Source organism: Carassius carassius, chromosome 27 (assembly GCF_963082965.1).
Source record: "Carassius carassius chromosome 27, fCarCar2.1, whole genome shotgun sequence".
Lineage (NCBI taxonomy): Eukaryota > Metazoa > Chordata > Actinopteri > Cypriniformes > Cyprinidae > Carassius > Carassius carassius.
Genome location: NC_081781.1, coordinates 8,171,682 through 8,243,770, shown reverse-complemented (window position 1 = coordinate 8,243,770; position 72,089 = coordinate 8,171,682). Strand labels below are relative to the sequence as shown.

The 72,089-nt window shown below is 37.1% G+C and overlaps 2 protein-coding genes across 6 annotated transcripts; one reads left to right on the top strand and one right to left on the bottom strand.

Annotated features, from left to right (window-relative positions):
• Positions 1-9,942: 9,942 nt before the first annotated feature.
• On the bottom strand, positions 9,943-11,217 carry LOC132107393 (spermatogenesis-associated serine-rich protein 1-like; the record flags this gene model as incomplete). Its single annotated transcript, XM_059513611.1, has 4 exons — positions 9,943-10,109; positions 10,304-10,471; positions 10,642-10,766; positions 11,132-11,217. Coding segments are annotated over 4 exons (546 nt in total), but the record flags the coding sequence as incomplete, so codon positions are not given.
• A 2,326-nt stretch (positions 11,218-13,543) lies between these two features.
• On the top strand, positions 13,544-41,949 carry LOC132106606 (protein cornichon homolog 3-like). Of its 5 annotated transcripts, XM_059512440.1 has the most exons (7): positions 13,544-14,106; positions 20,447-20,515; positions 24,911-24,958; positions 36,342-36,454; positions 37,747-37,893; positions 40,907-40,973; positions 41,087-41,949. In XM_059512440.1, exons 1-6 carry the CDS (start codon positions 14,029-14,031, stop codon positions 40,926-40,928), a joined length of 477 nt encoding a protein of 158 aa, XP_059368423.1. In that variant the 5' UTR covers positions 13,544-14,028; the 3' UTR covers positions 40,929-40,973; positions 41,087-41,949. The 5 variants fall into 5 exon arrangements, with proteins under 5 accessions (XP_059368423.1, XP_059368422.1, XP_059368421.1 ...); XM_059512439.1 differs by lacking the exon at positions 40,907-40,973 and having other exon boundaries at positions 37,750-37,893; XM_059512438.1 differs by lacking the exon at positions 40,907-40,973.
• The last annotated feature ends 30,140 nt before the right edge of the window (positions 41,950-72,089 follow it).

The following is a 72,089-nucleotide window of genomic DNA, read 5'->3' as shown; positions in this document are numbered from 1 at the left end:
AAGACAACTAAACAGTCGTGGAATATAAAATAATGGAATGCTGAAATGGGAATAAAATAAGCATTAGCAACTTATCCACCTAATGCAGTAGTCAGATCAGCTTTATCCTAGTCCCTGTTGTTTGACCACAATAGCTGATACTTTACCCTTTCAGGCCTGTCCCTAGATCTACGGTTGGCCACATCATTCTGCATGGAAATCCCACTGTGCATCCTCTCTCAAAAGCTATTACCAGAGGAGAGCAGAGCAGGTGCGCGAGCCAATAAGCGAGGAGACCCCACAGCAAGGCGGAGGCTCGGTAATTCACTTTTTCCATCTTCATGAACTTATGTGATTATGATAAATATGGTACTTTTCTGCAAGGGGGACATTTGCAGTGAAGCATTTACAAAACAAAAACGGGGTAGGGCAATGGAAGCCAGACCCGGAGCCAGGCACCCGGTGCCTTTCTCTTGATTTTCTTATTTGCTTTTATCACTGCTGTCAGACGTCCATGGGCTATTCTTTATACCTGGATAGAAAATAGGCCTGTTTTTAGATTAGCCTCAATTTCATTGCATTAGTGGAGTGTTTTGATTAAGACACCTAATCTGAGGGTACTGCCATCCGATAAAGAGGTGAAAGGGAGACAAGTGGACTGGCTAAAACAATGCTAGTAACTAGAGATAGAAGAAGCCTTTCTTGACATTCTCTTTATTGTTCTCTTTCCAAGAGCTGTGTGCCAAATGTCTCTTTTTAGAGCTGGAAGATGAGGAGGATTTGAATAATGAAAGCGCAGTCATGACTACAAAAGAGAGGCAAGATCATTAAAGGGACAGTTCACCCAAAAATGAAAATGTTATTATTAATTACTCACCCTCATGTCATTCCAAAACCGTTAGACCTTCGTTTGTTTTGGGAACACAAATTAAGATATTTTTGATGAAACCTGAGAGCTTTCTGACCCTCCATAGACCCCAAGGGTCCTGCCACATTCAGTGTCCGGAAAGATAACAACAACATTGACAAAATAGTTAATGTGACATCCAGTGGTTAAACTGTAATTTTATGAAGCTACAATAATAACTTTTGTGTGCAGCAAAAAAAAAAATAATAATAATTTGTTCAACAATTCTATTTCTCAGAATTTCTTCAGTGGACAAGAATTGATGAATGATTTTTTTTTTTTTTTTTCTCACAACAAAAGTATTCTCATAGCTTCATTAAATTACTGTTGAACCACTGATGTCACATAGACTATTTTGTAGATGTTTTTCATACCTTTCTGGACCTTGAATGTGGTAGGACCCTTACTGTCTATGGAGGGTCAGAAAGCTCTCAGATTTGATCGAAAATATCTTAATTTGTGTTCCCAAGACAAAAACAAAGATCTTACAGGTTTGGAACGACATGATGACACTTGAGTAATTAATGCCCGAAAAAAATTTTTTGGGGTGAACTATCCCTTTAAGCTTAATCACCAGTATTTGTTGTATAATACTGATTGCAGTCCCTTGTTTTCGTAAAAAGGTTATATCGAGGTACTTATGGTACATTTTGATAGTATTTAATTAAAGGCATAAAATGCAGTTTTTTATTTATTTAATTCTGTTAAAACTTAGAATTATTTGCGCTCTAAAGTTGTAAGACGTCTGTAAGACGTAATTGAAAGAAGTACTGTGTCTGCTCACTAAGGCTGCATTTAACTTATCAAAAATTGTAGATTTAAAATTGTATCTACAGATACTGTAGATACAGTAATATTGTGAAATATTAGTAAAATTTAAAACATCTGTTTCCTGTTTCTTAATATATTTTCAAATGAATTTTTTTTCCTGTTATGGTAAAGTTGAATTTTCAGCAGCCATTGTTCCAGTCTGTAGTGTCACACAATCCTTCAGAAATCATTCAAAAATGCTGATTTGGTAATCAAAAACCATTTCTTTTTTTTTTCTTTCTTTTTTTTTCAATGTTTAAAATGGTTTAGCTCCTTAATATTTTTTGTGGAAACAGTTATTTAAGTATTCTTTGATAAATGTAAAGTTCAAAAGAACAGCATTTATTTGAACTAGAAATCTTTTGTAATGTGGTAAATGTATTTATTTAATTTGACATCATCCTAGCTGAATAAAAGCATTAATTTCTTAAAAGAATAAAAAAAATAAAAAATAAAAAAACATACTGACCTCAAAAACATGAAATAAGTATAATTTTACATATTGTTTTCACATTAAAAATCATGTTTACACATATTGTTTACATCTTGTGGAGCAGTTTTAAAATAGAATATTTCAACATTTAAGGATCGGCGCTATTAACATGCAATTGTAAAGTGCCTCATTGTAATCCAGATTCTGTATTTATTTGTAATAAAAATAAAAAGTGACAAACAATGTATTTTTCTGTACATGCATGCCCACGGACGACTGAAAATTGGCTTGTTTTTTTAATTTTTGTGTAATTTGCTAATTATTTTTTCTAAAGCAACACAAAACGAAGGTATACAGGAATCCCCAGGAATCAAGCCCACAACCTTGGTGTTGCTACTGTACCACCATGCTGTACTGTTTCCACTTCAAGAGCACTATGGGACATACATCATTGGTATGTAAAGCAACCAGATCTAATCTGATCTCAGCCGTCGCAGTTGCTCCTAGGCGTAAAGCATAGAGTATTAAGCTTAAAAGTGCTGCGGAAAAGGGTTTCACAGTCTGGAAGAGATAAATTGCTGTTTGGGAAGGAAAGTAGGTCCTCTGGGCATTTTCATTACGTCTGCTCTCAGCTCAAGCCAGCCCAGACACGGGTAGGTACCTCTTCCATGGCCTCACACATCCAGTTGGGCTTATGGACACAGTTAATGTGCCGCCTTCGGGGAGTTCTGGAAGTGCAGTGAGTAAAAGATGAAGGTGGAAGCAGGCAACCAGCCACTATATGCTGATGACAGTGTGGCTCCCGAGGTAGCACCAGCGATGCAGAGTGCTGATTCAAAATGTGCTAATAGGTTGACGGAGGCCTGGAGAGAAGTCGAATCTTGTTACACCCACACTCACACTATGCTCATTATCACCCATAACACTGGAGGAGCAGCAACTAAATGAGGGCGGTTACACATGCACCTAATAAGAAGATTTGTAAACGTCCATTTTATAAACATGGGTAAGAAGTCATGCATTCTGCGAATGTCGTTTGTTCTTTATGCATGCAAATGTAACATTGAATCCAGTGTAAAAGCTTTGGAGAAAAGCTTCTGCCAAATAGTTCACTAAGACACAAAATATGCTCAACTGCATCTTTAATATAATATTATTACACTCAAAAGCACTTTCATATCCTAGGAGGTTAACTAAAATATTTTCATATTTTACCAAACTCCTTATCAGATCATTCAAATTGCTTGTTTTATAGTTATCATTATTTTTTATTATTATTTCTTAATTTGTAATTCCTTTTTTTATTAACCTCTCAAGGATGCCAAAGTCACAATGAAATGGAAGTAGCAACAGATCTTGAAGGGCTGGGACTTGTTCTATTTATCATTTGTTGTGGGCATTGCCCTCAAATAGTAGGCAAAATATATAAATAAACAAATACAAATTAAAAAAAGAATGTGAAAAGAGTAGTATGTCTGAATTCACAGTATTCATAAAACAGTAGATAAACAATAAATTATAATATTTTGATTAAAAATTACAAGGTCAATTTTTTAAACAAAACATGCATACATTAATTGTGCACAATAAGATTTTTTTTTTTTTTTGCTTTTAAATTTGCTTTGAAAAAAATTCTATTTTTGCTGAAAAATAAAATAAAAAAAAATCTGAAACATGTTTCCAGGTGAAATAATAAAGTGAAATAATTTGGTAAATAATAGCATATTTGGCAAAATGCAAAAGCACATGATCTGTCCACATTACAAGACCAGAATAACAAAAAATAAATAAAAGATTAGTCAAGAAAGATATATATTATTTGCTGTGTATCCTCATTGCTTATCTATGCATTTGCATTAACCTTCATTAAATGTGGTCAGAGTCCGTCCTAGACTACCTTCAAATGTATTTTCATTGATCCAAACATTATCACAATGTACACTGGGTCAATGCACACATGGATTTTAATGTGACTGAGGGCAACCGTGATTCGGTTCAAAAGCACTAATATACTCAATTCAGCTACTTCTCAAGTAATTACTGCATTTTATCGCTTCTGTATTGATTATCAGTGCACTTCCATCAAGGTGAACTTGCAGCTTGTATAAGGACACAAGTTAATAGTCCACAGTAGCTGTATATTCAGAAGGCTGACTGCTGGCTCCACTAACCACTAAAGCTAAATTAAAAAGCACAGGCCATACGTGAATGTGGGGGAACAGAAGAAAATAACAAAAGACACGAACAGTGGAGTAATGGAGGAGAGGAGGCATAGGCTCTGTGAGCATTGTGGGCTGAAGATAAAGTGCTGATCCAGCAGACAGTGTCCTACAGATTGGTTCATGCGATGATCAAATTAGAGCAGTGCCCAGACACATGGTGCGGCTTCAGCTGGGTTTGACATGGCGAGGCCTGTGGCGCATTTGATTTAAACACTCACTCAATGAAATTGGAATAAAGATAGTGATCTTCTGAAGGGCCTCTTTTTACATATATGGGTTGGCATGGAACATAAAAGGAGATTTAGCAGAATGTCTGACACTGAGAAAAGAAAAAAGAAAAGAAATTCACACAGTCCTCCCAATCTCACATACAGGGGAAAAAAAATCTGAATTGTTAGAAGAAGAAAGAATCACGTCTTTACTGACATTAATACACCTCATTACTGACACCATTTTAATTCAATGGCAAAAAAGATGCAAGAAAAGTCAAGGAAATTGCAAGATGCAAAGTCCACATTGTGAGACAAAATTAATTTTATTTGTTTATTTTTTATATTGTGGTGGAAACAAGATTTCATATTTCAGATATTTTGCATGTTGACTAACATTTTGTGTTCCATGAGAAACTATGCCACAGGGGTTTAGAGAATGATATGCAAGTAACTGCTGAAAGAAATTTCTTAATATAATATCTTGATTTTGCTTAAATGCATCTAGTTTTAGAGATGCTTCAATATTTTTACTGGAAAATATTAAAATATGATGATTAAAAAATTATTTTGCATTGCATTTTACATACATAATTTTTCATTCAAAATTTGCCAGTAAGATAAGGTTCTGATACTCAAATGCAAAGAGAAAATGAACAGTGTCATCTAGTGGTTGCTTCAAAAAAAAAAAAAAACTTTTACTTGTGATGTCTCAGAATTTTACCATGATCTCCACCATCTCCACTGATCAATCAATGTACAATCAGAGATTAAAACCAGCTGTCAGGTTGACATACTGTATGCCTGAACAATTACTAAAGTGCATTAGAGATTCCACTGACCTCACTCATGTCAGAATAAATTAAGTTTATGACTTCTGGTGACCCATGCTAATGACAATTTCCCAAGTAAATTAAATTTAAAATTTGGAAAAGCTTTCAATTAATATTTCATGAACACAGTAGGAACCACCATTACCCCTTAGTTGTACTTTTCCTTGACTGCATTTAACCAGAGCCTATCAGTACAGTAGCCTTTTTTAGACAGTGCTGTTAGTTAATCAGGAGGCACTCCACTTATTACTGTCAGTGTACAGCAGTGCCACTGTCAGAAACAAATCCTTACAGAATGCTGTGTAGGGTGTTTCTCTGATGGTGAAGGATCAATGAGTGATCATGGGTAAATCAATATGCTCTGGGGCCCCACAACGGTCCAACAAAAAAATTAACTCTACGCCTGTGGTTTGGAACAGAAATCACCTCATTTCAACAACCAGCCAATGAGAAAATCTCTAAATTAGTTTTTAAAGATGCATAAAAAGATGAAAATATAAAGAAATACATGTACTGGTGGCAATTACACCAACTGCAAATGAACGTCTCCACTGAATGCCTCTCATCGCATTAAAAAAAAGAAAAGAAACTTCAGCTTAAGATACATTTAATTGCTCCCCTCGTATTCTGAATGCTTTTATTCCACTAGAGGATGTCAAATTAGTATGCTATAAGTGATGCAAGATCTCTGATGCGCTCTGTGCAGTTTTTTGCCAGGGATTTGTCTTCCCCTTTTGACATAAATGCGCTCAAAAGGTGATCTGTAGGGCTTAGAAATTCTCAAAGGAGCTTGTCACCGGCTTTAAAGATTGTCACAATGTTGAAAGTGTTACTAGGAGGAAAGCCATTCTTGAAATGTCACGAGACTCTAGCCTAAAAAAAGAAAATCTATATTTTTTTTTCAAATATTATTTTTTTTCGATAATATTTTTCAAATATTATCAAAAATAGGATTTGAACGTGAATGGACAAAATATGAGTACAATGGGCTTCACCAATGGCATTCTTAATTTTCCCTCAATTCACTTTTCTTAAGATGAGACAAAACGGTAAACAAAATATCTAGAGAAATGAGCATGTTATTTACTTCAAGTGGCTCAAAATGGCCTAAAAAAATAGACTCAAACAATGACTATTGTTTTCTTTAACCACTGCGTTCTACCGACTTATCATCAAAGACGTTGCACAATGACTTGTTGATGCACACTTAATTGGGTAGCCCTGAAGGCCCAGTTCTGATTATACTCAGAAATGCTCAAATTTCTACGGAACAACAAAACTGGACAGAGGATTTCAGCATTACACACTTAGCTGCAGTATTTTCTTACCTTAATAGAACTGTTTTACACTTTCTGACTACAGGAACTAGAACTCTGGAAACGGCGCCCTCTGGTGATTGGGGTGTGATTACAGAGGGGAATGCATCGAAACAAAACTGCAGCCTTTAAAACGGGGATGTGGTACAGTACATGTCATGGAGGCAGCACTATGTCGACCCGCTCTACTTTATTTGGCTCCATTAAAGCAGGACCGACTATATGGACAGTGAACAAATGAATTGTATCTGTCGTTCAAATCCGTAAAATTGAGAAGTTGGGCAGTTTCACAGGTTTCACTGCTATTCTTTCTTTTTTTCTTTCTTTCTTTCTTTTTTTAGGTTCAAAAAGCCTAACAGGATCCATTCTTAAACAAACATTATTTGGTTATTGGTCAGTTAGAGAAATAAATTATTAAGTAGGCCTACATGATTCATGAAATGCTGATTCCTTATTTATCAACTGGGATATTTAAAAAGTTTATCAATAGCCTATGATTTTAATAGAAATAGACAGAAATAGTTTATTGGAAAGCATTTAGTTTCATAAGCCATATATGTCTTTGCTGCCTGCTATGACAAAGAAATATATATTTTAATTTAAAAAATTCACTTTTAATTTTACGCCACTATATTCCAAAGCATTTATTTTTTATTTAACAATATTTCAGGGAGGAAGCTGAATCAAGAGCCGAAAGTTGGCTAAATTTAATTAGTAGTGAAAAAGACCCGATATTGATGTCCAATCTGTGAATGAATCATTCTTTCAATGAACCAGTTAACAAATTGTTTTGAAAGACTCATGTAAATTTGCCTAATCCGATCGCACAAATGTAAATATTTAGCTGGAATAAATCATGTTTAAGGAAAAGTTTGCTCTTTTACAGAGTAATATCAGCATACATATACATACAGTATGTATGTAAATTTAACAACGTGTTCTCTTTCTTCGTATGTTGCAGTCAGAACTTGTCAGGTCAAGTTCATCAGATGATGCAAAAAGCTTTTGACAGCCCAAGGACTTTTGTTAAAAATATAGATAATACGTCTGCATTTTTGTATCCCTCTCACTGGACTGTTGGATTGAGCAGTCCACTTTTTGATTTGTCACTTTTTATTTTTTATTTTAACAATTTATTAAAGATGAATCACTGTCTGGCCATCTGAGATTTAGATATGAAGAAGGATTAGGATCATGATTGTTGGTAGGCTATCTGTACATGTTTTATTGCCAGTAGCTAGTAAGACCTCTATCTGTGCACTTGGACTCAGACAGAACACAGAAGCACCTGACAAAACAAAACATCCTTACATTCATTCTCACTGCATTGACGCAGCAGGTCTGAAATGCTAGAAAACAGCCAGGCCTGTTTGCACCAGATAAGGTAATAGCTGTAAGGTGTTGTGCAAGGTTCAGAATGCCAAATTGCTTCAGGTGGTCCCAGACCCCCAAAAGGTATCTGCATAAGGCTGGAGTAAAAAGTCACACGCTATTCAACCCGTCTCACTTTCTCATTCATTATTTTCTTTGTCCTTAATGACCCTTAATGATAGGAGGAAAACTGCAAAAAGTGGCATACACTAAAAGGTTTCTAGCACATTTAGTTGGGGGGCGAAAATTACTAAATAGCTTCCTTAATGGTCCCCAAATTTGTGATCTATATAAATATGAATGACACTGTGGGCTGGTATAACCCTGTGGGTAGATTTTATGGAAATTTTATAGCATTATCAGAGTGAAACAATATCATCTATCTCTATTGCATAAATGTGATACAAATTAAGGATGATGTATACATATTATCAAAGTGTGCTGTGTAGGGTTAGAGAAAGTATTGATGCATATGGTAAAATACTGTACAGTGTTGATAAGCTCATGGGTATTTTTCATCTACCTTTTGAATGAACCATATGGACAATGAATATGCAGCAAAACTACCCTAGATAAAAAAATTAAATAAATATATATATAAAAAAAACAGATGGCCCACCACAGAAATTCTTACAAAAGCAAATAGAATAAAAGTTTCTAAGAGCAAGTTGGTTTTGATCCTCATTTTATGAAACAACAGTTTATGAAAAGTTGTTTTGCTATTAGATTATACAGTTCAGTGTAAGAACAAACTGACTACAATAGAACTTTTGCTTATTATATCATACTGGGTATGAATGATACAGTATGATGAATTTAGATTTTGATGAAACAAGAAGAATGAAAGAGCTTCTGTTCCTCTTTTATTAACTATTACAAACGTCTTGCCTACACAAATATACTTAACTGTCCCCATATTCTATCCTGCAATTAAATTATGGCACATTGAAAAGACCTTCATTTGTCTTTGTCAGGGAATTAAGGAAAATCTATCTGATGGACCTCTATCTAATAAGGCAAAGAAAAGGTCAAATCATTTTCACTGTCTGAAGCCCATGGCATTTTGTCCTGATTTAACCCTTTCCAATGTGGAGTTCTCGAAGCTGAACAATAAATATCAAGTTATTGTAAAATATACTGTACTCAATGGAAAGCCATAAAGTAGTGTTGGAGAAAAGAAAATCATTTAACAAAATAGAAAACACTAACAACACAACACATAACAACAATAAGAATGTAAGCATGGTTTGACACCTTCCAAATTAGGTGTCCAGCAGAATTGCCCTGTCGTAAATGTCTAGTTCTGGTCTCCAGCTGCTCAGCCTCTTGACTTCAAGAATGTCCTCATCTCGAGCACAGCTTTTATGTTTCTCCGCATACAGTGCACTTTGAATAAATACAGTACATACACCTTAAGAAATTCCATAGATATTTCTTATGAGCCATGAACGGTGCAGGTCACCATAATTTTATTTATTTTATTTCTATATAATTTGTAGGTGGTTTTCAGTGAATAAATGGTTTAAATTTGACAAAAGACCTGGACCTGAAGTAATATACAAGTAAATATGTAAAAAATAAAATAAAAAAAATTATCGCTGTCTGTGCTTAAGTTTTGTCTCCTCACTCATATCTTCCAGATGTTTCTTGTTAACATTAGGTTCTTGTGTATTTATAGCCTTTGTGTTTTCCTTTTCTCTGGGCATCTTTTAACCTGCTGTGTGCTGTGAAAGTTCAAACTGTTGGCTGTCTTTATGTTCACTTTCAACAGGGAGTTTTGAAATGTTGTACTTTGATATATCCCTTCACAGGAAGTGAAACAAAGAGTGTTTTTTTGTTCATTAATTTGCATCAAAACATGGCTACAGTCCCATCCTTTGGTCTATCTTACTGCATCTGCAGTAAGCATCTTGGTCCTTACCCAAAAGTGGCTGTGCGCAGTGATGATTCGTATGAAAGCCAGGGCTGTACTCAGGAACTAGAAATGGTCTGACCTTTGTTGAAGGGTAGATGCTGCATTTGTCTGTGGCTGAAAGAAAACAATATGTGTTTTATTGGAGTTTTGAATGTCTCTCAGACTATAAATGTTTCAAATTATGTACTGTATGTTAGAAAAAATGATATATTACCCATGACCTTAAACAACAGTGTGCACCAACTACACTTCCCTTAATACAATTCCACTTTTTTTAATAGTTATGAATAGCACTGATAATGTCTTACCCTGCTTTTTTCTCCCCATGGATAATTCCAGGAAATTTTCTGAAATGCATCTCATGCTTCTCATATGATTAATGTCATCCATAAAACATCTCCTTCCAGTGTGATAGGTCTTGGACTGTCCAAAGTTTAGATAAAAGCTCCATTCAGATGCAGACACCCTATTAGCCTCTAAATGGACATACCAAAAAACATAAATGATTCTGAAAAATTTTCAGATGTTACAGCCTTAGTGATAACTGTAATAAAGTCATAGGAAAGTTTTCATGTACAGCTGCCACTAGAGATCTTTTTTTTTTTAAATACTTGAGATAGAAGTTGCTGATCAAAGCCTGAGTCATGTGGGAAGGATCTCATCAGTTTTCTTTCATTGGGAAACTTTATGTCTTTGATGTGTGGAAATGACGCATCACTGTATCGAGGTTCAGGTATCCAGCGCAACTGGGATTTCCAGTCAAGGTCATATCTACAACCATTGGTATAATTTTAATTTAGTTTAGAAGAAAAAACTCCTATGCATAAAAACATAGGATACACATAGACATTAGGTTTGACTTGATTTGAAATATTGACATTGGCTAGAGACGGAGCAAATCTCACAGCTAATGTAATGTTGTAACCTCAGAGCTTTAAAATGAAGACTCAAGAGTCTCTCATCTGTCCCACTCAGAAAATTCTGTTCAATTTACGATTCAGGTTACGCAATAAAACTTTGACACTTTGCTTCTACTGCTTCAAACACTAAAGCAAAAAATGAAAAGCTGCTATTCAGCTAAATTAATAAAATTAATTTTTTATACTTTATGGAGAGAAACTGATTCATGTAGTTACTCAGTGAGAACAGGCTCAACGTCTCTAACATGAGGCTTGAAGTCCTGCTCTTTTTCAAAGCTCCAGAATGAGTCAGCAAAGTCGGTTTATGTTTCTTCATATCGTGACACAGTGTCATTTCACTAAAAGTATTCATAACACGTAAAAAATTTTAATAAAAAAGGATTATCTGCTATGCAGTACTTTTTGAACTTAAAGTAAATGTAGGCCTATAGGCTATTAATTGTGGTTTAAGTAAAGTATTTCTATGAAAAAAAAATAGCCTAGTCTACTTGCGCCCACAGCAACTCGTATACTATAAATATTTTGTAGCAGACTAAATAAAAGATCTATGTTAGAATGCCTATATGGACCAAATATATTATGGAAACCTTACCTCATGTTCATTACATAGCTAAATGATCCAGTGATCTTTGTACATTGAGATAAAGGCTGTAGACAAAACTATAGTAATAATCTGTTTCCAGGAGAACATAAGCAAAACTGACAATAACTTTTAGAGTCAAGTCAAGTCACCTTTATTTATATAGCGCTTTAAACAAAACAGATTGTTTCAAAGCAACTAAACAACATTAATTAGGAAAACAGTGTGTCAATAATGCAAAATTACATTTAAAGGCAGTTCATTATTGAATTCAGTGATGCCACCATTCAGCTCAGTTCAGTTTAAATATTATTTGTGCAATCATTTGCAATCAAGTCAATGATATCGCTGTAAATGAAGTGACCCCAACTAAGCAATCCAGAGGCAACACCGGCAAGGAACCAAAACTCCATCGGTGACAGAATGGAGAAAAAATCTTGGGAGAAACCAGGCTCAGTTGGGGGCCAGTTCTCCTCTGACCAGACGTTCAATTCCATGCTGCAGCAAAGTCAGATTGTGCAGAAGAATCATCTGTTTCCTGTGGTCTTGTCCTGGTGGTCATCTGAGACAAGGTCTTTACAGGGGATCTGTATCTGGGGCTCTAGTTGTCCCGGTCTCCGCTGTCTTTCAGGGCTGTAGAGGTAATTTCTAGGTGCTGATCCACCATCTGGTCTGGATACGTTCTGGATCCGGGTGACTGCAGTGACCCTCTGATCTGGATACAGACTGGATCTGGTGTCTATGGTCACCTTGGAATAAGTGAGAAACAGACTAATATTAGCGTAGATGCCATTCTTCTAATGATGTAGCAAGTACATCAGGTGTTATGGGAAGTGTTCACGGTTCCGGTTTACCTAATTAATGCCTAAAAATCCTTTAACGGATTTGGATATTAGAAGCTTTTTTATCTTTAATCTAGGTCTTTAATCTAGATTTAAACTGCAAGAGTGTGTCTGCCTCCCAACAATGTTAGGTAGGTTATTCCAGAGTTTAGGCGCTAAATAGGAAAAGGATCTGCCGCCCGCAGTTGATTTTGATATTCTAGGTATTATCAAATTGCCTGAGTTTTAAGAACGCAGCGGACGTAGAGGATTATAATGTAACAAGAGCTTGTTCAAATACCGAGGTGCTAAACCACTCAGGGCTTTGTAAGTAATAAGCAAGAGTTTAAAATCTATACGATGTTTGATAGGGAGCCAGTGCAGTGTTGACAGAACCGGGCTAATATGATCATACTGCCTGGTTCTAATAAGAACTCTAGCTGCTGCATTTTGGACTAACTGGAGTTGGTTTATTAAGCATGCAGAACAACTGAGACAGTTGAATCATATACAATGCACTGTAAATCGGTTGTGTAGCCTATATATATATATATATATATATATATATATATATATATATATATATGATTAAATAATGCATATCAGTAATTATTTATTCACATGGTAATTCTGTCGGTCTATTTGTTTGTTATGATAGATTACACAATAATATAAGTAAAATGATGTGAATTTGCCTGATTTTAGCCTTTTCAAAACGCAAGATGGCGCAAGAATGTAGTCTAATTTATCTATTCAGTGATTTTAATATTGTACTGTTATGTCTACGTTGAAATATGGAAAGTAGCTTGTCAGGATGATGTCTGACTTTAATATTAATTGATTTTATAAATATCTGAAGGATTTATTTATAGCTGTGAAAACCTATAAAAGGGGAATCTTTTTTTTAAATGACCTTCTTCTTTCTGTCAGGGAATAGCAAGTTGTGATTCCTAAAAACATACATAGACTATTGGCCATATGTTTCTGTGACTATTGGCCATATGTTTATAATGCAATCTGAAATACATGATATAGGTGTAAGGAAAATTAGGTTTTAGGGGTAGTAGGTGATAATGTCATAAATGTGATTAAATTAAATTGATTTTATTTTCATCTCAATAACTGTCGCTGTTTTAAAAATTAGTGGCAGGTAATGCTGTGAGACCTGCTTTGACCCAGGGTCTGATCTGAGTGAGACAGAGAAATAGAGAGCCAAAGAGAGAGAGAGAGAGCTCTTTAAATCCACCTGTTAGCCGGCATATATTCTTGCGCCTTCGGCTTGGGAAGGTGAACTGATCGCCAGGACCGTGTACCAGGGTTTTAACACAAAATTCTGCATTTTCAAAGTCGTCACCGCGAACGATCTGCATCTTTAATGGACTATTAATGCCGACGACACCATGCGGGACAATGTCAATGCATCATTTGCTTAACCGTCCACAAATGCCTTGATCTCGCAGGGACTTCGCAACAGTGCCGTAACTCGCGCAAAATCGGCACAAGACAGGACTTCTTGTTTTTCATTGGTGAATATGGCAAAGCGACTGAACTGAACGGAGCCGAGGTTTGCAACACACTGTTGCAAATATTTTGAAGAAGAACACGATGCTCTCCCTCTCGCGTGCCCCGTAACTGCTTCCATTCATTCAGTCCAGCTTGGCTCGAGCACCGTCTTCTCTCCTTGAGATTTTCCTTCCAGTTTCCTCTCAATTATGTTCACTTTCGCTGCCTTTTGCTATATGCTTTCCCTTGTCCTCTGTGCTTCTCTCATCTTCTTCGCGATCTGGCATGTAAGTGTTTGCATCTTTGACGTGCTTTGTGACAATATGCTGCAGAATGGCATGCATGTGTTAGAGCAGAGGTTGCTGCATCAGACAAAACTGTCTATCACCAGATGTAAAGCCTCCTTGATATTATGAATGTCTCTGGCATGTCTTACATCATCAAATTCTAAGTCCCTGATGATTATTTAAGTGTAAATTCATAGTGAAATTAGACTTAGGTCACAGCATTGGTGCATATCCTGACTTGGTGGTACCAGCTTGTGTCAGGGAAGTCTTTTGCACACCTTTTTTGGGGTTTCCCGTCTCTCTAATGGACCAAACACCTTTGTGGGCTGTTTCAGATCCTGTTTATCCATTTTCGGAAACACATACTTGTGTTTAACCCCCTTACAGTTCAACTGTACAAGCCACAGTTTGTGCCTGACCTGTTTTGATGTTACGCTGTCCTCTATGTTTGTGGACTTTATGCAAGGTGTAACACTTTTTTTTTCTTCCTTGAGGAAAGCTGCATTAAAGCACTGGCTCACATTCACAGCACTGCAAGACTGCTCTAGATTTGGGTCAGCACAGCCGTTTGCCCTAGGCTTGCTTTTGCATAGCAACAGACATTATAGCCTCAAGGGTTAAATAAGGGGTAATTATGAGGGCATCACATTTGACCCAGACCTTTCTGTAAGACATCACTGAACTCAATCTATTTCCATTAAACTGTCCTTCAGTTATTCTAAAAGAAGTTTCTTTATTTGTCAGTTATTTTGTGAGGAAGGCTGAAATGCTGTCCTCAGCGGTTTCAGCTTTTGAATCTTTAATAGATTTAATTCCATCGGCTCACAATGGGAAAATCCTGACATGTCGACCCTCGTTCACGTCTGAAAATTGAATACATTTTAGGCTTCAAGTGAAGCAAGTTTAGCATGATGTTACATAGTGTACAGTATGTTTTGAAGCAGAGTTTTATTGAGTGCACTGAATATAAAGTACATGCATTATGAAACAGCTTCCTCACTGTCCTTTAAAGTCATGCTGAAACAGTTTGTCACCAGACATATCAAAGACAGCAGCATGCGCTTTAAAAAGGACCTATTATTATAAAATAATGATTATTGAATGCCAAGACATTGGGAAATTCTGAATATCAGTGGAACTTTAGTTGATAGGTGTCCTTCAGCCAACCTCCTTGTTGTAAGTGATTCTGTTTTTAATAACACACATAAATTCTTATTTACATATACAATTATCATGCTGACAGTACTTATTAGCTGATAGCACCACACAAATGCACACAATCCCAAAGGACTATCTTGAGCTGCGGTGTGAAAAGCAGCAGACAGGAACAATATCCTATAAAGAACATTTCATGCTTTTAAGAACCCTCCACAAAGAAACTGGAAAAGCATCTACTGTTATATAATATTAGTGATTTATTTATTGTTTTAGCAAAAGTTTGGGGTTAGTAAGAGTTTAGAATTTTTTGAAGAATTAATATATTTATTTAGCAAGGACAAAGTAAATTGATCAAAAGTGACAGTAAAGACATCTAAACATTACAAAAAAAATCAAATAAATGCCGCTTTTTGAAACTTTTTATTCTATTTTATATGTATAAAAAAATATTAGGAATGCACAAATTTATAATAATAAGAAATGTTTATTGAGCACTGATTCACTATTAAAATGATTTCTGAAGGATCACGTGACACTGAAGACTGAAATAACGGCTTGTTAAAATGCTACACGCAAGTCTAGTGAAAGATAGCAAAATCCTTGAACTCTCTTACAACACCTTTTAAAAGTGATGTTTTCAAACCCTGCTAAGCCTATCTTTCTTTCTAATTATCTTTCCTTAACTTAGATTACGAGCATGGAAGAATTTGTCTGCCGTCCTTTTCAAAGGGATCTAAAGAGATGCCTAATCTGCATATTTCCCCTTTGCGGTTATTCTACATCTGAGGGGAAATGATCCCCACATTAGCTTAACTAACACTGAGAGTCAAAAGCTCCCTCAGCAGATGTTTCCAGTCCACTTTCACAGCTAGGGGAAACCAACACATTAATGCCCACAAAATGTTTGGCAAAGATGCACAGTTTAGAGCAGTATTTAACAGATTGTCTATGAATGCAGTGGTGCGTTCATCCGTGGAGGTTTAAATGTATTATTGAGATGTATAGTGGTTGTCCTAATTGTGGCACATTTCATAAAAATAATCCCACAAGCTACTGCATTTCGAAGAGCTTTTGTTAAACATCGGAGGGCAACTTGATTATGATACAAGGGGAACTGTGTTAAGGCTTACACATGCTAGCATGACTCGAATAATTCCAATATATGAACACAGTCTTTTTCAAACGGTCCTTTTAGAAACAACATCTTTGCTTTACAGACTAGATTTTCAGTTACATCTATGTTCACAAAATAAGGTTAATGCTCTGTCTACTGCATCTGAAAACAATACACCACCTACACTAAACATCACCAGTAGTGTAAGCAAAAGCTTGCTTTTACAAGAATAATAGTTTTCAGCTATTTTCCAGCTATTTTATCATGACTCACGATTCACATGATACCTGAAATGCTCTGCATTGCAATTACAGTGCTTACCGGGGGTGCTACTGAGTAAGTTTACTACATCAGAAAAGCCATACATATGAAACGTTGTGATGCAAATGTAAAAATTTTATTAGTTTACAAATTATATACTATGGAAAATGTTTTGTCATAACATAGTATTGTAACTCTCTTAATATCATAGTTTATGTGAAAAGAAATAAAAGTTGTTGGTGTTTTACTGCTAATCTGTAATATTATCTGGAATTATTTTAGTGTAATTTGGCTTACTCAGACTAGTGGTATTAGGAAGGGCTTACGCAGGCTAGTAGTATTAGGAAGTTTTATAACCCAAAATCTTGGGTAATACCACTAAGAAGTGGTATTACCACAATTTTGGAAATAATAGGCATTGGGTCAGTGTGAGGTGATGGATTAGGGCAACTGTGATATCATTTGTAGACATTACAGAAGGCAATCAAAAATAAATCTATAATTTCTCACAGCCCAGTTCCCTCTTACTGGCAACAGATTGTGTTATAATCATGACAAATATGAGAATATCACATCTAATAATTTTAAATATTAAAGACAGAGTTTACTGAGCAACAATTCTATTCTGTGCATTACGAGTATATTTATATACAAGTACAGTTCTCCAGCTTACCCCCAGATGGGTAAACTGATGTCACATAGGGAACAAAACAGCAATGTTTCCACATGGATGCAATGTGCATGTTACATTCTTTGTTGATTTTCTTTCTGGAAGGCATGTAACATATGCAGGAACATTTTGAATTTCACAACTATGATTAAGATTCATATGCTGCTGTCAGGTTTAAACCCGGCCTTATTTTAATTGAACCCGTTTGAAGTGGTTTTTATGCTTCATCAACATTAATGAAAAGTGTTCAGTTATTTATGTCACTTGTGTAGCTTATATGGTTCACTGATGCCCCTTTCACGGTGCAAGTTTAAATGTGATTATTAAAGGATGGCCAGATTTAAAACGTGTATGTAATGCTTTTTTTCTGGTTATGTAGTGGTTACACCACACACACTTATCTGACAGCCAAGCAGAAAAGCACTCAAAATCAAACCCAATTTTTACTGATTGTGTCGCCTTCAGAACTAAGAGAGGACTGATAAACTACAGGAGAGGTAGTGTAGGAGGACAGGGCAGTTTGGTCTAGAACTGGGGAAATAAGCTTGTCTTATTTGATCTAACTTTAATTTAGGCTTCTCATGCCTTTTGCATGAGCTATAGCCATGAGGCACCATAAGACCCTATTTGCTCCAATGCCCTTATTAAACGGGATAATTTCATATGCCTTTTCAATCTGTATAATTTTTGTCACATCAAACACTACTTCCACCATCATGATATACTGGATATTCATGATATATTAAAGATTTCAAGATGTTGTGAACCCAAGAACCTTTATCACATGTGGTCTTTTATTTATCTCATTCTACATTATATTAATGAATATACAGGTGCATCTCAATAAATTAGAATTTCGTGGAAAAGTTCCTATATTTCAGTAATTCAACTCAAATTGTGAAACCTGTGTATTAAATAAATTATTTGCACACAGACTGAAGTAGTTTAAGTCTTTGGTTCTTTTAGTTGTGATGATTTTGGCTCACATTTAATAAAAACCCACCAATTCACTATCTCAACAAAATAGAATATGGAGACATGCCAAACAGCTGATCAACTCAAAACACCTGCAAAGGTTTCCTGAGCCTTCAAAATGGTCTCTCAGTTTGGTTCACTAGGCTACACAATCATGGGGAAGACTGCTGATCTGACAGTTGTCCAGAAGACAATCATTGACACCCTTCACAAGGAGGGTAAGCTACAAACATTCATTGCCAAAGAAGCTGGCTGTTAAGAGAGTGCTGTATCCATGTTAACAGAAAGCTGAGTGGAAGGAAAGATGCACAATCAACAGAGAGAACCACAGCCTTATGAGGATTGTCAAGTAAAATCTATTCGAGAATTTGAGTGAACTTCACAAGGAATGGACTGAGGCTGGGGTCAAGGCACCAAGAGCCACCACACACAGACATGTCAAGGAATTTGCTGAACCATAGACAATGTCAGAGGTGTTTTACCTGGGCTAAGGAGAAGAAGAACTGGACTATTGCCCAGTGGTCCAAAGTCCTCTTTTCAGATGAGAGCAAATTTTGTATTTCACTTGGAAACCAAGACCCTAGAGTCTGGGGGAAGGGTGGAGAAGCTCATAGCCCAAGTTGCTTGAAGTCCAGTGTTAAGTTTCCACAGTCTGTGATGATTTGGGGTGCAATGTCATCTGATGGTGTTGGTCCATGGTGTTTTTTTAAAATCAAAGTCACTGCGCTCGTTTACCAAGAAATTTTGGAGCACTTCATGCTTCCTTATGGTGACCAGCTTTTTGAAGATGCTGATTTCATGTTCCAGCAGGATTTGGCACCTGCCCACACTGCCAAAAGCACCAAAAGTTGGTTAAATGACCGTGGTGTTGGTGTGCTTGAATGGCCAGCAAACTCACCAGACCTGTCTGGAGGCACCTGGAGGCACCTGTCTGGAGGAGATAAAGGTATGGATGGAGCACAACTTCCTTCAACTCAATAGCTCCAAAACCGAAGCCATCCTGGTTGCCACTTCTTACCAGATCAAATCATCATCCACAAACAGCATCACCTTTTCTGGCACCAACATTCCCCTCTTATCAACAGTCACAAATCTTGATGTAAAAATGGACTCCCAACTCACTTTTGAAGCTCATATAAATCACCTATGCAAGACCTCTTTCTATCACCTCCGTAACATCTCCAAACTCCGCCCCATTCTCACCCTCTCAGATGCCGAAAAGCTGGTTCATGCCTTTGTCTCTTCCAGACTGGACTACTACTACTCACTCAAACCTCCTCCACATACCCAGAACCAGACAATGGGTGATAGGGCCTTTTGTATTGCTTCCCCACATTGGTGGAATGCCCTCCCTGACTCCTTAAGGGCACCTCAATCCACTCACTGTTTTAAAAAAGGCCTTAAGACATTTCTTTTTAGCAATGTCTTTTTTTTAACCTGTAGCACTTTGAGATCTCTGATGAAAAGTGCATTATAAATAAAATGTATTATTATTATTATTAATTATTATTACCTGAACCCCATAGAGAAACAAGAGACCAAAGAATGCAGATGAGCTGAAGACCTGGGCTTCTATACCACCTCAGCTGTGCCACAAACTGATCACCTCCATGCCACGCCAAATTGAGGCAGTAATTAAAGCAAAAGAATCCCCTACCAAGTATTGAGTACATGTACAGTAAATGAACATCCTTTCCAGAAGGCCAACAATTCACTAAGAATGTTTTTTTATTGGTCTTATGAAGTATTCTAATTTGTTGATCTAGTGAATTGGTGGGTTTTTGTTAAATGTGAGCCAAAATCATCACAATTAAAAGAACCAAAGACTTAAACTACAATAGTCTGTGTGCACTGAATTTATTTAATACACAAGTTTCACAGTGTATTATTTCACTGAGAATAACTGAAATAACTGAACTTTTCCATGACATTATAATTTATTGAGATGCACCTGTATATATAATATGATTAATAATAGTACACAACATATTTCAGTTGTATCAGCAAGCTTAACTACTATGTCAATGAGATGCTGAAATAATGGAGGATCAATCAAAGTAATAAAAGGAGCACATATCCTTGAAAATCATACAAACGCTGCAAATTCATGTGTCTAGCCTAATGATAATGATCGTGTTCCCTTTTTTTCTTTGGGTTTTCAGATAACCGCCTTTGATGAGCTTCAGGCAGACTTCAAGGTGCCGATCGATCAGGGAAATCCACTTCATGCGGTAAGTCATGCAAATAATGGACTTGATCATTTGATTCATTGCCCTTGTCCATGGAAACATATTAGTTTGTATGCATGTGTGTGTTTATTTGTTTATGGTGGGAGTATATTTTAGCAAGCCCTCTGATCTTTTGCAGGCACCAGGTGTGTTGCCTAGCCTACCCCAAACTCTGAAACATTTCCTGTCATCCGCAGCATTGCATGAATAATCCATAGAGCAGCTGTCTATGTGTTGTCTTTCCTCTGCTGGAGGCCCTGGCAGATTTAATCTCGCTAATTAATTCAAGCTGAGGCAACTTTTCCAGCTTTTTGGATGCACCAACTGTTATCCAAAAGTTTAGAACAACACTGTCAATCTAGATGTCAGCATTGCAAAATAATTTACATGTTTGTGCTTGATACCTCGCCTGGCTATGTAGTGACAGAACACAAAGCAAGAGGCACAGGCAAATGCAGATATTTTTGGTCTTTTGGACTTTGTGTCAGAAAGTCGCACTCAGAAAGTGGCACTGTGACGTGTAGACAAAGTATCTGAGTCACGTATCCGCTCTACACAAAACTTCTGTAGTCATAATTTATTGTTGTCTTCCCAACAAATTGTCAAAGTAAAAGATACACACTCTCTATGTCACCCACCCCTCTGTCAGACTGGAGGGAACAATGGAGGATCTGGAAGGTGGGGGTGCTAAAAGATTGATTGCCTCCTAGCTGATCTCACCACCCAGTCAAGTCAGTCTCACACCCTGCCTGGCTAATTGGTGGCTTCTGTCAGTTTTCCGCTGGGAGGAAGTCAGGACTTCATCCTGTGATTCTCATTGGAGCTCTCCTTATGACTCTAGTCTGCGCAGTAGTGCTGCAGTCACTGTGTACAGTCCCTCAGGCTCCTTTTACTTCTGGCATTAACATGCATTTCGTAACCAGACAGCAAAATCATTTCTTTATGAGTAGTTTTTAGGACTAATAATTTTTTTTGTTTTGTTCTTTTTTATTTCCGAGGGTATGTTTTATTATGCTTATGCTGTTTGTATCAAAACAACCGTGTCTACGTGTACCCTGTGATCAGCCATACTTGAATGGCTATAAATATTAATTTGTTCCTCAGAAACTGAGGGGGGAAAAAACAGCAGTATTGGTAAAGATAACTATGAGACTGGCCTTGATAGTACTTGATAGTAAAAAGATATTAGCATAAGATAAGACAGAATAGAGAATCTTGAATTAAGTTTATTTTTCTAACCCCACTGGCAAGCAGTTTTCACCTTGTTTAAGCAAAAAATAATAGCAAGAATATATAAATAATACCAGAATCAGTATCACTCTTCGTAATTACATTTGGAAAATAGCATTTTTCTTGTTTTAAGCATAAATCTAACAAAAACCAGTGAGGGTTAAACGTTTGATACTTTAATATCACGAATAAATCAGAGAGCGAGAGTGAGAGCGAGAGCTAGCAGAACCATCACATTTAACTGCCCTTGACTTCCGCTGCCCGGCTAATTCTGTGGAGGCATTCAAGACATAATTCTCCAGCAATTAAACACTTCTGATGCTATTCTTTTATAAGATTCTCTAATAATCCTTGATGAGCTTTCTTTATGCGTTGAAATAGGCATCTTTAATGTTAACGTTATGAGCTCATTAGACTGAATTTGTATCTGCTGCGCTGCTTGATGCGCGCAAGCTTTTAATATTTAATCATGCTAATGTTCAACATAGACATTACTATGCATGTGACTGATTTCAATGTAAAACAACACGAAATTAGAGGTATCGTTATGTTGCTTGAGAGTTGAAGAGAGTTTTATAATCCAGATGTTTATCAGCAGCATGCACAACATGAGCAATCCAACACATCAGTGTTTTTAGATTTACTTTTGTAGAGACGTATAAGCAACATTCAATACACTGTAAATCAAACTCGGTGCCAAGCTTTAGCTGAGCTACAGAAGGACTGATAAAACATTAGTTAATTGTCTACTATTCAGAACTTATGGTAACAATATTACTCCCACATCATTTTTCGATTTAACATTAGACAAGCTAGAATTATTCATACAATCATTTATTTTCATAAAAGTAAAAAAGTGTAAATTACTGACAATTTATTTTTCTGGTTTCTAAAACAGATTGTGGTCAGTGAAAATTGTTTGCAAATGAACCCCTACGTAATGTATTCTAAGCCATATTTTATTATAAATATGTTATTTTTTTTAAGTTAAATGTTTTTGTTCATGGTTTGAGTATGAGGGGATGCCAAGCAACATATCCAAGTTGGCATCTGCCTAATTTGGGTATTCTCTAAATTGACCAAAATTAGTTTGTTCAGAGGCTCAGCTTTTGATCACATCTGTTCATGCTCTTTTCATGCCATCATTATAGATGCTGAATATTATTTGTGCTACAGAGATGACAGACACAGTTCTGCTGTGTTCGCATTTGTATGTCCGTCAAGGATTACCCATTTGTACGATGCAGATTGCATGGCTCAAGAGCATAATTTTCTCACTGCTGTATTGACTCTTGTCCTATATTTAATATATTGTTTATACTGTATGCCAGCACTTGTCAGGCAGAATTTACCCTGACGAATATTTCAAAGGGAGCTAAGTCTAATTGCCTGCTAATTAAAAGTGCTGATATGGCTGCAGTTATCTCCAGTCGCTATAGCTGCCAGTTGAATATATTTGCATGCTGTTGTTGAGGAGGAATGGTGTGAAAAAATATCTTAAGCAAATTTGGATGAACTAAAATGAGGTGCGGTCCAAAAATAGGCTGAGAGTTGAGTGCAACTTTCATGGATGTTTGGTGTAATCTCTGAAACACAGCTGTGTGCTGGAACAAGAGAGTGGGAGGTTGCCAATCAAAGCCTTGAAAAAACTGTTTAAAAATGCACTGAGGAAACTTTGGGAAAATAGTTGCATATCAATTACTTTTCACAAATTCATCAAATAAGCGCAATGCAACATTTTTTACTAGTGGAATTATTTGTGTCTTTGATAAATATATTACAAGATCATTGTAGTAAAACTGTTTTAATTAGTAATATATACATTTTGAATAAATATATTAATGTAATTTATTACATTTAATTATATTATGTTAATATATTTAATCAGGCAAGTTTTTTTTCTTCAATATATTATACTGCATATTATTTGACCCTGGATACATCTTATATTAAATGAGAAATAAGGTTAATACAACGTTTTTCTCCCATGTATCTGGAATACAGTGTAAAAAAAAAAAAATTAAATAAAAATAAAATTTCTTCTGTCTGAAAATCATTTGTACATGTAAAAACAAATGGGAAAAGAATAGGCTACAGCATCATCATTAGTTTGTGTATGTTTGTACTGGTATATATGTGGTGTGTATGTATGGTATATGTGTTTAATGACATGGGTACTACAACGTAAGCAAGGTTTATGAGAACACTTCCTGTGTCCCTGTAAAGCAAAATGCTTTAAAAAAAACATACAAAATTCATGTCTTATGAAATTCAAAAATTGCCAGTACTTTTCTGTAATGGGTAGTTTAGGTGTGGGGTTGGTGTAGGGCAATAGAAAATACTGTTTGTACAGTATAAAAACCATTATGCCTATGGAGAGTCCCTGTAAACCACAAATGAAAGTATGTGTGTGTGTGTGTGTGTGTGTGTGTGTGTGTGTGTGTGTGTGTGTGTGTGTGTGTGTGTGTGTGTGTGTGTGTGTGTGTGTGTGTGTCAACTGATTAACTAACACTTTTAAGGCAAAGTGCTGCCATTTTTCTTCTGTGTTACTCATGTAAGATTTATTTGTGCCTTAACATACATCCATATCCATACATGCCTCCTATTGAGTTCTGTTGCTTTTTGTGCTTCAAATATGAAAAATTATTCCATAGTGCATATATGACAGAAAAGGCATAAAGATCTCCTAGATCTTCCATTGCACACATTTATGATAAACCATAAACTTCTATGTCTGGGCTTGTATAAATAAAAAATACATTTTGAAACACTGTTCCCTGGAGAGTTCTTGTCACATGACCCGCGGTGCGCTTGCTTGCGGCATTCTGAAAAGTTGAGATGTTTTTAACTCGATGCGGTGCGGACGCGCCTGGAAAAAACGGGCGCCTACATTGGAAATAACGAACTTGAGCGCGCAAAACACGCGATATGTGAACGGCCCCTTAGGCAGCATTGCATGTCAAAGCCATAAGTACTGCCATAAAAGCAATAAATTCTGTGCCGCAGACACCTATTGTGTCAATGCATATACACGTTTAAGCCTAGTTAAAATTGACTACTCCTGCTTCTTTGATGCATCACATGTGTGGCCTTCATACCGGTTTTGTCCTTGAGACTGGCATTTTAGGTGTTATGGGAGATTTAACAGATATTTATTTCTCTTAACAGCGTGAAAGACTTCGAAATATTGAGAGGATCTGTTGCCTGCTGAGAAAGGTATGTAACGTCTTTATCTGTGGGGGGTGGGGGTTAAAGTTAAACCCATCCTGATTGACAACTTTACTGAGCATTAAAGGGGACGTGTACTGTATATTATATTATATTATATTATATTATATTATATTATATTATATTATATTATATTATATTATATTATATTATATTATATTATATTATATTATATTATATTATATTATATTATATTATACTGGAAACTAGTGCTTACATTTTTCAGTATGCTGCAATATATGCACGGTTATATATGGCTATATTGGAGAATTTATTAATTAAAGGTATTATAAAGTGTTTCCCACACCTACATGTGAAACTGAGCTCATTCTATGTGTTTAAATATTTGAATCCAAGCACTATCCAAGTTACAGAGGGAATATATATATATTATGCCAACATCAGCAAAACACCTTTAAGAGTAATATGTCTGAAGGTATGAGGCTCGTCTAGAGTCCCAGCTGCTCCGTGTGCATGTGCACTTTGCAGAAAAGGTTTCCGCTGTCACTCAGTTTCACCTGACTGCAAATGAAAAAGAAAACACTTCCTGACAAAAACACTTATCCAAGCAGAGTCCACAATGGTGACTTGAGCTGAATTGCCTTTAATTTTACAGACACATCATTTATAAACAGTTTATAGCTTGTGATTGAACAAACCACATTTAAAGGCAACGAATGTTTTTAATGCTAGCTGTTTCCCCCTCCGTCTTTGTTTTTCGGTTGGGGTCTTCATGTACACAGGGCATGTGGTTTGTTTGTCATTTATTATCATTATTAATTATCTTGGTTGTAAACATTAGCTTAAGGCTCTTATCGCTTCCCAATGGGCCACAGTGTCTTTGCTATGACTGACATGAGCACAGTGATAATTTGTCAGAATCAAGCCAGAGAGTAAATAAACAATAGTGCATTTTCATTCTGAACAGGTAGTCCTATAACAGATGGTGTCTCTTTACTCAGCAAGTAAGAAAGTTTAATATATTTGTGCATAGGAGAATAAACATATACCTAGCAGAGTTTTTGTCAGTGAGACAATTTTATTGCAGAGTGAATCTGTGAATTGTGCATCTTTCCAGAATGAGACATTATGCTCACAGGTATTCAACGCTAGGGTGACAAAAGCTAGCATGAGATCATTTATTTTCTCCCACTAAAGGTGCAGAGTATTTTTCACAGCTGAAAAACAAACATGCACATTTTCTCATTTTTGTTAGCCCGGTATAAATGTCAGTTTTTGGCCTCAGTGTCATTGTGTGTATTCACCAAAATGTCTGGATTAAAAAAGAGAGAGAGAGAGAGAAAGGAATGGTGAGTCAGTCAACTTAGATTCTGTCAGACAAACTTATGCTGAGTCACGCAAAGTTTCCTTGCAAAGCACCAGCATATTTTTACACAACCTTACATTTTTCACTTTGTTATATTGCAGCCATTTGCTTAAATCATTTAAAGGGATAGTTCACTCTCAAATTAAATTTTGGTATGTTTTAGCTTACCTCAAGGACATCCAAGATGTAGGTTTCTTTGTTTCCACAGTATTTCCCATTTTGATATTTTTAGGTCAAACCGTTCTTGTCTGTGACTCATATAATGGAGGTCTATGGTCACCACCTCAAATAGCAGGCACAGAGGAGTCCAAATTAAACAATTCCCCATCGTAAGTACACATTGATGACCTAAGACATGAAACCAGCTGTTTGTGTAAGAAAAAGAACAGTATTTATATCGTTTTTACCTCTTGTACACAACCACGTCCAACTGATCTGAGTGCACGAGTGCTTCCTGATGTGACGTGCGCGCACGCTCTGGCTTAGTCTGCGCAAGCACGGAGAGCGCTGGAAGTGATCTCTCGCGCATGAACGTCACTCATTGTTTACTGTTTACCACACGATACACCACCAATCTGCACTGTCTGAAATATAATGCAGTAATTGTAATTAATTAATTTGTTTATAATGCACCCTACAATCGTTGCGATTATAATAAAAATACAACACATTACTCACTCTATTGACAGCGTGCCATTGGGTCCCTCTGGCATTGGACCTCGCCTCCAGTTTATACGTGGCAAACTAAACACAACGTGCAAAACGATGCGTCTCAACAGCGGAGAAAACTCAGGATCTTCAGTCAGACAGGTGTGTGATGCGATACTGTCAATGTCCTCGTTGTCGTCCTGTAGTTGTTCCATTCATGACAACATATGCTCTCCACTTCTGTTGGCATCTCACAACACTTGCTAGTAAAACACCACCAATTTTGAAGAGATCTTTGTCTCTCTGAGGCTTGAAGACGTGTTGCTGGAGCGGATCGCTCCTGAGTACTTGTTCTGTGTATTCTGGTTCAAATAAATATGGTTGTGAAAAAAATTAAACGTTGTCTATGGATATATTGAAATCCTCTTCCATTGCAATTTCCTGTAAATCTAAATATGTTTAGATCTTCACAGTGAAAGGTAACACTTCTGAAATCTCTGTGTAAAACATAGACAGTAAGTGTAAACAATGAGTGATGTACACGCGCGAGAGATCACTTCCGGCGCTCTCCGCGCTTGCGCAGACTAAGCCAGAGCGCGCGCGCACGTCACATCAGGAAGCGCTCGCGCACTCAGATCAGTTGGACGTGGTTGTGTACAAGTGGTAAAAACGATATAAATACTGTTCGTTTTCTTACATAAACCGCTCGTTTCGTGTCTTAGGTCATCGGTGTGTACTTATGATGGGGAATTGTTTAATTTGGAATCCTCTGTGCCTGCTCTTTGAGGTGGTGACCATAGACCTCCATTATATGAGTCACAGACAAGAACGGTTTGACCTAAAAATATCAAAATGGGAAATACTGCGGAAACAAAGAAACCTACATCTTGGATGTCCTTGAGGTAAGCTAAAACATACCAAAATTTAATTTGAGAGTGAACTATCCCTTTAAGTTAATTTTTTCCTCATTAATGTACACACAGCACCCCATATTGACAGAAAAACATAGAATTGTTGACATTTTTGCACATTTATTAATTTACTAAGTATTCAGACCCTTTGCGCAGTATTAAGTAGAAGCACCCTTTTGATCCAATACAGCCATGAGTCTTTTTGGGAAAGATGCAACAAGTTTTTCACACCTGGATTTGGGTATCCTCTGCCATTCCTCTTGCAGATCCTCTCCAGTTCTGTTAGGTTGGATGGTAAACGTTGGTGGACAGCCATTTTCAGGTCTCTCCAGAGATGCTCAATTGGGGTTTAAGTCAGGGCTCTGGCTGGGCCATTCATGAACAGTCACAGAGTTGTTGTGAAGCCACTCCTTCATTATTTTAGCTGTGTGCTTAGGGTCATTGTCTTGTTGGAAGGTGAACCTTCGGCCCAGTCTGAGGTCCTGAGCACTCTGGAGAAGGTTTTTGTCCAGGATATCCCTATACTTGGCCGAATTCATCTTTCCCTCAATTGCAACCAGTCGTCCTGTCCCTGCAGCTGAAAAACACCCCCACAGTATGATGCTGCCACCACCATGCTTCACTGTTGGGACTGTATTGGACAGGTGATGAGCAGTGCCTGGTTTTCTCCACACATACTGCTTAGAATTAAGGCCAAAAGTTCTATCTTGGTCTCATCAGACCAGAGAATCCTTCAGGTGTTTTTTAGCAAACTCCATGGGGGCTTTCATGTGTCTTGCACTGAGGAGAGGCTTCCATTGGGCCACTCTGCCATAAAGCCCCGACTGGTGGAGGGCTGCAGTGATGGTTGACTTTCTACAACTTTCTCCCATCTCCTGACTGCATCTCTGGAGCTCCGCCACAGTGATCTTTGGGTTCTTCTTTACGTCTCTCACCAAGAGTGTGGCTTTCCTAATCAAGTCCAATCAGTATAATCAAACACAGCTGGACTCAAATGAAGGTGTAGAACCATCTCAAGGATGATCAGAAGAAATGGACAGCACCTGAGTTAAATATTTGAGTGTCACAGCAAAGGGTCTGAAAACTTAGGACCATGTGATATTTCAGGCTGCGATATAACAAAGAGGGACAAATTTAAGGGGGTCTGAATACTTTCAGTACCCACTGTAAATCATTTAGATACCTTACACTTTAATAAATGTATATATATTTATACAGAGTGTATTTGTTTGTAACAAACCAACACACACACACATTTATTGATTATTTATCGATGCATTTATTGATTATTGATAAAAAATACAGTATACTGTAAATAAAGTAACTGTAAGTTTATCCAATATCAATATAATTTTAAATTAACTGTTTTATATTTGTTCATTCATTTCTTTGATGGCAAAGCTGAATTTTCTGCAGCATTATTCCAGTCTTCAGTCCTTCAAAAACTATTCAAATATACTTTTTTATATTTGGTGTTCAATAAACTTGAAAAAATGACTTATTATCAAAACAGCTGTGCTGCCTAATGGTTCCTTTAATGAATAGAATGTTTAAAAAAAATTGCATTTATTTGAAATCTAAATCTTTTGTAACATTATACATATTTTAACTGTGACTTTTGCTAAATAAAAAAGAATGATAGTGTATTATTAGGTTGTATTTTTGTTTTATTCATTTGGTTTATTAAAAAGATTATCTGTTCAGCTATTGGTTGTCACTCCACGTAAAAATAGTTTAATTTAAAAAATCTACTTTGTATTTGTGCCTCCAAAAATATGACTCTCTGAATGTATTCTAAATGATTTCATCATCATCATAATTCAACAGTTCTGTGCTGTATCTATGAATAGAAATATTTTCATTTTTCTGTGAAGTTCTGTCCCTGCAGTTTACCATCATTGTTTTGACCCTGTCTTTCTCTTAAGCTAAGCTTTTCCGTCTAACTCTGAAGGTCAAGGTCAATATGCAGCAGCCAATCAGAGGCGTCCGCTGGGGGAGTGTGGCATAATCCCCTGTGGTCGCCAACGCTGTGTGTTTGTTCTTCAAACGGGAAGCTACTTTTTGATGTTGCAGTACAAACGTTTCTGTCCTCTCATCATTCCACTTCACACTTGCATTCATCACCAAAGGCATTTGGACAGAATTTGCGATAAATGGAAATGACAAAGTGGAACTGAAAGGCAGAGGATCATTTATGAAAGACCTGTATGATATGCATATCTCTTTGGAAACTATCCTAATGATGTTCGGGTACATGCTGATACACATAATTCGAGATATGACAGAGCATTAAACATCTGATGAGACTTTTTTTGAACCCAGGGTCTGAGATCTGTGACGTTGCATCTTGTCAGATTACCACAATAAGAACCTTGTCATTGCTGAACAGTGTACTTTTTGCACCAAATGGAATTGCAGAATGCTGATTGTTTTCAAACAGGTTGCCTGAACATCAACCAAAGATAAAATAAATACATAATACATTTGGGTGGAATTTATAGAATTATAGAAATTAATACTTTTTTAGCAAGCATGCTTAAAATTGATCCAAAATGTTATTATAAAGACATTTATAATGTTACAAAAAATTTCTATTTAAGCTAAATACTGTTTTTCTGTAGTTTCTTTTCATCAAAGAAACTTAATAATAATTATAAATAATAAATGTTTTTTTGAGTAGCAAATCAGAATATTAGAATGATTTCTGAAGGATCATGTGACTGGAGTAATGATGCTAAAACTCAGCTTTGAAATTACAGGAATAAATTATATTTTAAACTATGTTCAAACAAAAAACAGTTGCATTACATAGGAAAAATATTTAAACATTTGTACATTTTTGGATCAAATAAATGGAGGATTGGTAAGCAGAAGAGAATTCTTAAAAAAAAATAATAAAAAACAACTGATCAAACCTTGACCAAGACTGGTAGTGTATATGCATTTTTAAACACATGCATACACAAAATATACCCAATTATTTCTATGATGGTGACAACATAGGCCTTGTTAAGAGATTGAGATTTTGTCAAGCATAAGTAATAACAAACCTCATTTCAGATTTGTAGACTGCTGTGTTTCACCCCAAACTTACTGTAGTCTCGCTCTTATGACTTTTCCAAGCAATCCTTATCTCATTAGAGCAGGAAATGTGATTTTTCTTTTTCACACCCTACACTGATATATTTGGGGGCGCAGCAAGAAATCCTGCCTCTGCCTGGAGGAAAAGCTCCATTTGCCATCAAAGGGTTCAGGGCAGAGAACGAGGAGGGGCCTTTATTGCGCTGTTCTGAATCTACCTAGCCAAAAGCATCCCAGCCGTCATCAAACAGTTCAGTACAGAGACTAAACTACTGCTGCCGAGGCGTAGCCCGCAAATGAATTTGCATGAGCTGCCTAGATTGGTCGTGTATAATGAAAAATGGAAACTTGCTTGAGAATTTATTAGCTTGTGATGTATATGCTAAACTCTTTTCACAAAGAAAACCACGGTTTAAAATAAACCTTTGTTATCAAGCCTCTTGTAGCCAGCCTGTCGCTGTAGGAGAAAAGAGCATTCTCCTTTGTGGCCTTTAAAAATAGCAACATCTGGCTGGTAATCAGACAGTATCTGGTCTCTGTATGCATCTTGTTAGGTCTGAGACATGGGTGTAGAGGGCAGCAGGGGCCTATTAGCCTGTCACCAGCCTCTGAGACAACGTGCTCTCAGCAGAGGTGTGGCAGTGATGCTGCTGCTCATCTGTGGTATAATTAACTCTGGCCCTCAAAATCACAATCTTCCACTATAACTTTCAATTAGTGTAGCCCTTCCAGCTTGACGTCATTCGCTCCTACCCAAGGGTAATGTACATTTGCATATTTATTATGGTTTTTTGTTTTTTTGCGAGACTGATTGTTTAAAAGTGTTACGTTCCTTTATGCACTTAGATTATTCAATGAATTCACATTATTATTGCACACAGAATGGATAAAGCAGGATTGCAGAAACAAACCATAATACTGCCGCAAGAATGAATATAAATTCCAATAACTTTTTGTTAATATTTTCAGTAACCTTCTCTTTCAGCTTAATTACTGGCAAACTAAATATTTTTCAATTAAGTTTATTATTTATTATTTAATTAATTGATATTTTTTTATGTATTTTTTTTTCTTCTGACAGAAATGTTTTACAGTATTTTAGAAACAATGCATAATATATTAATACATAAACTAAATATTATTTGTTAATAATAGATATTATTAATGTAAAGTAACCATTCTCTTTCACATTCATTACTATGAGAATGAGAATGTGAATAAGTTTCATAAGTTTAATATTTGCAAAATATGCAAATATGGAAAAACCTAAGAGATTTTTTTTCTTTTAAATTAAATTTATGCATTTAGCAGACGCTTTTATCCAAAGCGACTTACAGTGCATTCAGGCTATCAATTTTTACCTATCATGTGTTCCCGGGGAATCGAACCCCAACCTTGCGCTTGATAACACAATACTCTACCAATTGAGCTACAGAAACACTTTTAAATGAGTCTTTTTATTCAGTTTTATTAGGTTTATTAATTTAACTTTAACTGCAATGAAAAGGCAATTTGTCCATTATTGAATGCCTTATTTCCAAAAGGAACCTAATAAAAATGCTCATTTAAAAGTAAAATCTAAGATGGAATTTTTGGGGGTTTTGCATCTGAAGTCTTCATTTATTATTCAATTAATTTATATCAATATATATTGTTTTATTCTGACAGAAATTATATTTCAGTATTTTAGAAACAGCATAATGTATGTTTAAAGTTGTAAATAAAACCGAGCACAATTTATGTAAAAAAAAATTATAAAATTAAAAATTAAAAAAAACATACAGTTACTGCTACTACTTATGTAACATTTAATTTTAAAAATGTGTTGTTTTATGTGTTAAATTTAATAGCAATTTGAGTGAAATGGTTTCTAAACTGATTTTCAGCGTACTACAAAATATTTATTGTTTATATGCAGATATAGATCTATATTTATTAAAAAATATTATTTATTACAATGAAAAATGTGTTATCTTTACTTTCAGTTTATTCAGTTATTTAACATTATATATTTATTTATTGAAAAAGAAATTATGCCTGTTTGTGAAATTCAAGTCAATCAAACCTATTTTAGGAAATAAAAAATAAATTAATAAAATCTCTCTTAGTGCATTAGGTATAACAGTATTTCCATTGCCAAACATCAGTTTAACACTGCTTAATTTTGATAAATTATCATTTCTTTATTTTTTACCTGGAAGGGTGCCACACACAGCCATACATTATCCAGAATGGTGATAATAACAATCTGAATAGTTAAATGGAGAGCCAGTTCTTATGCTATCTAGTGTCATGTTCATCGTTCTTTAAAGAGAAAATATGTATAATTCTTTGCTGCAGTTAATTATTGCCTGCTGCTGAAAGAGAAAGACAGTAATTGGAGGCTAGCAGCTCTTCTGATCTGTTAAAGCTGAGAACATTTTGCTGCTGCAAAGCTGAGATCGCAGCCAGATTTTTCATTGTAATAAGTGAATGTGAAAAGGGAATGGTTTCTGAACATATATGAAATTATTTATAGTTACTGTATGTCAACCCCTATATTCCTGTGGTCAGATCTCTGCCACAAAAATGTAATGTTATCAATGGTACTTTTCCATTCCTTTTTTATCTCCATTCTTAATATAAACAGTCTCAAGACCCATCGCCTTATTAAAGCGGTATCTACAGGTTTGGTGCCCACTCCATTCTGCACTAATGCTAATGGTGGACATGTCATTAGTAGTAAGACGTGTTAATTGGAGAGACATGCAGTGGCAGGCTGGTGAGAGTTTGATAGGAACAGAAGGTTAGAGAGCAAGTGAGCGAGACGGAATGTCCACAGTCAAAAGCACAAAAGCCACAACAGACCTCATTAGGTGACAATACTCCGAAGAGGTGCTTGTGATTCCCTTGGGAAGGCAACTTTAAAAGTTACACTTAAAGCACTCAAAGCTCCTCAGCCACAGCCTTGTAATTATCATTCAGCTATAGAAAAAATGTTGGAGAAATTAGCTCCTCCTGGATGGTTAAATATGTGCATCAAAAGCATCAAGTGAGAAGAGTCAGCAAAATGCAAGAAAGTGGTTGATATACAGTCCAAAATCTAGGGGGCAAACGAGTTTAAACCCATTAACATACATAAACTCTGAGACACTTATAATACAACCTTACTTTTAACATGACATCTGCAATGTTCAAGATAGAAAGTTCTTTACTTTTTATTCAAATTGATCCCATAATATGGCTTTATTTATGCAGATTTATATTTAATGCTGGCTTAAGTGTCACAGCTGGCCTGCTGATTAAAAGTTAATGGCACATAAATATCACACACAAAATCACCACAAAATTGCTGTTTTTGTTTATGTGTGCCTCTGAAATGAAGGACAAAATATTGTGGCTAAAGTAAGTCAGATGTTCAGAAGCCCTGAAGTCTAAAAGATAAAGACTGATCTTCCAGATGGGCCCATCCTAACCCAGCTGCCAGTCCATATTTACTTGATTATGCAGCATTCATCACTGCCCTCAGTTTCTCTGTTTTAAAATCTATACTTTAAGGCATAATAGGTGAACATAAATCGCTTCGAAAGGTAGGCAACTTAATTATGCTGCTTTATAAGATAAGTATACAGCCAAATTTGAAGGCAGTTTTACAAACATAACTCAATGCTCATTATATATAATTTGAATGTATTTTTTTGTTCAAGACTGAAACATATTAGAATTACTAATTAGAGTATTGCATTTGCACAAACTCTTCCATGCAAAGCAATTGGAGGAAGATTATTTATTCTAGTGAGGAAAGTTGTAGTTTCAGCCAGTTTTAGACGAGAAACTTTGCCAACGGCAGTTCACAATTCAGCTAGAATCCAGATAAGAAATAATCCATGAGCCTCAGCTTGAAGCAAATAAATACACTAAGGGAAGGGTTTGAGTTACTAGAATCCATGCTAAATATGTAAAAGTTTTTTTCATTTCTGTAATTTTGGTTAAATTATGCATTATATTTCTCATTATGAAGATATGAATGTGGCACACAGATAGGAATTACAAGGATAATAGTTTTTTTTTAAGCATTTATCATTTTCTTTTTATATCCAGGGTATTTTTGTATTGGTGATGGAATATTTTGGACCAATAAGGTTAAATAGCTAGGACAAGTCAAACTTTAATGAGCCCTCTTACGTAAAGGTTGGCCTGAACCACATTTCCTTTAGCTTGCTGTGAAAGGACGCCACAGGAAAGGTTTTTGCCTTAGGATGTTGTGTCTTAAATGATAAATGATTCACTGAAGCCAGCCCTTAGTCTGTGTCAGGTATAAACTGGAGTTAATGGCTACAATATTACAAGCCTTAAGTCCTACATACTGCAAATATATAAACTACACTTGGCGATCGATTTGCTATACAGTCTAACTGAGGTTTATTTGATGTTAAACTGTTGCTATTGTGTTTTTATTCATTTGTCAGTGCTTGATGGGATTGTTGCCCCCACTGTGAATGGGAAACACATCTGAAGTTGTTTGGGTATTAGAATACTTAGTAAAAAAACCTTAAGTACTGCTCAAAGTAACTGCCCTAAGAATCCCCTTCTTGTCCATTTACAGCAAACTGGCACAGCAGTGGTGCCAAAAATTGTTCTGTTCTTCCTCAGATGAAGGTGATCTAACATAACCTATAAACCATGTCCAAAAACTCACAGTAATGTTAACTCCAGTGATCACATACAGTACGATTTATTAATTTCATTTCATCAGGTCTTAGAATTTCTCTGAAAAATTAATAGTTGTATCTCTTTTGATTTAAAAGAAACCCAATTCAATTTTCACGGATCTCTGAAATTTCTCTAGAGCAACAGATATGAATATAAAATAGTCAGTTCCTTTCTTAAAGGGATTCACCCCTAATGATAACAGAAATTAGATTAGATGGCATACTGAATTTATTGAAGATGAAAACGAGACTGTGAGTGACTGATTTACAGTCTTTACAATGACACACACTGTATGAAGGCACTAGAGCACATAACAAAACTGTTTTATGGAGTTTTTGTCTACTTAAATATTTTTTTTTAAAAGACATTTCATCAGCTGGACTATCTGCATGTTGTTCAAAAGTACAATCCATTGAATGCACTGTACTTCCATTCCTCGCCTTGTTTTAATTTATTTAGAAAATTAAATATGGTGCTACACTGACATCAAAAAAAAAAAAACATGGGGGAAAGGGGTCTTTTAATGGACAGGCTATTAGAGCAGACTGGAAAGCATTGGGTGGAGCCGGGGGTGCAAGATTGCCCTGACCTCGAAACAGGAACTCGGGTCGCCACGAGCACAGTTGATATTATGTCAGCACACTAACCACAAGGCTATTAGCACTGACAAAATCAAAAAAAATTTAAAGTTATTTATCTGTGTTCTCTTTAGTTGGTGCTTCCAGAGTACTCTATCCATGGACTCTTCTGTATCATGTTCCTGTGTGCTCAGGAATGGCTTACTGTAGGCCTGAATATCCCTCTGCTCTTCTACAACACATGGAGGTGAGCACCTGAACCAGCTTTTACTCCTCTTAAACAAGCTATGTGCCTACTACCTGACAGCTTTCACTAAAACAGGTGTCCTGCGAAATCACACTTGACAGCCTCTATAAACTCTATAAACAGCCCCTAGACTCTATAGACAGCAAAACTTCTGATGTTAATATACCTCCAGTTTATGATGATTTAAGTACAAAACAAATAATTATTGTTATGGAGAAATAAAAGAAAAAGCTATTATTATCAGCTGTGCTTGACTGAATGATCATCTCCAAAACAAAAAATTCTAAATAAATAAACAATTAAATAAGTAAAAGTAGAAAGTGTTAATATTAGTTTTCTTGCTAAACCAAAAAAATAAAAGAATAAATATCAAAAATGCAATGTTTTCTTGTAAACCGGTGTTTTTATGGATGCTTTACATGCATCATTATTATCAATGCCCAGATCAATCCCATTCCTAATTTTCCTATTAAAGCTTCTTGCCACAGTGTTTTTATAATCTTGTCACTGCGCATATGTCTTCCAAATTTTTCTAGATGAATAATAGCAGACTGAATGTTTCATCACACAGTGAAAGAACTGGGGAAATCATAACTGGGATAAAATGAGTTTCAGTCATTTTGCAGTGGAGCTCTAAATCTTTCTTCGGGGGTTTGTTACTGAATGTTCAGAGCTGTTGTCAGTTTCTGCCACCATCCTCAGAATATGAAAGATCGTTCTGTTGTTTGTTTTTTACAGGATGATCAAACACTGAACTTAATCACTACAATAGTAATAGTGGATTTTAAATATTGTTATGAAGTTATGTCTGATTAGCTGGTTGATCTTGCTATCAAAAATTTTACTTATCAGATTTATTGCTTTCCTTGTAATAAATATACCTTTCTATAGCAGATCTGATGATGCTGCTATAATGCACTGTCTGTCTGTTCTTCCCTCAGTTTTGCGCTAATTCTTTCATGTTTTTTTCCTCCTAATGCACTTAAAGTCTTTTCGACTGTTTTCGATTTCCCTAATAGAATTATTGCACCGGGGTGACGTTTTTCCTTGTCTTACAATTACAGACTATATTTAAATATTCCATATTTAGGACTGCCAAGATTGACAGAAATATTTAAATTAAAGATGCTTAGACAAGCTAAACTTTGCATTAAAAATAAATAGTTAAATTAAACACTGAATACATATAAATTAATAAAATAATCAATTAAATTAAATTCAATGTAAAAAACATAGGTTCACTTAATGTTTCAAGACGCACTACCCGGCTCGTGTTTTTTTCCCATTTTCGGCAGGTACTTTCACAGCCCCACAGACACTAAGGAGCTTCTCTACGATCCAGCATCAGTCATGAACGGAGACACACTCAAATTCTGCCAAAAAGAAGCCTGGTGCAAGATGTCCTTCTTTGTCCTCTCATTCTTCTACTATCTCTACTGGTGAGTAGATATCCAGCTGTTGTCTCAACCAAACTTAACTGCCAACTAATGAGATTCTGTGCAATTTATTCACTGATTTTTATATCATTACAGCCAAATATGCTTTTTAGTTTGTGCCTTTGCTATAGTATAAGCTACCTTAAGCCTATAGCATAGCAGAGATATATACGTTAACAAGCATTTGAACTGACAAGGACGCACTTGGATGGCGCCAACAACATGCCTTTGGGTAGAATTCCTGAATTCCTTTTTTCCTCCACACTATATCACATCACATTAAATGTTAATGTACACATATAAAAATGCAAATATTCTACAAAGGTTCACCCTTCCAGCAAACAGGCCTTATGACCTTTTGTCAGATCAAAGGCAATTGTTGTGCACCAGCCATGTTCTGCATTATTTAACGCTGTTTGCTTCTGGAATTGAAATTCTAGGACAAATACAGCCTTTTGGTTCAGAGTCTTTTGAAAGCAGATCCACTCTTAGGAGTGACGGTAGTGAGTTGGAGTTTTTATTCTCAGTGGTTATCTACTTAAACTTCGTCTAATTGTGAAAACATCGTGAAACATTCACAGGTCTTAATTTCCTTCATAGCATATTGCAAGGGTCTCCACCAATGGTCTCTGTAACTTTGATCTTTGACCCCTCCTCTAATTGACCCTTTGCAAAGTCCCATCCCCCTTTGTTACTGTTGCTATGTCCGACAATCCATGGCACTCTCACGCCACACCATGTTCTCATGTAGCGGAGCAAAGACGACACTGACAACACACCTTTACTTTAGGTATAAAACAAAGACCCATCTTTAATTTTTTATTTTTTTTCTTTTCTTTTTTAATTCAACCAATAAATACAGTTTTGTGGCTTTTTAATGTGTCGGGACAGATCAACGTAGCACCTCATTTCAATAAGCACATGAACTGATCCCCTTTTCATATTTACTAGTTATGAAAGTGACATGACATTCAGCCAAGTATGGTGACCCATACTCAGAATTTGTGCTCTGCATTTAACCCATCCGAAGTGCACACACACAGAGCAGTGAACACACACCCGGAGCAGTGGGCAGCCATTTATGCTGCGGCGCCCGGGGAGCAGTTGGGGGTTTGATGCCTTGCTCAAGGGCACCTAAGTCGTGGTATTGAAGGTGGAGAGAGCACTGTACATGCACTCCCCCCAACTACAATTCCTGCCGGCCCGAGGAATTGCAAGTCAGACTCTCTAACCATTAGGCCACAACTTCCTAATGTAAAGTAATAGCATGAAATGAGCATGAATGAACATCAGAAGATATCTTGTTTCAACCATGGAAAGACTTCAATTCACACTTCTTTTCAAGTTCAAGTCCAACAATGTTCTATTCTTCTGTCTGGTTTGTTTGCCGGACAAAAATGGCAGATTCAACGATATGATTGGTCAGATCACCTGTCAATTAAACTCCCCGCAAAGGGTCAGTTGTTTACTTTTTATTGCTACCTTCTTAAAGGCATAAATTTTTATATAACATCTGATTTGATGAATGCTGCCTATTTGTCTGCCTTAGTGTAACCCCTGTGGCTTGATCTTCAAACTTTGTTTGTACTCTAACCCTTCTTAATAACCCCTTCCACAATGTTGTGCTCCCTCTCGCAAATCAATCTTACGAATCAATTGCAAATCCAACATCATCACACCAGGCCATCACCCATCCAATTACAATAGTAGGTTTGCATTCATTCATTCCTTTTTTCTAAACACCATTCAAACCTAATGACTCAAGAAAGGAGTGTGCCACTCCGACAGAAGTGAAAGAGAGATGTGGGTGAACATCTCACGGGTTCTCATGTGCTGAAGCTTCACAAAGATTGCAAAGGCATAAGGAACATTGTTTGCCTCAGGCTCTATCAGGATCATATCTATGATCATAGCTAAAAAATACATTTTTCATTGATCTACCACTTTCAACACGAACACTAAAATTGTGTTTTCAGGACACAGATAAGCCGCAGTCCTTAATAATACAACTTTAGATTTGGGATAAGACTTCAGCTGTGTGCACTGAATAAAATCATGACACTCAACATTCGAAAAACATTTTCAGAGTCAAGTATGCTGCATATGTAGCAGTGATATACTTCCAAAGAGCATCAATAGATCTGCTTTTTTTTTTTTTAAGATAAGGAATATAAAAGGATCCACGCTGCTACTTTTCCAACCCCCACACACTGAAAATAATAAGACACAGCGAGCCAAGAACTGCTTATGCAGTTTTTATCAGGGCGACCCCTTATTATGTATTAATGCCTGTGGACAGCATTCTGGCATGACATCAATGGCCCCTAGTGTGAAGTCAGCACAGAAATTCAACATACATCAACATATGGCAGTGCATTCTAAATAAATACAATCCATATCATACATGACCTGCCTGGAGTGATCCTCAAGCTGGTGAAGCTGTCATTTTCCATAGTATCAGCTGCTTTGAAGCCTCTCGCCTTATATTTACATGCCTCCACCAGCTGCGGTTTCAGCTGGATAATTTGGGGACAAAATGCATCTTTGTGTTTGTTTTTGGCTAGGGAGAAATGAACTAATTAAAGCCATTCCCTGACAGAATGATTGAACCCACGGGCACAAACTCATTTCATCAGAATCGAAAAGTAACGTGCACAAAGGGAGAAGTCCCCATTTCAATGCAAGGGATGGGGGTGATGTAATAAAATATTCTGAAATCAATTCAAATTAATTCCATCTGTCTGTCTATTTATCTATCACAAGAAAGCACTAATTTTCTTCAGAATTTTTTTTTTTTTTGGTTGTTCTGTTTAATCTATAATGTAAAATGGATTGTTATTTACAAATCTCAATGAATTTCTAATATCAGATGCTTTCACTACAGCTTTGGTCTTTGAGATAAATCATAAACTCTGAAATTTGACTGATTTAATTAAACACAGCTCACTGAAATCATGAGTGCATGATTGACGTTATAAACTACTTCTGGTGTTTCTTCTATTTGCATTTTAAATAGCTCATTTGCCACCTTCAAGTAAACAGATCAAAATAACTTTGAATATGGCCCACAACCAAGATCTTGTGTAAGTTTTTAGTAACTCAGAACAACATTCATCAGATTTTACTCAATAGTTTTTTTATTCTAGTCTAACTTTTGCACACAAAGTTACTAACGCCTGTTTGTTCTGTCTTCCAGTATGATCTACTCCTTGGTGACTTCATAACAGAGTTCTCAACACTGCTGATAAGACACTGTTTTCTGAAAGCTCTAAACTAAATTTGGATTTAAAAAAGAGCACCGCTAGACACAAGTTCAACACACTGCAGTGTCTGAACCTACAGAGAAGACTTGACCCCATCTTCCCAGAGTATCAGAAGAACCCAGTGTTGTTTACAGATCTGACTCAACGCCCTTGATGTCTCATGGACCTGGTGTGACGCGCTTTTCACAAGCTCACTGTAACATTTGCACAGATTGTCTCAGGCATAGCACAACATGTCCTTTACCACTCTGAGGCACAAAAACTGCCAACCTTTACACTCACTATATGTAGCTTCAAATTCATGTCGGGTTAAAACAAAGGAAAGATAAAGATGGATACTTGATCAGAGAATGTTTCATTTTTACCAGTCACACACTAGGCCACTGAGTTTGATTACGTGAGAAGCTTTTGTGATATATTTTGTGTATCTGTGCACTCCTAAAATAAGCGTTTTTTAATATGAAATACGTATCTGTTGCATTACTTGTGTACATAAAGAACTTTGTGTAATGCTATGCTGTGTTGGTGTCAGTGGGTTGAGTTGTTTTTGGACTTTATATCTACAAATGCTGATATCGAGGCTTTGTTATAGAAAACAAGAGCCACTTTTCCACAATTTTGCACAAAGTTGTTATGAGTTTGCACAGTAGATACAGTTATTGGTTGTGGTGGAAAAAAGTCATATTTATATACCCAGTATGAGTCTTCCAATATATTACAGTGCATCAAAATATCATAGATTTTCATTCTAGGGAAGAAATTAAAACCACAGCTCATGATCTTCGAATTTCACTTTCTCATTCTATCTATCATTCTACTCTATCTATCTATCTATCCTCTTATTTTTTTGTTAGTAAGAAAAATGTCCAAACACACAGTTAACAAGAGTGTTTCTGATTACTACTTTCTAAATTTTTTAAACTATGTTGTTGGATCAGCCAGGCTAACTGTCTGAAGTAACCACATGATGCATATAAGCATAAACCCCTCAAGACATCTATATGTGATGCTTTGGGTGAGCAGCATATAATGCAGAGTACTGAAAATAGCAGTAGACACACTACATCAGTTTCATTGCCGTGTAGGGGATAATAATACCAGTCCCCAGCAGTACTATACTATGCTGCTGTCATGTAGCCTGCTGTCTTTTGTATGCCTTATGTAGTTACACATATGATGACCAAACATTTTCTATATCCTTATTGTGGACGTGTTCACCCATCCAAATATCATTTGTATATTAAATAAAACAGACTATTTTAAAAACTGTTACAAGTGCTTTCCTATGTATGCTTCTCACGTATGCTTGAATACCACTGGAGGCATTGGTTTTTTTCCCTCCATATTCATATTAATTTCATCAGTCATGCGGTTCATGATCCATATGTGGTTATTTCACTCAATTACCCACAAAGCATTTCTCACATTTCCTCATTTGAATCCTCACCCCGGAGTGACTGTCTGAAAAACATTGCCTCCATCTTTCACATGTCTCCTCTTCAGTGAACGTTGCCTCCCGCTCGTAAGTTGACTATTATCTGCGTTTTCCGGAGCCAAGCCCTGTGTGGCAGTGACTGGCTGACAGATCGGTGACAGGCTGTCCTCCTGCTCCACCTGCCACCCGTTCAAATCACTGCCACTTGCTCCGTAATTACAGTTTGTAAAGGATGCGGCTCGCTTTGCCAGCAATCTAACACTTTGCCACTTATAGCCGTGAAATTAACGTCATCAGATGTCTGCAGGTCTTGGCGCTCAAAGAGCTTTTTTTGCCACCCTTTCAACACCCATCTCCGACCCTGGTTATGCCGTGACGTGATAGGTGATGAATTTTGGCTTTGGCTTCAGTGGGACATGAAAATCTGAGATGCATAACTACAGTAAAGAGAATTTTCTGTTCGTTTGCATGAAGTATCTTTGCTTTTAAGATTTCCATGTGTTCCTCTCTCAGAAAATATCCCTGCCCTCAAGTGAAGAGCTTTGCACATTATATGCTTTGACAAGTGTGCTTGTCCCTCACACAGTGCTGGATGGGCAACCTGTCAGCTTGGCGGGTTTCTCGGATGCCCTGCCTGTCAGCACAGATTACCCAGAAGGCCAGCTGAGCATGGATTTTACCTAACTTGTCTTTCTAGGACTTTTTCACCTTGCTTCCTGGCCACACAAACAAGCACATAGATATTGGCTTGTGTAAGCTTTCTGCAAAACTTTGTACAGTCTGCAGTTGCTGGCACATTTAGCCAGTGTGCTGGCAACAAATCATAAAACCTAATAGTTCCCCAAGAGAAGAACAGTCACAAAGGTGCTGGTGTGTTTTTTTTTATCTGGCAGCTGTTCACACAGATTTTGTTCTTGACTTACTAATAGGCTACATCCTCTTAGGTACCAGATAATCATTAAAACAGGATAAAGAGTCCAATCAAGCTTACTCCATGTTCTATAGAACAATAGCAAGTAAAAAGAACATCTGTAAATAATCATAATTTGTTTCTCCCCCCTTTACACACTATTTAAACTAAGCATTTTTTTTTTTACAAAACTATATGCAGATTGGTTTTGTTTTTAGTTTTTTTGTCCTCAACTGGCATGGCCTTTTTAACTGAAACTTTAAAAAAAAATTTAAGTGTACTAAGAAATCCATAGGGTTCTCTTGCATTATTATTGGGTATATTTTCATATCAACAAACAGTGCTGACTGTCAACAAGCTTCAACTACAGCCGTCTGTGAATCATAGCTTCGGGTTATTAAAGACAGATGAGCACCATTTCAGAGGAACGCAAGAAAATAAAAGCTGATGCTTGCAAAAGAGAGCAACTCTGATCATTTCTAGTTAGATAACAACACAGATGCCTGTACTGTATATGATGCATAAATTGGTCCGCTGGGTAAACTAAAAAATGACGCTGAGTGTCTGAATCTAAAATCCATTTCAAAACACGTCAGTAGGGATGTAGAAAGGCGATAACAACACCGTCAGGTGGAAAGCGCAGTGTTGGCCTCGCTATTGTTTGCACAGAACATTTATTTCCTCCCACCAGCTAAATAGAAAATGCCAAACCTGAGACCTCACAATCTAACCCATTTAACACAATACAATGGCACTTCCTACTGTATATCTGCTAACCTGACAGAAGCTGAATCAACTCTCTCTGCCAAACTATCTGCACTTTGTGTTCATAAACCCCCCTCGAACATCTGACTTTATTAAATGAATGTGGGTGCATGGAGTTATTCAGTGGCCTAAAGCAAAAAAACAGGGACATCTAACTAATGAGAATGTGTATATTAAAATACCAGAATAGTCAGAGCACGTGGACTCAAAACAAATAACTATGTACCAGCGCCACATAAAGCTCCACAGATTTTCTTTGTTTATTATAACATTTTTGATAAAATAACTATATTATTAATTAGAGAGTAAAAATAAAAATCCAGCTTCCAAACTGTGTGTTTACTTTGGTACTTTACTTTGATAGACCTATAATAAAGATTTATAGCCAAATCACAATCAAAACAATGTATTGTTTCTGCAAGATGTTACATACTATACTCTGTTAAAAAAATAAAATAAAATAATAATAATAATAAAATAAAATTGCAATTTTATCTGTAAAATGCTACAAAAAAAACCTGGTTAAACATACGTTCCTTTATTATATAAAGTGAAAAAGTGTAATGTAATCAACCTCTAATTTCATGTACTTTTACATTAATAAACTGTCAAATATACAGTTTGTGGAAGTGAAAGAAGCCACTGTATAATTTACAGTGAAAAACTATTAATTGTTTGGTACACATACATGAATACATACTTACATTGCAAGTATATATATATATCTTTCTGGACCTGCTAATGACATATAATTCTTAATAAATTAGCAGTTCAGAGAAAATTCCACTGCATGAAAAGTAAAATGCTAAAATGTTTCATGAGGCCTTCGATTCCATCTCAACACATTTCTCAGTTTTCTCTGCTATTAATAATAATTAGCAGAGTTAACCGACGCGCTCTTCTATAACGAGGGTGGCTGTTTGCATTAATCTCGGGCAACTGGCTCTGTTTCCTGCGTGGATACGCCTCAGTGAGTCTAGGGGAGGACAGCACAGATGCCTGAGTCTCCATGAGTCTATTAATTATGGTCAATTCGTCCTGCCTCTTTACTCTGTCTTAACCTTCAGCCTCGTCCTTTGACTGTCTCGGTCATATCACCTGCGCAGCGTGTAGGAGGGGGATAGAGAGGAAAGCACTTAAGCAGACTGTACTGATGTCTTTACTGTAGGAAACAGCACTCTTCCTTTCATTCATGCTGAAGTGGAGATATGTATTGATTGGATTTACTGTAACAGCTTTGTTCTGATGGATTTAATTTTTTACCAAAGGATGGCATAAGGCGCCTGTGTGTGTTATGTTTTGGGTTTGTGCCCTTCTATGAGTCAGTCAGCCAGTCTGATCTCTTGGTTGCCATACTCTTGGAAAGTGCCTGCTCACACCTGTGCATAGATTATAAATGATTTTTGTGCCTTCTGTCATACTATAAACAGGCCTGTGAAAGCAAAATATGGCCCAGAACAGATTAGAGTGTATATATATACTCTCCAGCCTGTTTTAAATGAATGCTTTTCTGTCTGTTTATCAAAGAATCGTGCAAAAAATATATCACCTTTCCACAAAAAATTCTAAAAAGCACAACCATCTTCTGCACTGATAATAATAATGTTTCTTGAGCACCAAACTAGCAAATTAGAATGAATTCTGAAGGATCATGAAGACTGTAATGACAGCTGAAATATAGCTTTGCCATCACCAAAATTATTGATTCATATATACAGTATATATATATAGATGGGGTGCTGCGCCAGATGACCTGGCCTCCACAGTCACCGGACCTGAACCCAATCGAGATGGTTTAGGGGTGAGCTGGACCGCAGACAGAAGGCAAAAGGGCCAACAAGTGCTAAGCATCTCTCGGGGAACTCCTTCAAGACTGTTGGAAGACCATTTCAGGTGACTACCTCTTGAAGCTCATCAAGAGAATGCCAAGAGTGTGCAAAGCAGTAATCAAAGCAAAAGGTGGCTACTTTGAAGAACCTAGGAATATATATATATATATATATATATATATATATATGTGTGTGTGTGTGTGTGTGTGTGTGTGTGTGTGTGTGTGTGTGTGTGTGTGTGTGTGTGTGTGTGTGTGACCCTGGACCACAGAACCAGTCTTAAGTCACATGAGTATGTAGCAATAGCCAACATTACACTGTATAGGTCAAAATTATCGATTTTTCTTTTATGCCAAAAAACATTAGGATATTAAGATCATGTTCCATGAAGATATTTTGTAAATTTCCTACCCTACATGTATCAAAACTTAATTTTTGATTACTAATATGCAAGTCGGACGTCATTGGGAATATGGCAGTGGGGATTTCTCTGGTTTTCAGTATTCATATGAGGTGGTATCCCAGACCCCCATCCAAATAAATCTCTGTCAGCTTGCCCAGAACTAAGGGCTGAAGACTGGCCAGCAGAGAGGAACAGACAAGGCGCTGGCAAGCAATCACCACCTCCTCATGCACTGATGCACATTCAAATTCCCCATGCCCTTCTCTACTAGTACCTATTTAATATTCTAGAACATTTCCCTCCGTGTTTAGCCAACACTATAATATTCTGCAGAAGAATAGAACATACATGTACATCACTCTATGTTTTATTCAGTCCTATAAATGCATACTACCAGTATTATAATAATATTGTACGTTACATTTCTACGTTACCATTACCATTTTTTTGCTTAAAATGTAATATGAACACAATGAGCTCAAGGGAGGTAAAAGAGAGCTCAAATTTCACAATATTTGTTTTATTACAGCATGTTTATTGTACTTTATCATCAAGAAGCACTACCTCCCTTGCCTTTTCTAAGAAAACACCCTGAATGCTCTTGAGTTAGACCTCTGTCCTCATAACCACACAGATTCAGGGATGGTTTACTCATAAACAAATCTAATAACAAATTGTCTGCTGCAGAGCGTCTAGAAGAGTTCCTGAAATAGCTGTAAGCATGTTAGTGGCTATTGGGGCTCTGCAGTTGTCCCTCATGTCCACACGAAACCCAGCACAGAAAACTCATCTGAGCTTGAACAAACAACTCAGCCTTCAAAGCAGCGATAAGAGAGGGACTTTAATTCTCCTGGTCCAAACCATCATTTTGTGGAGCTCTCTTTCTCCCTAGCATTTTCACAATACACTTTTGCAGGTATTGTATCATCCTGAAGGTGATGTATTTTGTGATAATGACTAGTTGAGGAATTTCTGTTTAACAAGAAAAAAAAAAGTTACCCGTTAAAGACACAAATTAACTCCCATGTCAAGACACCTTTATTTATAAACTCAGCTTACAAAAATAAATTCTAAGAATGTTTTGCTAACATTCCCAGTGATACATTTCTAAATGTTTACTGGACGTTCAGTTTTTTTTAAATGATAAGGGAACATGCCATTTAATCATTTTGCAAACATTATGGTAATGTTACTTTTGAATATTCTCTAATTGTTTTAAACAAGTAACAAAATTTTTTTTTTAAATGCTTTAGAAACATTACCCAATAAAACATTTTAGAAAAATGTGACCCTGGACCACAAATCCAGTCTTAAGTGTCAATCTTTCGAAACTGAACAAACTTCAAACATAATACCAATTCTTCTCATGGCCTAGCAAATGAACACGATGTGAATAATGATTCCAGGCTTCATCACAAGTCAAATTTGTGGTTTGAATATTCAAAAATGTTGCATTCGGCTCCTTCTGCTTCAAGATTGGGGTCCATCATACTGGAAAGACTTAAAGAGCATGCATTAGGACCACAAACTTAGCAGCTCTATGCAGCTTAATATGAAAAAGAACTGAGAAGTTTAGTCAGTAATGAACCTTCTCTTGGCTGTCTATAACTTTAAATAATCCTGCTCTCAGTTTTGCCTTCATACTTCAATCCATAAAGTAAGCATTCCTTATCTATCCTTAATTTCTGAGGACTTATTTTTAATACAGATGAAGTTGAACATGTTTCTGTAGATAATGATGAGGAGTCACTGACTGGATTCTGCCTCTCGCCTCTCTTACAGCTGGATTAAAAGCAACGGCAGACCAACACATTTGCACATTTACTCATTATTCATCATCAATTGGTTTGAAGGAAATGCAGCTTTCCGAAGGGGCGATCTTAGCTTTCATTGAGGTCGAATGAATGTCTGGAGTGATGCAGAATACATTTGGTGGCACTGGATTAGTAAAATGCAGAGAGAGATTAATTTAGAAACACTGAGGGACAAAAAGCGAGGGTGTGAGAATGTGGGTTTCTCGCTGGCTCGACAAGCCAGTTTTTGGCAGGAAAAAAAAAGTTTCCTTTTTTTCCATTGATGTGTATTATTGGCACCATTGCAATTTATCTAAATACTGATATCTAAGCCATGTATTAAAATACGAAAAGGGCTGGTTAGGAAATACTCTTTTAATTATGATGAGTACATCAGCTAAATAGAAGACTTATTGACGGGAGAATGTGGTGTGTCTCACGATTAATCACATCCAAAATAAAAGCTTTTGTTTACATAATATATGTGTGTTTACTGTGTATATTAATTATGTATATATAAATAAAAACACATGCATGTATATATTAAGAAAAATCTGCTATGTTTATATATATATATATATATATATATATATATATATATATAATATAAAATAGAATAATATAAATATATGAATTTATACTATTTTAAAAATATATACAGTACTATATGTGTGTATTTATATATACACATAATAAATAAACACAGTACACATAGACATATTATGTAAACAAAAACTTTTATTTTGGATGCGATTAACACATACACACACAATACAACTATTTAATTTGACACATTTGATTTTTTTTTATGTAAAATAAATTGAAATATATGAAGAAAAAAAATTAAGAATTTTTTTTAATCATGAATTTTTCTCTTTAAGGTCCACAGTATTTTCACAACTAAATCTAAACATTTGAGACTGAACTTCTAAAATCTGAGGGAAATAGTATCTTGGCCCCAAGTCTTAAAATTAGAAATCACCCAAAGCCTGCCATGTCATGCATCTCATGCACCTGCCACAAACAAACCAAGACAGCTCCTTCACATAAACAAGGTGATACAATGGCTCAAAGTCATTCAAAAGAGTGGCCTGGATCAATACTGCAACTCCATTGTTGCATGCTTTTGTCCTAGCACCATTCACTCTCACAGTCACAGCCCGCTGTTCGTCTGATTCATTTAAAATGTCTCCCACTTCACACTACGCTCAAAATGGAATCCGATGGAAAGAAACAGATTTTTTGGCTTCAGTGATACACACAAAGTTATTAATAAGGGAGTGATTAAATAAAGAAATGAAGTCACAAAAGCTGAATAATTCAAGTGCACCAGCCTCAGTGATGTCAGCCATGCAGCTTCAAAGGCTTGAAAGAGTGCAGGATCATGTGGGGGAGTTTCTTTAGAAAGACTTTTCTGCAAACCAGCCTATCAACTCCCTTTTGTGCCCCACAGTTTTTCAGCTTTCCAAAAGGGAAAAAAAGAACTCCTTTGAAATGCTTTTAATAAATTACTCTGCCGTGCAGCAGGCTGGTAATGACCCGCTGAAGACCCAGACTGAAACACAGCTCTGCTAAACTCCGACGCACAGAGCACAGAACCGGTCATTTGTAATGACCAACGTGTGTTACAGTGGCAGTTTTTCAGTATTCCACAGGGGGATTAAGGAATGCTAAGGCACAGTGGGAGGTGTCAAATTGCCTCTGTTAATTTGCCATTTTCAGCTGTTGAAATTGAGATCTATATCTCCGTAGTGATGGTATTGATCCATGGGATTGATCCACGGGATGTGACATGTCACATCCCATCACCCCTACAGGACACAATGTCCTCTGATTGATGACACCCTGTGACGAGCGTCCTCGGAGGAATCAGCGTCACCCTGGCAATCAACGCAGAACACCTGCACGTCCTCACCGCTGGCTGATCGGTCACAGCTACTCCCCATCAGCCTGCGCACTTTTAAGCAGCACACGCTGCACTCACAAGACGGTCTCGAGCCGAATGAAATGCTGGTCTAATCCTTCTCTCGTTTCTCCTCAGAAAGCAGCGACAGCCCACTCACCTTGGAGCACGTCTGGACACCCACTTTCGCTTTGGGTTGGGCACCGAAGAGCACAGGAACGCACGGGAAGCACCAGCCATCACTAAGTGGCTCACCTCACTTCGCCAGGCACTTTGCACCTTGAATAAATCCACCCTCCGGGGCTTTACATTCACGAAACCTTGTCGAGTGATTCTTCACCCAGTGACAGTGGTGGAGAATGCAGGCAGATTAGTGAAGGATCACCGCCAAGTTCACCGCCCCAACCCCTAACTTCTTTTTTCTTCTTTTCTTGTTTGTGGCCCCAGCACCACGGAAGGCGGCGTGCGCGTCCCCGCGATGGAAGAAGTCTTGCAACGCCTCGCGGAAGTGAGTATCCGCCAGCAGCAAATAGTGGAACACCTCGCCACTCGCCTGGGCAGGACGGAGGATGAACTCACCGCCGTCCGGGCCTCCGCAGCCCAGCGCGTTCCGCTACCTGAACCTCGTACACAAGCCACCCGCCAAAGATGACAGCCGATGACGATGTGGAGGCCTTCCTACAGGTCTTCAAGAACACCGCCCACCGTGAGGAATAGCCCGAGGAGGAATGGGCACGTGCGCTGGCACCCCTCCTCACCGGCGAAGCACAAAGGGCTTACTTTTCGCTCCCCTTGATGGTCGCCGACGACTATGCCGAAGTCAAGCGAGAGATCCTGGCGAGGCTCGGCCTCTCCCCTGTCTGCGCCGCCCCGCAAGTTCCACGAATGGGAGTTCAAGCCCCGGGTGCCAGCCCGTTCCCAGGCAGCCGAACGCGGCTGCATTGGTTGCTGGAGGGAAACCCCACCCCAACACAGGTAGCAGAACGAGTGGTGGTCGATCGCCTCCTCCGCGCGCTACCTCGTGCCCACCGTCAAGCCGTCGGGATGAAGAACCCGACCAATGTCCTGGAACTTGTGGAGGTGATCGAGCTGGCGGATGCTGTCCATCACCGCGAGGCCGGGGACCGGCCGCCGCCGTTCCCCCGGAGGGTGGTCCAGGAGCGACGCCCGCTCGAAAGCACCCCACGACTGGTCAGCAGGCCGACGGTTCCCCCACCACGAGATGAGCCCATGCCTAGCACTGAACCACCATCACCCCCGCTAGCCTGGCTGGCAGGCTGCATCGTCCCCCAGCGTGTACCAGCGGGAGCCCCCGAAGCAGAGGTGACGGTGGATGAGAGACGATTCCGGGCCCTGCTGGACTCAGGCAGTGCGGTCACCCTCATCCAGTCACGGTTGCGCGCCCCCCGAAGCGGCCAGAAAAACGTCCTACCGACTACCTGCGTGCACGGAGACACTCGCCAAGTACCGGCCCGTGAAATGGTCATCTCGTCCCCCCGGCACCTGGCCAGTGGAGGAGGTAGGCCTGGTGGAGGCTTGGTGAAGGACCTGCCGGTGGCTGTACTGCTCGGGAGAGATTGGCCCGGCTTCAACAAGCTGCTCACCGCCTCTACTCAGCCTGCCAGCCCCAAGGGGAACCGTCGAAGGCCGAGGCGGCCGCCTGGACCCCGCCGCCGCCGGCCGGCCCTGCTCGTCTCCGACAGTGGAAGAGAAGGTGAGTCCCCCTCCCAAACCGCTAATCTGTTCTTAGATGTGTTCCAACAGGCCGCTGGAAGGGGCTCTTTCGCCAAGGAACAGCGGGAGGACGACCGACTCAACCACTGTGGACTCAGGTGCGAGTCGTCGACGGGAAGGACGTCCTCCCATGGCCCCACCCTCTCCCACATTTTGTCATCGAGAATGGCCTATTGTACTGTGTCGCCCAGCGGAGGGGGGAGGAGAAGAAGTTGTTGCTGGTACCCCGGTCCAAGACTGAAACCGTCCTGGAACTGGCCCATTCCCATCCTATGGCAGGTCACCTTGGGGCAGCCAATACCACCCAACGCATCCGCGACCGCTTCCACTGGCCGTGCCTGGAGGCCGAAGTGAAGGGCTTCTGCCAAGCCTGCCCGACCTGCCAGGCCACGTCGCCTCGGACCCCTCCCCCCAGCCCGATCATCCCGCTCATTGAGGTGCCCTTCGAGCGGATTGGAATGGACATAGTGAAGCCGTTGCCAGAGTCTGCCCACGGACATGAGCACATCCTGGTGATCGTCAACTACGCCACCCGCTACCCACATCCTTGACGTGGCCAGGGAAGCGTGGGAGCAGCAGCCTGCCCCTCATCGCAGCACGTCCGACAGATAAGGGAGCGGATCGACTGAATGATGCCATTAGTCCGGGAACACCTCTGCAAGGCTCAGCAGGCCCAACAGTGCCACTACAACCGGAGGGCACAGCCACGCGAGTTCCAACCCGGCGACCGTGTCATGGTCCTGGTCCCCAGCTCCGCCTGCAAGTTCCTGGCCTCCTGAAAAGGGCCCTACACGAATAGTGGAAAGGATGGGACCGGTCACCTACCGGCTGAGGCAGCCGGGACGACGGCAGACAGCACCTGGTCAGTCAGTTCCAGGATGTGTTCTCTCCCCAGCCCGGGCAGACCAACGTGCTCCAGCACGACATCCGGACACCCCCAGGGACCATCGTCAGGCAACGGCCCTACCGTATCCCGGAAGCTCGTCAGCGGGCTATCGAGGAGGAGGTCCAACAAATGCTGAAGTTGGGGGTAATTGAGCTATCCCGGAGTCTCTGGTCTAGCCCCATCGTGATGGTCCCAAACCCAGATGGCACCCTCCACTTTTGCAATGACTTCCGCCGCCTGAACGAAGTCTCCGAATTCGACGGGTGTGACGAGCGTCCTCGGAGGAATCAGCATCGCCCTGGCAATCAACGCAGAACACCTGCACGTCCTCACCGCCGGCTGATCGGTCACAGCTGCTCCCCATCAGCCTGCGCACTTTTAAGCAGCACACGCTGCACTCACAAGACGGTCTCGAGCCGAATTAAAGCTGGTCTAATCCTTCTCTCGTTTCTCCTCAGAAAGCAGCGAGTGACCGACAGCCCACTCACCTTGGAGCACGTCTTGACACCCACTTTCGCTTTGGGTTTGCACCGAAGAGCACAGGAACGCACGGAAAGCACCAGCCATCACGAAGCGGCTCACCTCACTTCACCAGATTCACCTTGAATAAATCCACCCTCCGGGCTTTACATTCACGAAACCTTGTCGAGTGATTCTTCACCCCGTGACACACCCATACAGCACAGTTAACTATGCAATTACTGGGGCCTCAATTGGGATTTAATGGACATTTGTTAACCATCTTAACAACACCAGTTACAACAAGTCTTTTTTAAGAATTTGGTCCCTTCATATTATTTAAACAGACTAGATTAAGCATTTTGAATATGACTGATTGTATCACTGAAGGTCACCATATGACTGCTCATTATAGTAGGCGTTCCTGTTTATTATTTTTGTGATTGGTAGGCGAAAAAAATGAAAATCAATACATAATGCATTATATCATAAATGGCTATCAGACTCACTTAGAATGGCGGATTTTGGCAGTTTTAGACAGTTTTCTGTGCATTTTTTAGTACTACACTATTATACTGTAAACTATTATAGCTTTTATTTTGAATTGGCTTTTATTTTTATATTTTAAGTTTATTAATTTGTTTAGTTTTTTTTTTTATACAGTATATAGATAGATAGATAGATATACACACACACACAGACGCATTTAATTAATATAAATTAAAGATAAAATTTAATATTTTATTTAAGCATTATTTTAATTAAAGAAAATGACAATAAAAACACTGCATTAAACCTAATTCCATACCAAATTGATTCTTGGATTGGATTTTGAACCCAATACCTGTTTTGTAATCTTTATTTCTTCTTCAATTTTAACCAAATCACCAATTAATCCGCCTTTTAATCTCAATATCTAATATTTTCCACTCCGTTTCATCCAAGCACCAGACTGAGCATCTGCCGTTCAATCCTGTATTGAAGCTTACACGCTTTTTCAAATCTAATGATAGTTCCCTACTGCTCTGTTCCCTCCGCCAAACAAAAAGCACTCATTCTGCTGAACAGTACAATAATACTTTGTGGATCCCTGGTATGTATATATGGCTTTTAAAAACCTGCACCATGTCAGAGACAGTAGTCAACCTCATTACCAGATAAACACACACACACAAGGGGGTGGTATCATGTCGGGGAAATGACCTTATTACTGCCTTTAAGCCTTAACCCAGGCTGCTTCTAAATATTTATGTACTCGCCAGGGAATAGGGCAACGGCTCTCAGCGTTACATGTTGATGAATGCAGGCACACTAAAAGGGCCATGGACACAAGACACAAAGATTTCCCTTTACTATATAAATAATATGCTATTGATGCATTTCGAGCTGCATATCTAATGGGCCAAAGTGTAATATTGCCCTGGAAAAGAATGTGCTTGCCAACTGGTCAGGCTAAGAATTAGATTAGTGAGCATTTCAAATTAATCCTGTCTTCAAACAATGCAGTATATTCAAAACTTTTTTTTCAGAGGCATTATGTCAGTAATGACTTTGGGTAAGTAAAAAATGACCTTTTTATTTATTTATTTGCCAATATTATTCATCACATTGAATAGGCTTTAGTTAAAGCATCTTGCAGTCAAGCTCAAGTCTAAGAATTTACCATATCATTTACCATATCAAGAATTTCATACATTTTTGCTGTGGGTTTTTATATCAAATAATATTGCTGATTATTGACTGATCTTAACTGTCATTTTAAGAGCTATGAGCTCTTGCCAGGTTATCATATATTCTTGCGGCTTTTATGTTAGCATTCTCAAAACAAGAAATCAAATCAGAATGAGCTGACTCCCTGGGTATCATTTCAAAAATGTAACAGGTACCATTAGTTGTTTGCACATTATTTATTCAATACTGTGAAACATAATTGTAAAAGATGGCAAAAGAAAAGGCTATTTCGAAACCTAGATGCTGCCATATCAAAAATGCTCTAAACAGGAGATTCAACTCACAATTTAGTTCAGTGTTAGCACATTGTTAATCTAACAGTATGATTCTTGAATGAATATAAAAGCAGTATTTTTTCATGCACTCTGGGACTGCTTTCTCCATTGAGGATATACATGTGATACTAAATTTGTCCAAAACAAGGCATAATTACTGCATAATTTGTCTACCTTTAGAACAGCTTTGTGTTAAGAAAATGCGTATGATAAAAATGAATGTCTCAGAGCATGAGCAGAATGTAGGTAACAATAAGAAAGCAACATTCATATAGTGTATCCTTACATACTGTGCTCAAGATGCTTTCAGCAACTAAACCATTTTAATTAGTGCTGGATGTGGCATCTGCAGTCTCATACTGATCTCCTCAGGCTGTGCATGAACAAATGAAACTCTACTCTACTCTAGCATTATTCATCAAAGTAGAATATCATAAAGATGCCTCTCACAATAAAACACATATACAAAAACCGTAAGATCCGCAACTTTAGCTTTTGCATGTAAATCACAGTGCATGCATCTGTTCCACTTAAATTAAGATTATTTTAAAGATTTATTGAGAAATTTAGCTTTTTGTTTCTTTCTCACAATCAACTTTTATCTACAAATACAACTTTTCACATAAAGTTTATGTTTCATAAAATATATTTACTGTTAACTGGCAACATCAGTCTTAAAATTAAAGGTTCCAAAAAGTATTTTTCACAGCGATTCATTGGAAGAACCATTTTAGAAGAACCTTTCAGTAAACAGTTCTTAAAAGAAAATGTTTCCACAGTAAAAAATCTTCTGTGCAATGGAAAGATTCCATGGACGACAAGGTTCAACATGGAACCATAGATTCCAATAAAGAACCCTTCAGAACTTTAGAGTGTACAGTACAAAGGACTGAAGCCCTGTACCAGGAGGTCAAACTAAATAATATATGAGCCATTTCATTTTCTAATAATTTTCTATGAGGTTTGCAATTTTTTGCAACCCTGGAAAAATTGTATATGTCTAAAACCCAGATTAGTGTGATTTTATTACTGTCTATATTATGTCAGTATCATATGGGATACAGTCGATACAGTCAAGATCTCTGAAAGAGAAGATGCCTAAATGTGTCTTTTTTCACAAAATGTGAGTGCTCCTGTTACAATGTGAGTGCACTGATTCTCTAATACTTCCGTAACTGGATGTTTCTACAGTGGTCTATTGCTTTTTTTGGCTTCTCTATTGCAGTGGATTTTCTCAAACAATACACGATATGTCTGAGTGTAGGTTTTCCCGCAGATTTAAAGCTAGCTTACTGAGGGAACAAATAGATGGCCTTCTTGTTGCAGGACTTGCATGAGCAACCTCTAATCCAATTTTGTCATAAATAACACAAGCTTTTATGATTTCCACATATTAATTATACTTAGTGCTGCGCTTTAGCCAATTATCACTGGTATGCGGAAATTACCTTTTTTTTTTTTTTGCTTCTTTTGTTTATCGTCGATGTCTTGCATCCCAATACACACAAACACAAGTGCCCATCAAGAAAGGAGCTGCAAATAGTTTTCCTTCAAGAATGACGCATCCATCTGACATCCAATTTTGAGTGTATTAAAAGTGTTTGATTTTTGGATCATATGCGTTGTTTGATGTTTATACCATCCCCCCACCATACACCCTTCAGAGCCTGCCCCAATTTCCAGACTAGCTTTAAATAAGACGAATGCAGTGACATCGCAGTGTCTGCTGATTGAGAGGGATGGGCCAATAAATATGTATCATGTTCTTAGGGTATGTTATGCGCTTATGTGTTTGGACAAAGGGATACAATTTGATGTGAGCAGTCAAGTGTATTCAATCCACAGGATATATTTTTGTTGTAATGACTGGGCCTAGTGAAGCAGAAAGCCAATGTTCTCCCAGGGCAGATAACAGAGCATTCAAATAACCCAGAGTACATGTAGAGGTGCATCATGATGCTAGACATTGAGGAACATCTATTTAAAGGGGTACAACTGTAATAATGATATTTCAGCATAAGCTATCTGCTTACAATTTGTCTTCCTTTTGGGGTTTAGATTAGTAGCTGTAGTAGTAGTATTTGCAAATTAAAATTGTTTAGAAATTGGAATAACAATGAATGTTATTGTCATTTATTTTTATAATAATAATAATAATAATAATAAATATTAATATGAAACACATTTGTTTTGTTTTGCAAATAATAATAATAATAATTATTATTAGTATTGACATTATTAATAATAACAGCAACAAAAACAATAATGCTTTTTCCAAAGAAATTTAATAAATAATTATTGATTTAATTATTATTAAATAATATAATTTATATTTATATTACTATTGTTATAATTATTTATTTATTAAATCATTTAATAGATAATAATTATTATAAAATAGGAATTATTAAAATAGGAATAAGAATAAATCACTTTAAAAAAGCATCCACAGTATTTATCCCATTTTTCATTTGGCATGATTCAGATTTGTTGTGTGATTCCTTCACTCTGCCAGATGGAATGGTCCAGTCAGATCATCTTGAGGAAGCTGGTTGAATGACTCCAGCTGTTTCCCTGATGGATCAGAAACCATCATTTATTTATTCATCCCTCTGTTCTCAGGTGTCATTGATCACTGGCGAAATGTTCAAGTGAGCTTTCTCTGCACTCCCATTCACATTGATTGTGCAGGAGGTTGTTTAATAGGGATCTCATGGGAAAGGAGGATAACATTGGACAAGGGCTTATGTGATTCCAGGTCTACTTATTGTCCATTTGGTTAGCAAAACGTCTATTGAACTTCTGAGGGATAAATAAAGTGTGATGTGCTCGCCTCTCACACAATGACACAAGCTTTATTCCTTTAAAGACCCCATGCATTCAGTGCCACAATTGAGAAAACTAAAAGAGAAAATTCGGAAGGACAAAATCAGTCCAAAAAGCATTCATGTTCATAAAAAAAAAAAAAAAAAAAAAAACCGCTGGAAATAATATACAATATGGGTACTTTCCACATAATGTTATTACATTACCCTCTTTATCACAGTCTGGCAAATGGCAAGTTATTGCAGAGTACCACAATTTTTTCAGAATTATGTAGCTATTGTTAATGCCATGTTAGACAAATTTATGCATTTGCTGATTTTTTTTTATATTCACTTAATGATACTGACAAAAAACTTTACAATATCAAAAAGTATTTTGACAAATTTTGCTACATCATCATGTTCCCCTATATAGACAATATAAAAATAATAAACATTTTTTTTTTATACCAAATGTTGTGGCCCCTATCAAAATGTAGGTTCAGTAAAATACTAAATGAAAATACTTTATTAAGCATGGATGCATTTAACTGATCAAAAGTAAAGATTTTTATCATGCTGATTTCTATATCATGATTAAGAAGCACAACAGTTCAGCATTAATAATATTAAGAAATCAGCATATTAGATTGAAAAACGCATACTATTTCATAATATTATAGTTTTTACTGAATTTATGATCAAATAAATGGAGCTTTGTTGTAGATGAAGGGTTTTTTAAGTAGTGTATGAATTGAGACTAGAAAAGATGACATTTTCTTTAAGTGGGGCTTTAAATCCCATTGTATCCTACTGCGATTTCCAGCACACTTCAAATCTCGCTAAGCATTTGGGACAGACAGTAAGTGCATTATTATTCACCCAATGTCTATATCTAGCATATCTAAAACCTCTCTGTCTCATCTGGTTACACTAATAGTCCTCCACAGCATTTCACAATGCACTTCACAAACTCAGCCTCTCTTTTCCCAGTCAGCTATGCCGACTCTTTGAAAAGTTCTGCGATACAGATTCCAGTCAAATGAAAAGTTTGATCACAGCCATCATGCCATTATCCGTGGGATCGAGAGTGGCAGAAGACATGGGTACGGCAGCTTTAAAGTCAGACGGTAAGCCACTCTGCATACAATTTCCTCCACGAGTCCCCACAGGCAGAGCAGTGGTATTGGAGAGCAGGAGCAGACTTTCATTATCTCCCCCTGTGACGCTCCATCTCATTGTAGAGCAACAGCGCATTAGTAGACTGACTAACTACGTGTGGAATAGGGGCAGTGTGGAGCTTAGTCGAGGATAAAGGACAAACATATGCTGCGGGCATCATTTCAGTGGTGCTAATCAGCTTTTAATGGAGTCACAAAGCATTAAGACTCCCTATATCGTTTTACAAAGAGTCTAGTTGTTTTTCATTACTTTGTATTGTTCGCTCTTGAAATGGCTGTATTTAGTGTTAATAAACCTTGCATAAGGTTGGTTGTAACAAAATGTTTAATTCGTTACCTAACTAGTAAACTATTAAACAAAGGGCAATAGATTTACAGCATGTAAACATATGCAGTAATGTTATACAACAGAAAGCATGCGTGTTAAATAGTTTTAACTTGTGACACTTTTTTTTTAAAGGAATAGTTCACCCAAATAAAAGGTTTCTTACATTTACTCAACCTCAGGCCATCCAAGATGTAGATGAGTTTGTTTCTTCATCAGAACAAATTTGGAGACGGGTAACATTGCATTACTTGTTCACTGATTGATCCACTGCAGTGAATGGGTGCCATCAGAATAAGAGTCCAAACAGCTGATAAAAACCTCACAATAATCCACAAGTAATCTACACACCTCCTGTCCATCATTTCACATCTTGTGAAATGGAAAGTTGTGTGATTGAATTAAACAAATTCATCATTAAGATATTTTCACCTCAAATGGTTGCTTCCAGCTAAAACACAAGACCTCTGTCCATGATATTGCTGTCTCTTCAGTGAAAATGTTATCTTGTCTGAATCAGAAGATAAAATATGTTAGTTAAAATCTGTTTCAATGGAAAAACAAGCTCATCTACATCTTTGGATGACTTGAGGGTAAGTACATTTTTCCGTAAATTTTCATGTGGGGGTAAACTATTTATTTAAAAACTGTGTTTAATCCTTTCAAAATACATCAGTCCGATAGAAGCAGCATGAGGTTATGTTTTGTTGCAGCTTCTGTTTAGTATGTGCTCTCCATGTCAAGCATCAGTGGGTGTTAGATTAGACTCGCGGCTGTGTTCATGTGCATGTCCTGTAGACAGGACTGACTTATGGTCAACAGCAGGACAGTATCTGTGATGGTGACAGCTAAGGTTAATAAACAAGGCACAGATCTTTGCTCCAGGGTAGTGAACGAGTGAAAACCCTTGTCCTTTGCATGGCCAGCAATCAAAAGAAATACTTAAATGCAGTCTGATATCTAAAGAACGGGTCTTCAACCTTGATACAGAGATGAAGAAAGGACTCCCTGCCATATATTGTATGAAATTGAATGTTTCCTTCAAAACACAACAGTGCCATAGCCCACATTTTATTGCTTTGCTTTAAAAAATCAGAAATAGAAAGTAGGCTGTTTCCGTGTAATTGCTTTACCTGGCGGAGCAAAGAGCTGCTGGCCTTTTATCCACTAGTTTTTTAAGAAGTGAAGCCCCAGCTAGGAAAAGTCTGCAGGGGGTGTCCATATGCTTTATTATGCTCTGCAATGGCTGAAACCCCACCTGTTTCCTCAATACACGCTCCGGAGGGTGCTCCCTTTTCAAAAACTTCAGTTCCAACTTACTGCTTTGCAACAACAAGTATTAATTGAAAAGATGATGTAATGCTTTGAAACACATAGACAGATTGTTTGAAGATTAAACTAGGTCACAAAACTTTTACTGTATCTTTCTTTTAAGAACTATAGGCCTAAATGTTTTGCAGCACTTTTTTTCCTAGAAATTTGAAATTACTGTATGCCTTTTAACTTGTACAGGTGACTGGGGCTAGTTGTCACCAGGATTCTCATTGTATGTTAACTTTCGAAAGTCAGTATAACCAGTATTATTTTTGCAACATTTAACAAACTATTATAGTTTTTATTTATAGTTTAAATTAGTTATTTATTTGTAATATTTTTTTATTTTCATTGTTGATGGCGATAGCCTTGTGAGTAGAGCGAGCCGACAATTGCGCTTCGGGTATCCCGAGTTCGAATCCCACTTCGTGGAGAACACTGAGCGTCGAAACACGATGCCAAGGGATCCTTACCAAGCATCAGTTTGTTACAATTCAGGAGTGAGAACATGTATAAAAAACAATCATTTATAAAATTGGAATTCCACAAAAAAATAAAAATGGTACTGAGATAATGTGACAACAAGCCCAACTAGTCACATTTCACATTTCGAGAGACAAATATGATCAAAAACAATTATTCATTTAATGCACCTCTGCTCTAGCTAGTGAAGAGTGAAATATTGAAGCTGAGGTTGAAGCTGTTATCCCTATGGTCTTTAAAAACCAGAGCACTGGACTTAATTTGAAAAAAGTCACATGATGTTGTTACTTCCCTAAAACAAAATGCAAAACAAATCAAGTGCAAATTTACTCAGTTATATTTCTTTCATCATAACACATTCATTTGATATATTATAGCCTCATCAATAATCTTACCTTTATTGTATTATAGTCATACGAATTAGGTGACTCCTGTTATACATTTTTCAACTGACATGACTTTAAAGGTTTGACATTTGGTTTGTGTAAGAATAAAATAACGTGCAGAACTGCCAGTGGATATGATGGCAAGGGTTAATGTTAAGCCTCATGTGTATAAAATGTATCTGTGGGAGCATGAAAACTGTGAAACAGAGCAAAATTAATTCAAGGCTTTCTCATGCGTATAGTGCGTCACACATGACTAAAAACAGCACACAATTAAAGCTCTGGGAAATTCACATCGATCACTGAATTATGAATGTGATGTCATATCAACAGCTACAAAAAATAAATACAATGCATGTAATGCAATGAAGAATGAATAGCATTCATTCTTGATCATAAATCACCATTTATTATTATTGAAGTACATATACTTGATTTATTTTTCTTAATCTATTTCAATGTAGGAGGGACAAATGAAACATTTTGCTGAAAATATCAAATGTCATAATGTTAATTTCTTTCTAAATAAAGCATTTGGGAAACCTATTTAAGTGTTTGTTGACACTAGCGATCAGTGTTGGGGAGTAACTAGTTACATGTAACGGCGTTACGTAATTTAATTACAAAATAAATATAACTGTAATCAGTTATCGTTAATAAGAAAGAATGTGTAATTAAATTACAGTAATTTATGAAAATGTTAACGTTTACAAAGGAGATTACATTTGAATATTTACACACATCCACATACAAATTGCACTGACTACTCTGAGACATACGGTCCTATAATTTCTGCAATGTCTATAAAGATATTGTAGTTATATACTGTGACAAGTGGGGTGGGGCTGAGAGCCGTGGGAACGGAGTGAGGCCGGAGGAGTTAATTACTCATTTTTTCTTAGTAACGGTAACTGATTACAGTTATATTTATTTTGTAATTAAATTACGTAATGCCGTTACATGTAACTAGTTACGCCCCAACACTGACTGCTAGTGTCAACAAACACTTAAATAGGGACACTGTACAAATTGTCAGTAAAAAAGGAATGGAATAATTTACAAATCTCATAAACTTATATTTAATTCACAATAGAATATAGATAACATATCAAATGTTGAAAGTGAGTCATTTTGAAATGTCATGCCAAATATTGGCTCATTTTGGATTTCATGAGAGCTACACATTCCAAAAAAGTTGGGACAGGTAGCAATAAGAGGCCGGAAATGTTGGGAACAGCTAGAACAGCTGGAGGACCAATTTGCAACTTATTAGGTCAATTGGCAACATGATTGGGTATTAAAAGAGCCTCTTAGAGTGGCAGTGTCTCTCAGAAGTCAAGATGGGCAGAGGATCACCAATTGTGGCGCAATATCAGAAAGGAGTTTCTCAGAGAAAAATGTATGTACATGCAAACATAAACATAATCTGTAGAACTGCTCTGAGTCACTTCATGAGCATTTTACTTATTTTGAGAAAACTATCCTCATATCATATACAAAGAAACAGCAATGTTTCAAAAAGACACCAATGTTTCAGTAGTTTAGTACACAGAATAGGACACATGCTTATTAGATTACCATATTTAAGTTGATGTATGCTTTTATTATTATTATTTTTTAATTAACTATTTTTTTCCAACCCATTGTTAGATGCAGTGTTTCCTGTAGTTATGCAAATATTTGGTTTCAAAAACAGTATCAGTAAACAATTTCTTATGATTTTAAATCTGCATTGAACTTCAGATCAATCTCAAAGTAAAAGGCAGTACTAAAGTCTGATTTTGTGGTGGATTTGTCCAAATTTGACTTTTGGATTTTAAAAGTCTGACAGTGTTGAGCACTACTGTGAGGTTAAAACCCTGCATGGTGTAAACATTTGAAAATGTTGAAAATAAACATTCATTAGAAATTTAGAAAAGTAATCAAAAAGTAATCAGTTACATTACTTTAATAAAGTAATTGTAAAAGTTACACTACTATTACATTTTAATCAGGACAACTTGTAATCTGTAACCTATTACATTTCCAAAGTAACCTTCCCAATACTGCTAGCGATGCAGAAATGACACACTTCATCTTTAAAGATCATTATGTTCTCAGTGATAATACAATGAGGATGTTTCTTACAGGAAAGTAAAACAACTGACAGAAATGAGTAGCTTATAGAAAGATAATCCCTTCAATGTCCTGCATTTTGATGATAAAAGAATTTTCACTCAATCCCTCCAGGAAGCATTTAATCCCAGAGCAAACTCCCTGGCCAAAAAAGAGGAGTGCATGGCTTGCATGATCTCAAGCACCTGGAATCACAAAAGCCTGCTGATGTGGGAAGATTTAGAGATGCCTGCTCAGGCTTCCATTTAAAAAAAAAAAAAAAAGCTAAAGTCAGATGCAGATTTAAACAATGTATTTTAACCCAAATTCTCCTTTTTCTTTTGTTGGTGGCTCAGATAAATATTTGATCAATTTAGCATAAAAAAGCACTCTGTATCCTAATATAGTGGGTTAATTTGGAGTCCATTGTGGTGGTGGTACATGTTTATGTTTCACGATCCCTTTTCTCTCAAATTTGCAATTAAAATCTTCAACACAAATAAAGATACATTAATGGAGTGGCAAAGACAAAAGACACAAAGCATTTAATTTTTCTATACAAAAAAATATTACAGACTTATGTTCATCATTGTTACTTACCAAATAAATAACTACATGGACATAAAATAATAATTTAAGTTTATTTTATAATTTTACCTATATAATATCTTCCACAACAATGAGCCAAGTTTAAAACCTACTTTTTCAAGTTTAATACTCAAATTTAAGGACTCTAAAACATCAATGATCACAAATTTGTTTGCAAACTTGTACACAATCTGTCATCTGTTTGATAGTTTACACTTTTCTAGCAAGTAAAAGGCCTTTTAGAATAATTCCTAAAACATCCCCATTCAGCATGGTACAAAAATCTAATGATTTGAAGTAAATGTACTGTAAGTAAATATAAGAATGCTAGTGCTGTCAAACAATTAATTGTGATTAATTGTATCCAAATATAGATTTTTCTGACTATTATTGTATGTCAGGCTTAAAGATTGCTAGAAAGGATTTAATATTAACAGACTACTGAAGTCTACTGAAGTGGCAATATGCTTTAGGTAATCAGCATTTCATGTAATTAATGTGATCAATATTTGACTTTGTGATCAAAGACAGCCCTAGTTTGTACTTTTGTGGTAATAAAAGTAAAATCTTTAAGAAACATGTGTTCATGAACCCCTTCAAACAACCCTGTGTTGCACATGCTGAGCCAGGCCATTTAACTGATAGTCCAGATTCTGTCAAAAGGGATTTACGATGGGATTAGGATACTGCACACAGTTTTTAGTTATCACCAGTATGGTCCCAATGTGACTTTACCTCCTCACTAATTAGCTTCCAGTGAGTTATGAGAATAGGTAGCTAATTAACCAACGTAATGAAGCTCTTCCTAGACCTTGGTGAGTTTATAGCACTTGCACAGATGCAACACTTCCCTTTCCAACTGCAGCAGTACATTTAAGCAGCCTGGTAAGCACTGGGATTTTACAGAGATCCACTTCAAAGAGTTGATGACCTTTCTCAGATGATCTGTACAGCGTTAGTGCCTCTGCGATGCTGTTTAGTACTGAAGTTACACATGCAACAATGATCTGAGCAGTGCAGTCCAATGTACTTGTAATTTTAATATACATTTCTAAATGTGTAATGTCTACTTTAATTTCAACTTAAATTATTTTTTGTTCTAGCAGAACATACAAAGCTACTGTACGTGGCATTTATTAGTTATGAGGTCTGAGGGTCTAATCTTAATTTATTCAAGAAGTCTATTTTTTGCTATAACACTACTATCTGCATATTTTATAATAAAAAAGGTCGAATCAGTTCATCTTGCTGAGGTAATTAAAGGTACAATTTGTAAGATATTTGCAGTAAAATATCCAAAAACCACTAGGCTAGTGTTATATATTTTGTCCAGCTGATTACTAACAATATTTCTAATGTTTTCAACTACGTGTAAATCATGAGAAAATTCCCATTCTAAACAGTAACACGGGACAGTGCAGTCACCTGTCAATGACGTTAGTTACCCTTTGTTACAGCCTTTACTGACGTTTAAACTACAGTGTCGTAGACAAATGCGGAAGTAGAGTCTGGTGTACAGCAAACCACTAGCTTGCTTCAAGCAGTTCCTTATTTACTTCTTGCACATTTTATGGTGGATTGTGTTACTTATTTATGGAACATAATTACTGTTTACTGTCTGCCACTGGTTCTGTCGACAAGGACAGCTCCCATAAACGTAAGCATACGGGCCAACCAAACGACCCAAGAAGAGTTTGGGACAAGAGGAGAGAAAGAGCGAGGATCAATATCAGTGTTGCATTTTCTAGATGGAGAGAGCTTCGCGACAAACTTCAACTAGAAAGAGATGCCAATCTCGCTTGTGTTTTACTCGACAGGTGAGTTGTTTTGATTCATATCTTTATAGAAAATGTATACTATTATAACGATCAACAAGATTAGTATTATGGGGCATACACACCAAATGCGGGGCATCGAGTCTCTAGACCTCGCGAAGACACGTCTGATCCATAGTCTGATCGCGTCTTTGCATTGACTTTGTATGTAATCTACTCGCGCAAATCGTTGAACTCGCGTTTGCTATGTATGCCCAATTATTGTGTTAGAAGACAACAAATCCCATCATTCCATGCTCCTTCTTAGCGTCATCAAACCACGCGATTATTATAGTTTGGTAGTGTGCCCTCTAGTGGTAGGTCATACAGGTCAACCTGTACCTTGAAGAGAATGTAAATGGGGTTATTTCAGCTTCCTTAAAGTCAATTAAAATCTAACAGACTTCATCAGTTTGATTTTGGATTGGTTTAAAACTAAATAGTATATATTATATTATATTATGTAATAATATATAAGTAAACTACAAAAAAAACAATATATCAAAAATAGAATATATTTAATTTTATAATAAATGTATAATTTTCTGAGATACTTTTTATTTATTTATTTTTCTTTTCATAGTCCATCTGTATGTACTGTTAATTATGATAAAGAGAACAACAACAGTCATTAATATTCATTGCTGGTGTTCAACACCACAGATGCTGAGAAATGTTCTAAAGTAATGTTACTCTATGAGTACTCCGCTACCTTTGCCCGACTAACTACTGTAGTGGAGATCGATACATTTGGGAAAGTGCACCATTATCCCCGTAATGAGAGGAGATGTCATAAAAAGTTACATCTAAATTTTATTACAACCTACAACACGCTCTCTGCCTCTTGTCAGAGCATGCTTTGAACTCCCATGAATCGGAATAATGCATGCCAACTTTTATGATTCATATCATTTATCTTACAGAGGAGCTGTCTCGGAAGATACAGGCAGTTACGGAACTAATTCAGGACTCGAAGGATGAGGGAATTTTCTGGGACTGAACTCTAGTAGAAAGGGTGAGCAAGAGAAGAGGTGTTGAAGGATTAATTAGGCTTTGGAGCACTTGGTGAGAATGAGGCTCTGTGGCCCAGTTGGAGAGTAATCATATGTGCCCGTGCTGGTCAAGGATTACAGACTGTGCCTCTGATGCAATCTCATCCACCCCGTCCACATTGACTTATTAATGCCACATCAACACCAAAACACTTAAGTTCCTGTGGACTGCATCCTCCAAACAATATGGGACTGTGGCCTGTGTATTTTCACCAGCTCTGAATATTTTTCTCTCACAGTGAGGGACTGTTTTTGATAAAGACTGCCAGTTCAACTATTTGTGCACACAATTCAGTCTTACTGACATACCTAGGGGATTTGAGTCTGCGTTTCCTTGTAAATAACATCTGAAGTCTACAATCTGGACAGGCAGCAGGAGGCAGTGTGACTGAGAATTTGAAAGGTCTTTCTGATACTGTGAAAATGTGCGAATCAGATTCTCAAACTCTGTCATAACCTCAGAAGTCGCACTGAGCTACAACTCACAAATAAGTTAAAACGTGAAAGCAATATTACACAGGAAAGACTGCTGAGTATTGTTTGACTGTAGGCATGAGGCCTGAAATAAAACCGTTTAATAAAAGAAAAGACAAATGGTCATCAAATAATATGTAAAGTAGTTGAATTAAGAGATCTTGAAGGAGTAGTGAAAATGGACCAAAAATGAAAAGTTGCTGAAAATCCATTCTGGTCAAACAAATACCATCATCACTTTCTCACCAACTGATCCTCTGCAGTGAATGGGTGCCATCAGAATGAGAGTCCGAACAGTTGATAAAAACATCACTGTAATCCACACGATTCCAGTCCATCAATGTCTTGTTAAGCAAAAAGAAGTGTGTTTGTCACAAAGAAATTCATCTTCAAACCATTTTAACTTTGAACCATCATCTCCAGCCAAAATAAAAGTCCTTTATCCTTAATAATGCTTACTTCAGTGAAACAGTCCATCGCTTGATCTATGCAAATTTCACTCCTGATTCAGATGAGATGACTTTTTCACTGGAAAAATTAATTTTATTTTATCTCGTGTGGATTACTTGAGCTATAGTGTTATGTTATGTTATAGTTAGCAACTACCCCCCCCCCCCCCCCCAAAAAAATCTTCATATTGTCAATACCAACAGTCAGCAAGGAGATACAAAATAATAAAATATGAAAGCAAGATGATAGAAAAAGGATATGATAAAATACTGCCAGACTTGTGTTTTGAAGCAATGTTTCTGAAGTAATATCATACAATTTACAGTAAAACAAACAGCAAAAGGCCATTCTAATAACTCTCTGTGTGACACATCACATAAAGGCCTAATTATATTTGTTTAAATCGATTTGTTTCTTGAATATTATGTATGTATTATTTATTACTAAAATAATACATAATAAGTAAAACCATTCTTATGCAATACTTACATATCTGACTCTGAAATGTAAATTACACACCAAAAACCTAATTAGCCATTTGTTATATGCACCTTTGTACAGAGTTTACATCTATACACTGTCTGTATGTACAAGGAGACTTTGGCTTTTTTTGGTGTATGGGGTTTAACGATGCTGCCTCAGTCGATGGAGAGCGTTTGAGAATGGGTCTCTGTAATCCTCATATACAATTCAAAAAGAGCATATTTAAACCTGTACAACCCCCCTATAGCAGCTGCCTCCACAGTCGAGGGAGAGAGATAGAAAAAAGCTGGAGTAGATGATGGAGGAAAGACAGGATAACAATTAATATAAGGAGACATTTTCCAATCAGTTTATGCCTCTGTGTGAAATTAAATTTCTGTTTATGTGCATGCTTTCATTGCCTGTGACTGACAGCCCTGAAAGCACCTGTGAGGGGAACGAGTTTTGAAGGAGTGAGGGGATGCACACAAATCTTATTACGCTTGAAATGTAAACACCTGCCACCTTGCATATAACAGCAGTGCAATATTAGCAACCATATCTCTGTTTCACCAGATACACTTCACCAGTTTTTAGAACAGAAGTCTGCTTTTTGCATAATTGCATGCAGCACCCAGCAACAATTTATTCTCTTAATCTGTACTTTTGTCTTATTTTCAGAGAAAATGTCTAAACATCCTTAAAACAAAATCAATTTAGTTGCGTAAGATATTATGATTTGTTTCCAAAAATATTTGACCCTTTTGACAAAATCAGTTGATTAATCGAACTGATTAAGAAAAGCAATTAGATTTAGAAAAACTTAACCTTAATTTAGTCAAAGATTGATGATGCATAGAGTTATTCTGTTTTAATAAAATATTTACAAAAAAAATACTGACAAAAAAAAATACTGAAATAAAAAGTTTTTTCTGTGGTCACACTTGCTGTAAAACGCATTATTAGCACTCTTCAAGCTCTTACTGATGATTTTCAAGACCAGTGTGGTGTTTGTGAGGAAACTTTCTCTTTCCTAACCCTGATAATAAGGCCCTAACACAGGCAGTCGCATGAAACAGAGCAGGAAGACTCCTTAGAGAAAGCCAGATAGGTCTCATCTGAGCGGAGAAGATAAAAGTCAGGCTTTCAGGCAAACATTAGAGTAGGCTTTCACTGTCATTGTGAACTTGCAAGACTAACCAGAGCAGAGAACAATTGTTGAAAGTAAATACTAAATGTGTAAACACTTATATCTGAACAGAAATATTACAGTAATTAGCCAAGAAAGACTATATAGATGTTGACAGATTCTTTTAGGTGCAGAGCTGTTGTGTTCTCATAACAATCTGTTAAGACATCCAATGGGACATTCAATTGCCAAAGACAGTCCCAACAGAGTATTATGAGTCTCAATGTTGCATCTCCTACAAACACAACAATCTCTGACAATCTCTCTGCTAAGACTTCCCCAATAGAATAAATCCACACTCATTTAAGCACACAGAAAATCATTAACGTTTCTTTCAATTATACTTTTACTGGTTCATCTGAAATGTCCCTTTATCTAACTGTAAAGACCAATGAGCAACATATTAATAAACATATACTTTAAAGTCATTTGGTACACAGACTCTTTAGGACAAGCAGTCAATCTATAAAGGTAAATCAGTAGCAAAACTCGAGAGGTTGAAGATCTGAATGTGAGAACTTGTCATATTAATATTTGTATTTGTAAGTTAAAATGTACACTCATGGCTCTGATGTGAAGAGTTGAATCTTTCAATTTGCACACACAGACAATGATCAAAACACCCGTGTTTTGAATTGGAAGTTGTAGATTAATAGTCACAAATGTGTAGAATGACATTCACACAAAGAAAATGACATACACACGTTTACGACATATTTACTTTTGCACTTTACTTCAGTTTCGCTGCACAACGTCAAGTCGGCACTTACAACCTCTCAGATCTGGAAGTACAAGTTCAAATCCTAGCGCTCTGACTTTTGCTACTCTTTTTGCGGTATTCTGTTGCAAAACTCACTTGTGCACTTGTATATGCAGATGTGAGAGAGCAGAGCTGGGGGCGGGGCTTTGGTGGGAATGAGAACATTTTATTGGTCGATGCCCGACCAATGAACAACGCCAATTGTTTTCACTGAATATCCTTAGCTTTGACAGGATTTTAAGACACTGCATTCATTTTGCCATTCAGGTATTATCTGGTAGACAAATAATGCAACATATTTTATATGTATATCCCACTGCATATCACTGTACCAGAGTTGCAATATAATGCTGTTTTTATTATTTTTATGTTTTGTAAAAATAATTTAACATCTTCATTGGGTTAAATCCCTAATTTTCTTGTCAGTAATGAATCTTTTTAAATGCAACATTATTATTATAAATTTTTTTTAATTAAAAATCGAGTGTTTAATAATGTCTAAATGTACATTAAACAGCAAAACCTAAAAAATAAGCACTTATGACCAGAAATACTGTTTTGAGCAACTAGTAGAGCTAAATACATGTATTTATTAAACATCAACAAGGCCATCTAGTGTTTAAGCAATGAAATTGCATATGAATATTATCTTTCTGGCCACCAAATGCCTCTAATTTAAAGCGTGCCTCTTTGCACTGGAATTTAAACCTAAATACTACAGTTATTGTAGTATAAATTATAACCATATTACAAAATGTTATATTTCAAATGGTCATTCATGGATCATAATTATTGCGCATATTATTTAGTACCATGATCTCTTCAAATTAACTAAACAGGACTGAGTTAACATGTAGTACAGTTATTTTATTGGTTAAAAGTTACACTTAATTGTTTAGTCACATTTAACTGCTAAGGAGGAGTATGAGCACATAATGCTGTTACATTTTCCAGTATAAAATGCTATTGTAACGCAAGTCATTAGTCAACGTAGTTATCCATGCATAATCAATGCACTTTAAGTGTTACGAATTACTAGAAATCGCTGCAAATATAATTAAACTACTGTCTGTCCCAATTAATACATTTCAAGCATATTGACAAAACGTTTAGTTTAGTACTATTGATAGCTCCATGAACCACGTGAACGCGTGCCGGTGAGATCAAAGCAAAGCAAAGTACAGCGAGTTTACTCTGCAATATGCAGTGGGATATACATATAAAATATGTTGCATTATGTTGCAATATGTTGCATTTGTCTACTAGATAATACCTGAATGGCAAAATGAATGCAGTGTCTTAAAATCCTGTCAAAGCTAAGGATATTCAGTGAAAACAATTGGCGTTGTTCATTGGTCGGGCATCGACCAATAAAATGTTCTCATTCGCACCAAAGCCCCGCCCCCAGCTCTGCTCTCTCACATCTGCATATACAAG

Excerpts from the sequence above, each read along its gene's own strand:
- LOC132106606 (XM_059512436.1), top strand. The coding sequence starts at position 14,029 with ATGTTCACTTTCGCTGCCTTTTGCTATATGCTTTCCCTTGTCCTCTGT. Across the intron at positions 14,107-20,446 it reads TCTTCTTCGCGATCTGGCAT|ATAACCGCCTTTGATGAGCT; the intron begins GTAAGTGTTTGC and ends TTGGGTTTTCAG. Across the intron at positions 20,516-24,910 it reads AGGGAAATCCACTTCATGCG|CGTGAAAGACTTCGAAATAT; the intron begins GTAAGTCATGCA and ends TTCTCTTAACAG.